The sequence below is a fragment of the Amphiura filiformis genome, chromosome 4 (assembly GCF_039555335.1).
Source record: "Amphiura filiformis chromosome 4, Afil_fr2py, whole genome shotgun sequence".
Taxonomy (NCBI): Eukaryota; Metazoa; Echinodermata; class Ophiuroidea; order Amphilepidida; family Amphiuridae; genus Amphiura; species Amphiura filiformis.
In genome coordinates this window covers 66,953,741-67,025,829 of record NC_092631.1, presented here as the reverse complement: position 1 = coordinate 67,025,829, position 72,089 = coordinate 66,953,741, and the positions used below count along the sequence as shown (strand labels likewise).

Here is a 72,089-nt window from a genome sequence, read left to right as displayed (position 1 = left end):
TGAATAAGAATGCCTCATGCACATGTATACGTACATGTGTGTGTGATCACTAATTCTAATCCTAGAAAGTTTACACAGTCAATATACGTCAATTGCAAGAACAGGAAAAATCCTGCCCAGGGCAATATTACACATGTGTAATATTGCCCTGGGCAGGATTTGTTATAATTAGACCCTGATACATGTACTGGTACTGTGTAGAACAGGAATACAGATTTTGCCTCATGGTGAATGATGTTTGATTCCTGGTTTTATTAAACTTCTAGTTGGTGCGTTTAGGGGTGATTTTAATGATCATTTCACAAAACATGTTTCCCTGGCATGTTTTGCATCAGGAACAGCACATCACCCAAATATAAATATTAGAAAATTATTAACAAAAACATGTACGGTAATGGTTTATTTTATCAAAAGCCTGTAAGGGTGGTACCTTTCAGGTACAATTCTGTTCAGGGGGTAAAATTGGTTGCAAAATACACTGTGAAATTGTGAATCTTGAATGGTGCCCCCTGGGTTTCAGAGTACCCACTTACATGTACACAGTGCACAGTACAAATGACAAGTCCTTTCAGGCTCACAATTAATTAAGGTATCAGTACATGTTTCTCCTGCAAATTGATGGCTAAAATTGGTGTATTACTATTTACTTCCTTGCAGTAATCAGGCAATTTATTTGTTTTCAGGATATATAATTTCCAGGAATCTGTTGAATCAAGTTGGAGAGTTCTGGGAAGATTGTATGCGGAAATCTTGGAGCAGTATGCCAGATTTGGAGATTGGTAGATGTGTCCATGAACACACAGGAGCTGTATGCTCTGCTCAACATGAGGTAAAGGGCACTCTAAAAATATGCACATTTATTCAGATATCTTCCTTCAGTGAAATGTAGATGTGTAGATCACCGAATAAGGGATGAAAATTCTAATTCAGAATTCTACAAATACTGGTGTATAAAATTAACACATGGATGTGTAAAGTTGATAATTTTGTACTTAAATATATCAAAGATACTATTTTAGTATATTTGAATATGCAAAAAACAGGCACTTTGAAGTCATATGGAAGAAAAAAGCATTTGTACGCATTAAAAAACATGTGAATGGTGGAAAAATAAACATTTTATAATAATAATAAAATTTTCAAATAATATTTCACTGAAATTTACTTCAAATTTATATCATTACTTACCTTTTAGGGGTCATATAGTTGCAGTTTCATGATGTTTTTTGGCCACTTCTCCAATTTAGCGAGGTTAGCATGTGCATCGCCATGTTGGATTCAGGTTTCTAGACAGAAACATAATTGTTGACAGTGTTTTTTAATGAAAAAACATTGGGATTTCACTATAATTGAAGACCGAGTTAAAAAGTTTGTGTATGACGTCCTGTCAACCAGACCAAAAATGCCTTACTGTGCAGTGCGCAGGTCAGCAACCAATCACGCCACACCTTTGCCCTGACATCAGACACTAGTCTTTTTAATTCGGTCTTCAAGTATAGAATGGGTAACTTTTTATGGTTATTTTTTAGGAAATGGAAAACAACACACACAGAATTTGACATTTACAAAACAGATAATTTTGGTTGCTACTTTATATATAAATGTACCATATCGATGCATTCAATACTAATACTAATCCGCAATTGTTTAACTCTCTCCCCAGGGGTCATTGTATCACTCGTACAATTTTGAAGACAAAGTTTTGACTCCAGTTGAGATGAGTGACAGAGGCCTACGTAAAGCCCTGACTGTATACAATGTGATGGATAGAAGAACCATCTTCAAGCTGCACATGTTCTTCAATGAGATGGCACTCAATCAGACATATAAGAAGATTACAGCAAATCAGAAGATTATTGAAGTGACCAGCAAGTACACCCCAGAAGGAAAACAAAGCCTGTCATGGCCGACTGGCATCCACAGTCCATATAATCCAAGCACTAGGTTGGTTGAGTGGTTATCACCTGTTTAAATACCATGCATGTAGACATTTATGTACAGTTGGCCATAATATATATACAACATGTGGAAAAAATTTGTGAATATTAATAAAAATAAGAAACCTGTTGTAAAGAAATGGTTTAGTTTAGATACGCTTTGGACTTTTGTGTGTCAGGGCTATATAGCTTGAGTTTGATTTCCAGCACTCAATGCTGGAATGAAAGCATCCTTACCAGTCCTATGATCTGGTATAATTACTCTGACCCCTACAATTGTTATTGAGGTGTTATTTTGCTCAGGCTATACATCGGTCGCAACACATATTGACGTAGAGTGACTTTTCCAAATTTTCTGTTTCACATAGTACTTAGTAGCGTAAAGGTTTAGAGTTAGCTATATCCTACATGTGTGCCTTTTAACTATTAAAGATAAAATTTAATAGTTTGAATCCTACACTTCAATTTCAAGTAGAATCAGGCCACTGAGAGATAACAGTGGAGAAGTGTTAACTCTGTTATTAGTAACATATGGCCTATGTAATGACATTTTTACTTTACTGTTTCCTGTCACCCGCCCGCATCACCTGTTCAATTTGACCAAAACTTTCATTATTTTCATAAAAATGTCAATTATCTGACAATTGAGATGGAAATAATTAAAATTGAAACTCTCAAAATGTCTGACATCATAATCAGCAGTTTTTCTTAGTTGTACGGGTAGAGGATGTGGTAAATAATGGAAATTTAAGGATTACCTCATCGTGTGTCTTGTGATTACAAAAATTGCAAATTTCTTTTCATTTAAAAAAACAACAAATTCAAATCTTTATTTGTAATGATGAACTAAGCATTAATCCCTGTTTTGAGATGGTCTTTCATCAACAATATAGATGTAAATGAAAGTTTTGACAATAATGAAATTGTCCAAAATAATGAATAATGAAATCGTGACCTCATATTTCACTGAAAAAATGTGACGGGAAACTAATCATTTCATTTCATCATAAGCCTATTCGTCAAACACGTTTTTCTAGGGAACATATTTTGTCCTTCACGTATGCCACTATGTGTTGTGACCGACGATATAATGTAATTTTTGATTTGAAAGTCTGCTACATGTACAAAATGTATTACTATGATACCAAAACCTTGGCATTTTTGTATTTCAATACTGACATGCTCTTGTGTTTATTTTAATAACAGATTTGATATCTTCAGCTGGGAGTACTTCAGTATGACACACCTGTATGGATCATCTGATGCCGAACCCAAGATCCCACTAACAGGTGCCAATAAACATGATATAGATGAGGTACTGACAACAGCTATGAGTAGACTCAATGACAAGTATGATAATGCCTTCATGTTAGGTCATCTAGTCAACGGTTATCGCAGGTTTGATCCTACAAGAGGTATGGAGTACACGTTGGATCTTGAGCTTAAACTTACAGGAGAGAAGAAGGAAATTCAGAAAAGAGTGCACTTGCTGAGGCCACTTAACAAAGTGGAAATTGTTTCCATGCCTTATGTGACGGAATACACACAAGTAACAATAATTGTGCCGGTTGTATTTAGCAATCGAGAAGAGGTGCGTCTCTTTCTCGACTCCTTTTCCAAAATATGCCTTGAAACCCATGATAAGTCATCTCTTATGTTAATTTTCATATACACGCCTACAGAGGCACGTAGCATGGCGACGAACGACATATTTGGGGTCACAAAAGGATATGTTACTTATCTTGAACGTAAGTATCCCGGTTCACACATTTCGTGGATAAGCGTTAAAACAAGTATACCATCATTAATCGCAGTCATGGACGTCGTTGCTGCAAAATTCCCATCAGACACGCTCATCTTCCTGACGAACGTCAAAGTAGAACTATCCACTGAATTCTTAAATCGTGTCCGTATGAATACTATTAACATATGGCAGGTCTTCTTCCCAATTCCATTTTCCCAATACGACCCAGCTATAATTTATGCTGATGCTCCTAATCCGAATCACATCGACGTGAGCAAAAGCGCAGGTCACTTTGACAATCATTTATACGAACATGCAAGTTTTTACAACTCGGATTATTCTCACGCAAGGCAGCTTTGGGATGAAAAACATCCCGGTAGTACTACAGATCATATTCAATCAGATATAGACTTGTTTGAGATGTTCCTTAACACCAAATTGCATGTATTCAGAGCTGTAGAGCCAGCATTGAAACAACGCTTCCAGGAACGCACCTGTCACCCAACCCTTCATGAGGACCAATACCAAAGATGTTTGGAGGGTAGAGCTGAAGGGCTTGCTTCACGCTCACAACTTGCAATGCTTGTATTCCAACAGCAGCAAGAAGAAGAGCACTGATAAGGATGAATATATAAACAGTGTGTGGGGGTGTGTGTGTAATTGTTTTGCATGTTTAACTTATGGTTTAAATTTGTCCATTTGGCAATGTGACCACTGGAAAGAAGAATTCAGTATCTATATATACTTTGATCAGTTTGTAATAGGCGGGCTTTATAACATCCCGGATTAATATCAAGATATTTTATTTAGAGAAATTTCTTGTGACATCTCGCCAGAAGCATCACGAATTATTAATTAAAGTCCTATACTTTGTCTATCTTTAACACACAAAATAAAGACCAGAGAGGTCAACCAATAGCACTCTTAACGTGGGTCTATTTTTTGGCGTAGTGGTAAAAGCCTAACATTTCCCGCCTATTACAAGCTGATCAAACTATACTTCACAGTCACATCTTGCTCTTCATGTATTCCATCAGCAGCAGCAGCAGTAAGATCAACTTTTAATTAAAAGATGAATGTGTGTTGGGGAGTGTGATTATTTTGTATGGCTGACTGGCTTTAGGTTACAAAAAAAAAGTATTTTATTAGCTGTTTTTATAATATACCAAGTAGGGATACCATGATGTATCTCTTTAATCTATGCATCAATCAATCAGGGATGGTTGATATAGGGTGCTTAAGGTTTGACATGGTTATGTGATCAATATTTTGTTACTGACTTGTGATTTCTGATCCCCTCGATTTAGCCATCGGCATTTGTAATAAATTATTAAAGAGGAGGCAAGTTTCCCATAACTTTATACAGGGTAGGGTAATACTGTTACCTGTTTGTAAGATTGTAATTCTTTAATAGCCCTACCCCCATCATCACAAGATGATTTAAAGTTATAGAGATGTATAGCAAATTATGTTGTAATAAGAAATTAGCAATTAATTTTAAAATTCTTTTATAATTACAAAAGTGTGAGGAATACTAGGTACATGTGGTAATCGCTTTGTACTAAATTTGATCATAATGGTATTTGCCATAGGTATTGGCTAGCCCAGCAGTTCGCAAACTTTTTTACAAGCGACCCCAATTTTGACGAAAGGTGCTTACTGCCAAATCGCGTGTAATGCGAGAAAATTTTGAATTCAGGTACACCATGCAGCTTTGGAAAACATGATTTATAGTCGGGTTGTTTAATTTTTGTTGATGTTTACAGTTTAACTTTATAATGCTAGCTTCATGATTTTCATTCATAAGGGTTTTGTTTGCGACCCATTTTCAAATGGCTTTTGCCCCCCCCCCCCAAAAAAAGGTTATGACCGACAGTTTGGGAACCACTGGGCTAGCCTATTAGTATACCATGGAAGGTTAAAAAGTGTATTAGGTCATATAAAATCTTTCTTTTCTATAAAGATTTGTAATGACAATAATTTTCAAGATGTACATGTACAGATGACAGAAAATGTCAAAATATCCCCTTGGCAAGATTCACATCAATAATTGTGAGAGTTGTATTTTTTAATAAACATACCAGCAATCACAAAATGTTTTGGACATAATTCGCAAAAGGTTAGACAAGTTGCAAAACACCCTTTTAAATGTCGGGTTATATAAGGTTGTATAAAGGGTATAAAACGTCTTCATAGCATTTAAAAACATTTTTTGAAAACGTACTGGAAAGTATTCTAATATAATGTTATTTAACTGTTGACAAAATAGTTGACAAAATGTTTGCATGAATTATTTTAAAATAACATTTTGCAGTGTTTTGATACAAAGTGTTTCCATTACCTTTATAAAACACGATTATTGGATGTTTTTACCAAAACCCAACATTTATAATATGTTTAAATCGTTTTGTGTTTGCTTGAATGTGCATTGCATGCATTATGCATACTATAAGACATTAAGTAACTGGCCAACAACTTCACAAGGGATCATTATCATTTGCAACATGTCATTTTAAAATATGCTTGTGCAATTTCTTCTCAATATCTACAAAATCTATTGTTTGCAACGTATATTGTACATTGTTTGCAAGGGTGAAATTAAGCTACGGGCCCATGAGTTACCTAACTGTAGCCCATTGAAATTAAACTTCAGGCCCTTTTAGTCCTGAACCATATAGTCTATACGTGTATAAGATACTAGTAGCTAAGAAATAGGAAATGGTGAACCAAAATTGGGTTTCTCTGCAATGTGAGATCAGCTATTATTGTTGAAAATCAACTATTGAATTGTGCCAGTGGATATTACACAATTTTGGTTTAAAATTCTGACTGTTACTATTTCCCAAAAGTGAGTCCTGTTTAGACCAAAGTGAGTCCTGATAAACTAAATTCAGGTGTACCTGGGCTTACCTTTTCCCAAACTGAGTCCAGGTAGAAAAGCTCACCCTTGATTGTTTTTAATAATACATTTGGTAGAAATTGAGATATTTTACTACATACATATGTATACATGTATAGCATAGTTAATGTAGATAAAAGTATTTAAAATTTAAATGAAAAGATTTCAAGTCAAAGGTCATCATGGAATCTCTTAAAGGAGGATAGTCTAATTAACAACATTGTAACATTTTGCACTTCTTTCTCCATCAAATGATAATTCTGGCTTCAATTGCAAGCCCACATATTTCTCATTGACCATGTGAAATATAGGGCTGAAAGCTGTTTTGTTTGGATTAATTTATCGAAGTCAAAATGTCATTAGTTGGTTAAAACCCACTTATTTTTTATTTTATTTTAAAGGGAGGAAAAAGTGCAGTGATTTATAGTGCGCTACACACAGGCATGTCTAGACCTTGATCCACAAACCTCGGCACACTTTAATTTGTGCAAATTTTTTTTTTTTAACTCTAGGGTCGGGCCTAATTTTAGGGTTGGGCCTAATTTTAGGGTCGGTCAGATTACGTCAATCAAAGAAAAAAAATTTGTGGCCTAAGTGCTGTTTTTTTATATATATGTGGTGCTGATGCACCATACCATTCATGCCCAATATTGTGCAGACTGTTTCAAAAGTTTTGTGTACATATTTATTAAGCAGCTGATAAAAATGATATTGCCCCCAAACACTTTAACATGAAGACTAATGATGAGTACATTGTGAAGGCAAGGAATACAAAATGCAAGCAAATAAATGCATCTTGCAGTGCTGCAGAATGGTGAATCATAACAAACATGTTAAATTTTGGTGAAAAGCCCCAAAATTGGCACAGATGTAGCTCTTGATAGAAATAACAAATTTGGATCCAGGGCCAATTTACTACAGGGGTCAAATATGAAAAATTGCTCCGATTGTTATCAAAATGGTCTCAAATTGTTCCTCTCAGCATAATATTCCATAGTATGATAGGTTTTGCATAATATGTACTACATACTACGTATTTGCCTGTGCAACATTGGGAAGCAAACTTCCTACATAAATGTAGGAAGTTTGCTTCCCAATGTTGCACAGGCAAATACCGGTAGGTCAAGACCATTAAGCGCCATATCAAATGATACATCTAGGCCTGTTGACTGACCAATTTTTGGATGTAACCTTGTGAAGCAAACTTCCTATATATTGGCTTGTCACCATTCTGCAGTACTATTGGTTTGTGTTCCACCATTGGGAAGCAAATGCCTCTTGCCAACCTAAATATCAAAGCCTTGACATCACCATACATGTTTCAAATTCATTGAGAAATTAAAAGATTCTCAGTTAAGTGCTATGGATATCTTGAAATAGTTTTTTTTTTCATACACAACCTGAATCTTGTCCCATGTAAATTGTCATCATTGGCAATGTTACTGGTAGTTTCCAATGGTACAGGGTACAGTCATTTAGTTTGTACTTCATCATCGTCCTCAATTACTTTGCATTCATCCTGAAAAAATCACTCTGTAGTTATAGTGTGTCTCATCTCAAGTTGAGAGTAACGCCATGTTGGACTTCACAGTGGCAGATTTGATTCTTGCGCGCTAATCTAATCCCGCGGTGTGTATACACACATGTAGAAGGGTGATTTCATTCGCACGCTGGCGATGCAACCATTTTAACACACCGATTTGAATCTGCCATTGCAAAATCCAACTTGAGACGAGACTCGCTATAATTATACAGTAACGCCACTCACTTAGCCAAACTATCGTCCCTTAAAAGCAAGAAGGAAAGTACATAGGTATTAAGTTCCGATGATGCCATACCTATTTATGCCCAGTTATATCATTTCTCTCTTAATTTTACCCAATTCTTCATGACCAAGTGGATAAAAGTTAAATTTATATGTAAGTGTAGAATGTAGATGTGCGTGTTATTTTAGTGGGAGAGCAAACTGAAGTACACTTTATAACTCGGCAATAATGTAAAAATTTCCTTTTTGAATTTGAGGTGCTCATGTAAAATGATATTTTCATGGTATATTTATTATTATTCGCAACTCACCTATTACATTGTAAAGTAAGATATTATTAAATTATGCTTTGCAATAAAACAGTATTATAAATTTACAGCTCTTGATTGTTGATTTAGTTCTAATAGTGTTGGAAATTTACAGGCACAGCAAACAGTCCTGCTGACGAGTGGGATGGACTGGGGCATTAAATTAGCACATAGGCGTTTTTGAGTCCCAGACCCCTCCTCCGAACTTCTCTGCCGGCATAAAAAGGAGCCTGTGTGTTCATGGCTAGCTCTCAGTGGCACTGACAGCAAAATCAAATTTTAAGTACCCTGTCACCACATTATATGCCATCATCCTCTTCCTCCTCACTGTCATCCTATTCTTCCTCCTTATCCTCCTCCTCAACCAGAACCCTAAATATAACACTGGCTCTAATTAATTGTACCTATCCCTAACACTAACCCTAAAATTCCTGCTTAAATTTTCCTAATCCCTAACTTGAACCCATTTCGAACTAATGATCCTTTGGACTATGGGCTGGCCCTAACTTTTTTTTACCCCACCCCCCAAAAAAACTTTATTTCCCCCTTCAAGAGATCAAATGTTTTTGGTCCCATGTTTTTTCTGTACAAAGGTGGCTCAGAGTGCCATAATGATGCGGCGACTGATATTAAGCATCAGTTTGCTGAGCATCATCATTTTACTCCTAATCATAAGGCCAAAAAATAGTTGTTTGCTTGTTCTCGTCCGACGGACCGTCTCAGCGGTCCCGACCGTGACATTTTTTTTTACAATTTTCCCAAAATGTCATGAACTTTTTGTCTGAAAAACTGAAGATATAAAAGAAATGTAAAATACCATTTCCTGCATGTTTCCCCTGACCAGTCGTACAATGTACCTGACTGATTATTCTGATATTTCGTATTATCATCCTTATCGTCTACAACTAACTTTAAAAAGCAGTACATGTACTGCATTTTAAGTCGACCAGAGATGCACATATCAAATAAAGTAGGGTTTACCTTAAATTTGTCATTGGTTAGAAAAAGTGCTTGATAATTATTTTTCTAACATATAAGACATAATGTTGTGATTGCCGGAGACTTCCTTTAATGAAAATTAAACAAGGTTTCATTATGAATAGATATTTTTGTAGTCTCAAGTTTCTTTGATTTCAGTGACTGTGAAGTCAAAGAAACTACAGAAGTATCTTTTCATAATGAAACATTCCTTTATCCATTTTCTTTCTAATATTGTGTCTTTGAAGCTCCATTATTTCTACATGATTATTCAGAAATGCATTGAATAACAAACACACAGAAAGAAATGATGACAACAGAGACTGTTCTTATCATATACTTCATTTTATTTGTATCTAACGTCTTAGCAAACTAAATCAATAAACATTAACATTTATGTCGCGGTATGCGCCTTTCAATATTTTAATGGACCTGACACTTCACTTGGATGACACAGATATTTTCATTTACTTGGATTATGACACAGACAATGTCATTAGCTTAAATTTATGTTACAGGTGTTGTTTTATGACACAGATATTGTCGTTGAATAAGTTCATCAGGTTTGTTGATTAAATAAACGAAGACATTTTGCTTGACAAAACCAGGGGAATTTTTACTCACTACAATATTTCGTCCTTGACATCGAAGGACTTCATCAGGTATGACTGATATGGTCATCTGATCCACTTCATAGTTTTAAAAATGACTGGAAATGAGTCTAAACATCACCGGAAACCCATCTCCCGGAAAAGTGGATCAGATGACCATATCAGTCATACCTGATGAAGTCCTCCGATGTGAAGGACAAAATATTGTAGTGAGTAAAAATTCACTTGGTTTTGTCAAACTAAAATGTCTTTTCGTTTACAAATATTGTCGTTTATTTGGGATTATGCCCTAGATATTGTCATAGTAGAGTTTCTCCACTCTCAGGCTTAAAGTCACCATATCATTTAAATAGGTGATAGGTTTGGATGCCGCGCCGGATCTTTATAGTTTCAGCAAGGTTCTTCAGCGGTCTAACAATTTGGTGCTGTTTATGGCATAAACACAAAGTGGGGTTCTGATTGGTTAATTGAATCATGTCATCATCACATGGACACCTCATTTGCTGGTCAAGCTGCATGGCATTGCGTGACCTAGTTATTTTTGCGCGATAATCAGAAAGAGCAGACGGACACTGCTGAATACAAGAAAAATTATGTAACATTTGCAATAATATATGTTCTTCTGTATGTAAAAGTCACACAGATAACATGTGTTTAAAAATTGAAATAATGAGAGTGATGTAGTCACATTATTACCCAATGCCAAACTATATTTCCCTATTATCAGCACTTTACCCTCACACAATAACCTTCATAGATATTATAGGATAGTTAATTATATCTTGAAGTTTAAATGTTTGTATAGGAGTATGCATGTATAAGCCTAACGAAGTGGAAACTCGGCAAGAATGTCTAGAAACATTGAATTGAGCTAGTTTCCCAGACCATTTCTTGGCAGAGTCTAACCTTAATATCATATTTTTACAACCAGGTCTGCATTTTAAATACATTACATATAACAGCACCAACTTCTTCATAAATACCAGAAATAAATACAACTATGTTCTTAATACATAAATAATAAATAATGGTGAATAGCAATTTTCAAAACTAAATCACAATCTTTGCATTTAAAACACATATTAGGCTCAGAATTATAAATACAAAAGAAGAGCTCAGGTCTAAAAGATTAAGCATCATTGCTTTATTCCTTTGACAATTTGGCTATTTTTTTTCCTGCTAAAATCACAATGATCAATTATACTTGAACCCTGCATGTCTAAAATATCCTGGAATTATTTGAAGTAAACACCTCAAATATGGTTCCTACTAGTATTGAGTGGAATTAACTTTGAACACAAGTAAATTTAAAAAAGCGTGTGAATAATTTAATTTTGTTAGCTGCAGGAAAATGCTGCTCTTGTGTAAAAAGAAGTCTGAATGATGGAGAACTTAGATTAGTGATATCTGAAAAGTTACAGTGTTATTTACTTTGTAAAAGCATGTAAAAAAGTGAGTGTCAATCATGAATAATGCTCTCCAATTTTAAAAGGCCGCGGTTAGTGCTGGTTCATCAATGGTAAACGCAGGCAACCACTCACTTCAAGTGAAACATGTTGGGCTATAATTTTTCAAATTCCACCAAATTTCATTCTCATCTGTAATCTCTTGATCATTTGTTTTTACGCAAGTCTGGTTTTATACTGCAGTAGTAAATACATTCATATCCAACTATAAACCATTCACACAGCTTATATGTGCTAGACATAAAGAGTAATGCACAATGTGTAAGGTTGCTGACATTTTCCGAAATAAAATCTCTCCTGAAATCAACAAGAGAGCTAAGTAATTTTCACAATTTGAGCCTATAACAAGCAGAATACCAAAGCATAATTGCTCTGCCATTCTTTTACATGTACATGTGTTAGGATTGTACTACTAGTGACATGTTTATATTGTACATTATCTGATATTCAGTAATACAGTAAACACACACTAAACTTTCAACAGAATAAATAAGTTACAAATCTGTACACATATTACTGAACATAAAAAATAAAATACTCCACTGAAAATAACCTTTGGCAAGCAAAACTCATAGTTATAAACAAAAACAGGTACTAATAGTTGTAAATGTTATCTTCTGGTAGAGAAAAGTATTAAGTCTAAGACCAAATCTATTCAATTTGGTTTTCACTTTATGGATTTGGAAACCATCCATTGTTTCTTGATCATAACAATCTACAACTGGAATACCACTTACGATCAATTCACTGGTGTGTTAGATATTCAAATTTGATACATTTGCTGTTGAGTCTATGGAAAAATCATTACCCTCAATTCTACTAAATGCCTACATGAAAAATGTTATGTTTCCTCCAAATTACAACATATGTGTCATTTCACATGTATCAATTTTTCTATTTCTAAGTTTTGGAACTAACATTATTGAAAAACATAGTCAGGTATTTATCTTTAATGCAATTGTTGTATATCATTTCCTACACACTATAAATATGGTACACATACCAAATAGTAAGGACAGGACTAAGTTTTGGGAATGTATTACATTGCAAGGGAAAGACTAACATTCTCATTTCATTTTCTACTAAATTATTGACTACATTATCATTTCTGCAAGTTAAGTTTACAAAACTTCACAATGGAATAGATTACCAAAATCCATCCTAACTTCTGATGACACATTACGTTTTAGGATGACACATTATGTTTATCTCATGGTCAATACAATAGATTGGGTTCACAGGTTTGTGAAAGTACTTGATATTCCATGAAATATGTTTTGTCAAAAAAACATTTCTTATACTGGTATTTTAACTGAATACAAGAAAATAGTTCATTAACTTTCCAACCAGTACTAAATCTCACACATTTCAGTACCATTTGCTAGCCTTGATTTATAACTTTAAATTTATTATTTTCAACAATAGCATACACATAATTAATTAATTGTAACTGTTAATTTTACTAAATACAAAATGTCTGTGTAATTAAAAATCAATTAGTTCTTTTTTATATTAATGACTTGACTGCAAAGACATCATTTGTAGATGATTTGAATTTCCGACATTGAAGACATCATCAATGCCATTGCATTAAATTATAATTAAGTATATTCTAGTAACAATCTTATTTCACCTATTGCTACCCATGCATACAAACATAGAACTTTAATTTGAAAATATAAGCTACATTAATAATGTGAGTGCAAGGACAGTCTGCAATACCTGTCTGACGTGATTATATAATACAAAGGAAGCTACATCATGAGCTAGCATATCTTGTGATATTTTCTTAAGCAATGTGTCGCAGCTACCCATCACCTTAGATTTGATATCCAGTACTTTAGTTAAACTTCAAGCAGCTATCGCCATTACAGTCACATCATTATTAACAGCTGTGGTATTTGCAAAGGGATAAATGATACACAAGTATACACAATGAAAAGCTGCCATAAGAGTATTACCTGCCATTTGCAGGCTACACAAGTTAATACCGATGCATCCTGAACTGTCTTTGTGAATTCACCTGTCTTCAACATACATCATAGCTTGCTTGAAATCCATTCACCACCTATGAAAGATATGGCCTTGATTTCCCACAAGGGGTGTAGAATTCAAATGGAGTCACCCAATCAGGTAACCCCATTTGAAATTCACCATTTCTGTGTGGAAGATTACGGCCATGTCTTCTATTTGGGTGTATGGCTTTCAACTGGAATAAACCGATTAATTGAGGAATACACTGCAGGTTAAACACTGATTAAGTAGAAGTAATTTTGTCAGGATTCAATATTCAAAATGAAGTACCACTTCAAAACACTTCCTCAACACACAGCCTTTTAGTTAAATTTACGTTTGTCCTAGTTTATACCTGGTCATTATCTGGTTGCAAAAATCACCATAAAACCTATAGATACACTTACTAAAAGATATTATTGATATTATACACTATTCACATAAACATATTTGGCATAAGTTATTTACAAACATCAAAGTATATATACTATACATAGATATGTTCAGGTTTTCAAGATTTGTATACAAACATTTTTCTGCCGATTACAAAATATTATATTTCTCAATACTGAATCCTGGAGTCAGAAGAGTATTCATATTGGTATTATTTTCTTTTCAGATTGATATCTTATGTGATACTAGATCTACACGAAAACTTCAATGTACATTCAACAAATTATGTTATTTTGTATACAATAATGTTGCATGCAATATATAATTGAGAATTTCATTAGATTTTATAGCTTATTCAATATGCAATATCAGGTTATAGTCCTATTTTACCAACCTTTTCATCTTAAAAAAGGCAGTAATACCTCATTTAACAATACTATAGACCACTTGACACATGACGTCATTGCCAGGCAGTATGTGTGTGCATTATGGCAATTTCCTTTGTTCTTTGCCCTGCAGTGTGCGTATGCATCGTAGTTTGATCAGGGCATGTGCATTTTAAATCACCCACTACATTTCATAGTACAAGAAAGCCACTGAACAGTGTAGCAGTTCGTTCAAGCATATCAATAGACCAGTCCCTCGCCTTTGTTGATAAACAATGTTGTCAAGTGGTCTATGGTCAAAACATGATTCCTAAATGACACCTGTTGCAGACTTTCAATCAACACTGACAACCAGTTGCCTCAGGTTTAGGTCACCTGGAAAGCTATACTGAACAAGGTCATCTGGTGTAGCTGATCTAGGTCATATATTGCCCTTGCCCCATCTCCTTAATTTGCTCTAGTATGTTGTTTTTTCTTTTCTTGCTAGTCATATCAGCAATTACTGATAAGGTTGTAATACAATATTCAAGATGAGTAATACATTCATTTGTCAAATGTAATGTAGAGCATGTGATTTTATTCTCAAAAGGATATTTTTGTACCGCCTGAATTTTCTTGAAATTATGTTATTTTCAATTCTTTACTTCTGCACAATTTCTTTATAAAATTGAAGGCTTATATTACAACAATGCTTTCTTTACATGCACACAAGATAATTTCTTCACAAAATTTGGTAAAATGCTTTACGTTTGCAATTAACACACATTCCAAATTTCTACTATAAAATATGGGGGCTGATACCATGAACATTTGCAATGTTTAAAGAATGCCTCAACACAAATAATCACATCCAATATTAAGACACACAGCCATGTCCTTTTCATTATGTCAAAGATTTAATGGTTGAAAGGTTACTCTAAAGGGTCAAAATTTTGATAGGTTAACTACCGTAAATGTTCGCCCAATGGCGCTATGGGCTCCCTTGACATAACTGGAATTTTAGACACAAACTAAAAGTGCCCTCTCATAAAAATCCCACCAGCAAATAAGGGCAGGTACCCTTCATTCTGGTTGGGATTTTTATAAGAGGGAGCTCTCTATTTGTACATGAAATTTACCCCCAAGACAAAGGAGCCCAGGAGCGCCATTAGGCGAATGTTTACGGTATTTGGGATGGATTATGCTTAATGATAGTTATCATGCTAAGGGTGTATCTGAACAGTCATAATTCCAAATATTAGAACAATGTTCATTATATTCAGAATTCTTATCAATCGGTTGTTTGAAAATAATATTTTATTAGCAATTAGATTGGTTATGGTGGTATTGGTTATTTATATGGTGGTATTAGGGACAGGTGAAACATGACAAGTGTTCATGGTATCAGCTTATCATCTAATAATACAGCATCATTTTTAGTGTATGCATCTCTGGTATCCATAAAATTTAATTGCATAACATACAACTACGTATGGTGACACACACTACAAGTCATATTTATCATTTATGACAACAAAATCTAGAAATACAAGATGATAAAATCTAGAAATACATGTACAAGTTTAAAGAATATGTATGTATGCAATACAATAAAATAACTGGCTAAAATGTGTATGGGTTCAAAATCTTAATATTAATAAAAATAGGTTAATTTCAATATCTTTGACCATAAAATGTATAAAAGCATTGCACATGTTGAAGAACCACATAAAAATTAAGTAGAGTATGGAGAGAAGACAAAGGCTAGGAAATACTGCTGGGACATTTTATTTTGTAAACGGACATTCGGAAATATACTTGATGAGATGCACACTTGTAGCAAGAAATTACCCCACGTCACTATGTCACATCATTTTGGTCAAGGACACCAACTTTGTAAACCATGCTTACAATGGGCCATTCAAATTGAAATCCATACAACCCCATATGAGAGACCATAACTGCCACACAGGGAGTATGAATTTCAGATGGAATCACCCATTCAGGTAATCCCATTTAGAATTCACACTCCCTGTGAGAGATTATGGTCATGTCTTCCAACTGGAATAGCCCAACTTTCACACCCAAAGGATGGACAAAGTTCAGCTTCATCCACCTACAATTTGCAATAATTCACTGTGTCTGCCATTCTATCATCACCTAATTCCACAGTGCTATTTTGGTATCTTCAGTGGCATATACATGTCACCATACATGCAATCATCCCTAATGGGTATGCAAGAAAGACAGCAATATAGTAAGCAAGGGGAATCAATTTGTGTGACTGGGATAAGTTACTTTATTTCCTTTATGTTATATTTTCCTTATGAAATGGGTGTGAATATGAAAGAGGGGTTCTAAAATTATTTTAAAAGTATGTTGGTGCTATTTATAAAGGGATTTTCTTGTGCTTTGGAGCTCTACTTGTAAATATTCACTGAAAAACGTCTTACAGACCAACTAAATGCACAAAACAGCTGAACATAACTATACCATCTATATTTTGGTCATGGTTTTCTTCTACGTTGGGCAATTCCAATTGAAATCCATACACCCCCTACGGAAGATAGCATCTATATCTCCCACACAGGGAGTGTGAATTTCAAATGGGGTTACATGAATGGGTGACTCCATTTGAAATCTACACCCCCTGTGTGGACTATTACAGTCATGTCTTCCATAGGGGGTGTATGGATTTCCACAGGAATAGTTCATTACATATTTAAGTACTTTTCAAACACACTTAATATTAACATTTCAGTTGACACATTCACACAAAAAAACACATCATTGCCTAATAAAAATACGACCTTGATAATAATAAATCTAATATCAAAACATTTTCTATAACACACATTATATCATATCTATCCCTGATGGATACTATAAAGGTTATATATTATGTTACAGCCTGTACATATTTATTTAAACAGCTTACAGGAACTAATATCATGTTCAGTATACCACTTTTTATTTTCAATATTTTGTTTATTGTTTTCATATTCCTGTGGCATAACAGGATTATAAAAGTGTAAGCAATGTACATAACGCATGTGTTTTATATAATTAGTTATGTTTGCAGAATGGAAAGTAGCTATTTGTCCATTTATTAACATCATGTTATGAATGAATTCTACTGAGTTAGAGAACAGGGATTAGGCCAAAAAAATGAATTGTGACAAAAATGTGCTTGATACCGTCAAAATATAAGGTTTCTTTAAAAAAAAAAACAATTTTTTTTGCCTTAGATGGCACTGTCAACTAAACCTGTATGCTGCCCTTTGTAGCACACTTACCATACAAAATATAGTGCAGCTAAGCTTATTCCAGCTTCTTTTATACGGATCTCTCTGTTATCCGGACATGTGATCATCATAGAAAAACATGTAATGCTTTGAGACTCTGACTTCATGCACTGAAGCATTTTGTGACATACAGCAATCAAATACCATCTTTCTGTGTTACCGTAAGAACTCGATAGTTTGCATATGTGCTTACTATCGAGTGCTTTTAAAACATGCAAACATGAAGAGCCCCATCCACAAAAGTGTAAAGGGTTTTGAGCAAATCATTGATACATATAGTTATATATGAACAAGTAAACCAGCAAATGTGCGTCTCAACCCTCTGATCCATTTTCCAATTCAAGTGAATTCATGCATAACATGATTTTAACAAAAAGATGAATAGCTATTAGGCATTTCATAAGAATACGAGCCGTGTGCATTTGCCCCTTAATTTTTATTAAAACAGTAAAAAGTTGTGCTTTTTCCAATGTTTTAAAAAATTTGTGAAATGCAATGAATTTTACTCATCATAAAATGTCTAATACAAAACTTACTCTGCTAATGGCCCTATCCTAAGGTAAAACAATGTCACATCATTTATGGTACAACAAAAGAGTTCATATCTATATACTCTACAGCAATCTATATGATATAATTCAAAGCTGCTATAATATTTAATTGTATCTTTTGGCAAAGACTATCATTATGGTACAGTTATTATATGCATTCAATATAGCAGGTGAGTTGATACTAGGTGGTATAACTAGACCATTTTACATCCTGATGTGGCAGTGACGTCAGTGCGCATTTTATTAGGCGCAGCTTCAAATCGCTAGTGTACGCTCAAACCGCTAGCGTATACACACATGTGCCTAAAGACGCCCAAAGATGTGCACACGAAACAGCTGCCTCAACGCTTTGACGTCACTGCCACATCAGGGTGAAAAATGGTATAGTGTGCATATGAATCAGTGTAGATGGGAGGTATCAAAAACATGTCATTCAGTTCAAGTAGTTCACTACAGGAATCATAAAGTGGGCATGACAAAATATGTAAATAAACTACTTAATATTTGTGAACATGGCAACAAAACATAACTATAAGCACCAGAACATCATCATGCTTACAAATTATGCAGCTGTTACATTTATATATTAGAGTGCACAATATGCAAATAAACTTTTATTTAATTTATTATGTGTATAATCTGATTGACATAATATTCATGTTGTGGGGCTAAAATAATCTTGGAAGTAAAAACTTAATGTTAATTCCTGTTTTTGGTAGTTTGTTTTTTCCTTTCTGGTCAACATAATTTTGTTCTACTTCTAATATGCAACTGAAAACATTTTTTTAAATGGTTTTCATAACATTTACACTATGAGAGGGCATCTCATAATAATGCCTGCAATGGCTTTCAATTGAAACATTTTTGTTACCTTTATTTCCACTTCACGGATACCAAAGTCAACTTGTTATAAATAAAATAAATCTGACAAATGATCATCATCAAGGTGTTGGGCTATAAGACATTGATGACAGAAAAACCTTGCAAACCTATCACATGTCATTCAAAAATACATCACATGACCTTTGTCATAGATCACATGATCTCTGATGCAGGTCACATGATTAATACATAAAAGCTACCTGCCCTGATATATATACAATATAATTCCATAAATGTTCATATATTTGAATAAATGTATTTTTTGTGGTTAAATGATACAAAAATAGTAAATTGACATAAATAATGATAAGTAGCACACGATTCACAAGCTCAAATTAATACATATGGTAATTATTTCAAGCAAGTTTACTGGATATTTTGGGGAAAATTATGAATAAATCATTGTAATGCATATGCACATTGCACATGAATAGCATCACTTCTTTTACTATACCGCAAACCCTGGCACAATAGGCAAGTTTGTGGCAGATGTTTGGTGGCATTGTGGATGATTGATTGATTGATTGATTGTCACACTGTGTTCATTCTAACGACATATTACTGTAAAAACAGAGTACCATCATGACAAGATGAATCAGCTATGAACACAAGGTAGGCTCACTGCTTCAAATCTTTGTTTGAGGGAAAAATGCTCTTCATACATTACAAACTTAAAGAATATTTCTACACTATCTAGTATATAGTCTGTCTTATCTCAAGTTGAGATTAATGCCATGTTGGATTTTGCAGTGGCAGATTCGAATCATGCAGTAAGCTAATACCGCAGGGCGTACACACATGCATAGAAGGGCTATTTGTCCGTACGCTAATGACGCAACAGTGTAAATGCACTGATTTGAATCTGCAACTGCGAAATCCAATATGGCGTAACTCTCAACTTGAGACATGGCCCATTATAGTGCTAATTATGAACTAGTTAAGGTTACACAGCAATGTGTAATTTCAAATGAAAGCTACATAACTAAGTATTAAACCACTAAGGTTAAAATCATTGATGTGAAATTACACACAAATGAAATAACACACAATTAATTACTGGATAGACTCATGAAACACACACTAATATCAAACTAACAAGGTTTATATGATTCACTTCATATAAACACATGTTATTTACAGGTAAATTATGTAATTCTTGGCCAAGTTTGAACACTCGGAATGCTAGTGGCTCCGCGATAAACACACCCCCCACATAACGTGGTATAGAAGAAAACGTACACACGTCTTACAATGTGTACATGCTTAGTACGCTACATGGACGCAACAGGTGTATACGTACAAACTTAGCCAAGAATGACTTAATTTACCTGTAGCAATAACAAAATTGGTAGTGCTAGGGTTGAGCACAGGGAGCATGATATGCTCCTGCCCCATCTCTGGGCTCCTATTATATACTTCTAGGACTAACTTACCTCTGTAATTAATCTTTATCCATTGCCTCCAAAGAAATAAATGTCTGTTACCACCATTGAATACCACACAAAGGACCATATGACCTAAGATAAATCCTTGTATTTTTTCACAAAAATACAGAAAACTTACATCTTTTTTTTCCTTTCTTAGTCTACATCATGAGTATGCATATTCTATGTTACATTTATCACTTAATGTATTTGTCTACCTGAAATTGGCACCATAAAATTACAAACATCCATCTCTACATATGCCCACTGATGGTATCGGTCTACAAGTACTACTGAAATCAGTTTTAGGTCAGCACAGTGACCTCACCAGACCAGCTGGTCAAAAGGAAGGAGGTCACAGTACAAATACCTTCCATGACTAGCTGGTCAGTAACTCACCAGGTATAATACAGAAGTGGTAGTCTATTATACTCAGTTTAGCCAAAGGTACAGTCACACAAGCACTTTGAAAAGTAAAAATGCATGTAAAAACATGTAAATAACATAATTATTATCTGTTCCAACTCCAGTGACACCTTGTGAATATTGTCCTGATTAGACCTATATTCACTGGAGGAGCATGATAACGAGCACAGCTCTTATTATATTGATTTACATTTGAGAGTAAAATGCTAAATACAAAACATCCAAAGGTCCAGTGAAATAAACAAGGTGTCACTGGAGCTAAAATAGATAACAGCACCTGCTGTATAAATGGGAGACAGGTATTCTATTTTGGTCAGTCTACTCCTAAAGTAAAACTGCAGTATGGTATTAACCCCATGAGAACTACCTGCCTATTGGTCAAAAAGAAGTTTTCATTTTCAATTGGACCAATCTGCAATATTATTAAAATAATTTCACCACACAAAACAATTAGGGTGAATTATTTGGAAAGCTCCATTCTGATTGGTGATTAAAATGAAGATATCAAGAAATTGACCAATCAGAGGCAATGTTAGATTGGCAGGTAGTGCTCTGGGGGATGACATATAGCAGATACTGCACTTTTACTTTGCATGGTAGACTTGTGACTAAGTAATGCAACACAAGGTTACATGTTTTCAAGCAGCAACTAAATAAAGTTTCCCTAAGGGTTGTCCATAACGCTGTCAACTTACTGCATACTGCATACTTGTTAATTAAAGAATCTGCACCTGCATACGAGTTAGCTCATATTCAAGGCTAAACAGAGTATATTACTACAACCTACTGTTCCTGCATCTTATTCTCAAATACGACATGTACATTTGAAACCAACTAGTGCATCTCAAATCATTCCACAAACATATGACGTTGTCAACTATGCATGTTTCGATCACGCTCCCTCAAAGTTGTTACTAAGCAGCTGCTTGCTTAGGTGAGAGGTTCTATGTAATACACACATGCATTGACCCGACACCAGACACATATACCTGTGTTCGAGAATTAAATAGAGCAACAGTAATTGGCCAACTTCTCTTAAATGCTTAGGCAAAGCAAACATTACTCGACATTGTAATAAAGACAGTCTTCTATATTGTAAGCATATATAAGAGAAGATTGGCCACCACCAAAATTCTAGTACATCCATAGCATTTCTTTTTGCCCAAGTCATACTGCCACTATAAAGCTTCAAACTGTGTTGCTTGCTGGCTTAAATATGCTGAATACAATCCACAGTCATTTGGCTTGTCTAATACACCGCTACTAAATAAGACTTAATACTGGGTTTATCTCATAAACCGATCCTCCAACATAACATCACATTGGGACGTCATATCCCGATCATCAACTGTTCTTAGAATTCCTCATCAGAGCTTAGTAACATAGACTTTTCATTCTGGCTTGACCTGCTAGATTGTCTTGGTACTGACTGTTTCCCACCTGCTGGGTTCATGGTGCCTTTTGTTAGTCCTCCTCCTCCTCCTGGGTAATGGTAATACCCATCTGAATCATCACGTGTGTTAACCTGAAAATATCATAAACAAGAATATTCATATAACTGAATGGCTTTGAGGGTGATACAAGAATGTATTACATGGTCTTAAATGTATTGTATGAGTCAAAGATGAGTACAATGTAGCATAGAGGTTTATTTATATGAAGTCTAACCAGCATCTAATAACAGGTATAATACTAATAGAGCTGTCCACAGGATCAACAAGCAAGCATCTTGTATTGTCGGCAAGAAAGATGGTAGCAGGAGCCATATTTTGTCAGTTTTAGCCAAGTAGTACAATATGTGACCAGATCTGGTCTACTCAGGCTAAAGTTGGCAATAATAAAACTGAGATAGGCAAAAATTTCTGACTTTGGCCTGAGTGGTTCAGATTGGGTCACATGCAAGTGAGAATTAGCATGAACCTACCTGCTGCATGTACTGTTGATAAGCTGGTGAGAAGTTGTGAATAGTGTCATGGAACATATCACTTGGGTTTACTGTGTCCTTAAGATTGTTGGATATGCTCTGCTGAAAACAAATATATGAAGTACAGAAAAAACTTCAAGTTTTCATATTATCACAGATTTATTACTGGATGAATCTATTTATCAAATTTATTTTGCTACCTTGGTTTAAATAATCACTTTCCCATTTGTCATTCGCTGCTTTGGAAAAGATGCAACAAAATTCTCTACATTTGCAGTGTTAAAGGAGCCTGTCATGATTTTAACATCATCTTTTTAGAGTATGGTTCAAACGCTATCCACAAAAAAACACTTATTTCCAAGTTTCAGTTGGTTCGGATGTTGAATTTACAAGTTACGCACAAGTGCATGTGCACCTGTAATAGATCACTGTGTTAATTTCTGTGTGTCAACAGAAAATGCAATTTGGATGATACCAAATGATCAAATCTGCAAGAAAGGTTATGCACACAAACATTGTGTTGTCTTGGTTTTTGATGGTATACAAATCTCAGTTTGTTTTTAAGTTGGGGGAAGAGGCTGTGGCTCACGAAGTGCCCCTGATAATTGAAGAGACTATTTTGTGTATTTTTGCTTCATTTGGGGGATAATAGTTAATCAATTATTTGGGAGAGTTTAGGTTGACATGTGAATTATCTGTACTTTTGAATCCTGTACACAGCTTGACATTGGGTATGTTGTCATGTATGAATTCATCAGCTAATCAGCCTCACCCAATTATTGTCTTGCCATGTATACTTGCAGACACACTGAGTATTAATATACTGTTCTCGTGCACCACATAAATAATACGTCATAAAGAATTTGGAATGAATGGAGTGAATTCATCCCAATATCCTGCAAGCATTTACAACAAATGTTACCAAGTGATAGTCCAACAATCTGCATGGCTGAGTTACAAAGAAGTCAGGAGTAGAAGTCAACAAAGAAAAGAAAACAAGGAATAGTAGATGGTGCTATATACATTCCGAAAGTTCTCAGGTGAACAAAAGTCACTTGAGTAATACTAGCTTTAATCTACTTCACCATGAAGTCAGTAGTAGGTCAGCATTCATCACATGTCTTATTTGACCTAAATATATGAGGCTACACCAATAGACATCACAAGTGTAATTGTAACTCAGGTAAGAATCACTCCACTTTATATGAAAACAAAATGGCCAGCTGATAGGACACATTGGAAAATTGTCTATAGCTTCTGTATCAAATATGCAATCAGTATTGGGTTACTCCAGTTAAAATACATACACCCCGTATGGAAGACATAACCCTGATCTCGCACACAGCGAGTGCAGATTGAAAATGAAATCACCCGTTCAGGTAATCCCATTTGAAATTCACACTCCCTGTGTGGAAGATTAAGGTCATGTCTTTCATAAGTGTAAGGATTTCAATTGGAATAACCCCATTACTAGCCTGATAAAATACAAGGATCTTTCTGTATCAGTGGTCACACCAAAGTTTAAACACCAAGTTGTGATAGATTAGGAAACCTGTACTGGAGACAAGATGCTTTTTGTACAACCCATTGCAAATTTTAGGGAATTATGCCCAAAAGTTCAGAAAATTCAGCATGCAAGTCAGTATCATCTAGATCAAATCGAGATAGCTAGTGCAACATTTTCATAAACTTTGAATAACAAGAAGTTCTTTGGTTTGTTATTTCAATGTAAAACTGATTCCCTCTATAAGAAGAATTCAAAAGAAAAAAAAGTTGTTCAACACTACTAAGAAGTCAAGTCTGATAAGTGACCATTAGAATACTTCAAAATGCTGCCACAAGTTTTACCATGTTACAAAGCAATTCAGCATATATAGTCAGATTCACCATGATCTGATCCATGCAAGTAGCCCATACAAACAGAGAGAATCACTGATAACTCATAGCCGATCAGTCTGAAAAAGATGTAATACTCTACCTTACTGACAACAAAGCCCCTTAAAAATACTGTATAATAATAAAAGTGGAAGCAAACTTAGTTAGCACACAAAATTGCTCAATATGAATGTAAATTTTCCCAGAATGTTGTATCTTAAAATTATATCTAATTTCAAATACATTAAGGGGGTACTACACCACTGGCCAATTTTGTGCCCATTTTTGCATTTTTCTTAAAAATTATAGCACATTGGTGACAGGTAAGATATGTATATTATAGGGGCAAGAACTACAACTACTGCACTTAAAATTCAGCAACTCAAAGCAAGTAGTTATTGATTTATTGATCAAATATTGGTTTTCCTCATTTTTACTGTAACTCCACAACTGTTGTCTGTGCTGAAATAAAATTTCCAGTGCAGTAGTTGTAGTCCTTGCCCCTATAATATACATATCTTACTTGTCCCCAATGCGCTATAATTTTTGAGAAAAATGCAAAAATAGGCACAAAATTGGGTAGGGGTGTAGTACCCCCTTAACATACTTTTTTCTAACAAGCAGTGGTAAGCAAGAAGAATAAAATTGCCCACATAATCAGAGTAGTGCAAAGCTCATTCGTGATTGATGAGTGCAACTGAATGACTGGCATGTGAAAAAATGCCTTTAACTTTTTCCTGTATTTCCTCAAGTTTCACTTGTTAATTGCTTGTTTTTTTCCCTGCCAAAATCAATCCAATTTTGCTAAAAGATGGGCAATTTTAAATGAATATTGAAAAAATGGGTTTTGTGTTTGACGCCTAATTCATGGTTGGTTTGATCATGAAATACTGCTGAAGTGCACATTCTTGCGGAACATTCATTTTGCTAGTACCGGTACTGCAAAATAAATATGTGCAATGTCTACCCATTTAGTCTGATCAAAGTTCAGCTTTTATACACCATATAATGGCAAACCAAACAAGATGTTTCAATCCGTACCTGCATATTACTAGGTCCTCGACTCTGCAATTCCATCCTAGCTCCATCTTGATACAACACATATGGGAATGCAAAACGTAACCCAATGGCAGCAAACAACATCTCAATACAGATGAGGAAATTCTGGTATCCAGCAGACACGGTTCCAGCTTCAACGATGTCACCGCTGCCGGTTTGATGGATGACATCGATGACTCCTGCCAACTCGAGGATAGCCAGCAATACGCCTATAGTATGTAAAGCAAGTGGTAAACTGGTATCAATATAATAGTGAAATCATTATAAACATAGTAAATTCTACCAGAAGTTAGTTATGGTAGAGTTCTCCTGATGAGGAGGATAATGGTCTTCTCATCAAAATATTGAGGTGTAATTCTTAATTTTGTTTTGTGTTGAAACATGGAAAAACTGTTTTACAACTCAATCAACAGTGAAAATATTTGAAACGGTTATCTGATTAGGTTTTGTGTATTATCCATGTGACCTGTGTCAAAGGTCAATTATTCAATTTTCACTTGATATATCTTTAAATAACATGTGATTCATTGCTGAAAACTCATGAGATACAAAAGCATTTGAACACTTTTTTTGGCCATAACTGAAATTGATTTGAGCAATACACAATATTGTTCCCGATGACATTGACAGTTACAATTTGCTGGTTACAAATTCCTGTGAAATCCTTTGTATCGGGCTATTCCAGTAGAAATCCATACACCCCCTATGGAAGATATTATAATAATCTTCTACACAGGGAGTGTAAATTTCAAATGGGGTTACCTCAACGGGTGACTCCATTTGAAATCTACACCCTGTGTGGGTGATTAAGGTTGTGTCTTCCATAGGGGTATGGATTTCAACTGGATTTTAAACCTATTGGATATGGCAATTGGAAAAGATCAAAATATCACAAACTTGGGAATGCTCACGAGACAAAGCATGCTAATAGCCAGATGTTGGGTACTAACTAGGCATCACTGGGATGCTAAAAGAGCATACTCAAACATATACATCCATGTATAGCAGGAGAGCAACAAGATAGCAACATATAGGTGAACAACTTTGAGTGAGATACTGATTGTCATTTCCAATCTGACAACTTGGTTAAGACTAACATTACGTAGCTACTTACGGAGCTGACCTTTTCGATAAATCCCACAAGCCATTGCGAGTTGACCTGAGATGTCATCATTTGACGTCACGCCGATGCGCTCATTGTTAAGAACAGCACACTTCCCGGCTTTGAAATATGCAGTAACAATGTTCACTAAACGATGCGCAACGGTGTGACGTCAAATGACGACATATCAGGTCTACTCACAAAGGCTTATGAGATTTACTGAAAAGAACAATTAAATACACACACACAGTTTACAAAGTTGAATAAAGGACTGACATCCTAGGTATTGCACAGACAGACTCACCTTGCCAAAAGGAGACAAATATGATTGACTTGACCATGAAGAACTTGAGGATTGGTTCAAATGGAGTGAGTATGTCACGGCAGGCAAAGTAGAAGAGGAAGAGAGCATAGAGGGCAAGACTGACAGAGATGTTGTAGATAATCATGATGTACAGATAACCATCAGTTACCCTGCATGAGGAAACAAAATATTAATGAATTATGAATTATCTCATATTAACTGTAGATTGTTAAAAAGGGCTAAAAATATTACAGAATTATGCAAAATCTTAATTACAGTGTTTACTCTATCTCATATAAACTGTATATTGTTAAAAGGGGCTAAAAAGGGCTAATTGAATCCTTTGCACTCATTTAGGAATAAATTAGGTGGTATGGAGTTCCATCGTTAATTTTTAAATTGTATAAATTTCCTGGACAGTGTGGTCTGGTGTTAGAATTCTGGCTACTGCTGCATGAGGTCCCTGGTTCGATTGCTAGCAGTGAAACTTGCTGGGGTATGACTTGGTTATATACCAGAATTTAAGTCTGAATTTAATGGGAAAGATATGTACATGTATGCAGATTAAATTCAGACTTCCACTCTACCTCCCATGGTGCATTTAGAGTTGGGTATAACCATACATAATACCACCCTTCAGAGGGAAATTAAGCCACCAGTCCATGTAAATGTATTAATACAATGAACCCCACTTCACCGTAAGCTTTTCTGGGGCTATCAAGGGTTGTCAAACCCAAACAAAATCAATCAATCAAATATTATTTGATTTTTTTATTAGCTTCCAGTTGTCTTGGTTTTTTAATCCCATTATTTGTAAAAAGTGTAGATTTGCATGATTCCACCCACAGAAATCATCAGCCATTCATCTAGTTTGTTAACATCAAGGATTTCCCAGCAAGGCCATTCTCACAGTAAGACATACATCATATGTCTTACTGAATTAGGAAACCCATTTAACTGCATAAGAACCAAATATAGCAGAATCAGATGGCAAATCTTTCTTACATGTAGGAAAGGTTACCTCCACAGTCATGGTATATTACAAATGGCTAATCAAGTGCGGATAGTAGATAGATGATTGGTTGCATGAATTAGGTTAAAATCTATACTGAAATTGATTTTCTGGATAAGTGACTTATTATGTTGCATCAACATAAATGTAAAACATATCCCTTAATGAGTTCCATCAATATTTTCAATACCATGATTGTATCATGTGACCTTAACTTGCACTTTTAGCATGGCTAACAAGATAGTTGTCTCAGGTTTTTCCTATTCCAAATTATCATGTATATCAAATGCACAAAAAAGATTACAATATATATTGTTTGATATTAAATCTTACATGTATCTAGGGGTTGAAATGTCCCGCATAACCTGCATATTAGTTATGCTAAAAACATCATTTTATCCTTCATTTATGGTCTGCAGGGCATTTTGTGGTTAAGCCAAAGATATAAGACCAAAAGAGAACTAACTATCAGCCTCAGCACACACCAAACGGGAGCATGACGAAATAATTCTGGGGTTACATTATTTTGTCTTCCACGAGCGACACATACACACAGCAGACAAGAGTATGTTTCCTTTTAAAAGACAAAAACCTTCATATAGGGACAAAAAATGCTAAAGATGCGTATATTTCATTTAGAATTGCCCTTGAATGACACCACACGTACATGTATGTTTGATTAGTTCAAATTAATTAAATATACATGGAGCAAATTACTTGGCATTGGTGTGCTGAAATGCTCTAATATTTTTCTTGGTCATAGGGATTGAGTAAGATTTACAGATATGGCTTTGGATTTATAATTGATATGACCTATGGGATGGATACAGTAATGACGACTTTGCCAGACTGGTTAATATCATAACTACTTGGAATATGTTTGATATAAATTGTATTTTATATTTCGGTTTCAACAGCATAACATCTCTCAAATTTTACTCTTTCTAAATCATCAACATTTTGAGTTCAAAGAAGGCATGTTAAATTTATAGGGGAGAGGGGGGTAGGGGACATGGGTTTAATAAACAATGTTTTAAATTTTTATGATATAAATCTAAATAATTATATTAATATCATGAAGGCCACTTGCAATTGCAATCACTTTTAAATATCTTGTGCACTAACATGTAAATTATGTTTGAATATTTTTATGTTCCAGTGTTATGCATAAGCCTCTTCCCTCGTTTTTATTAAAAATAATGTTTATTTTGTTTGGTTCACTATTTTAGACAGCTATGAAGGTTTTTAAAGCATGATGGCTGTCATAATATGTTTTAAATATTCATTATTGTGGAATAAAGCTAAATAGTTGAATGTTTAAATTTATTCTGTCATAAGTTATTTAAGGGGTGGGGTATGAACGTTTGGACAGTATTTATTGTGGGACATTAGAGCACATCAGACATATCGAAATGCATTCTGAATACAAAGAATGTCCTTCTGATATCAAATAATTTTGATTTTTTGAAATTACGCAATGTAATACACATTTTATGGCAAATGATTAAAATTTATATTTTTGATATTTAACAGTACTCAAGTAAACTTTATAAATTTGATGATTTACACTTAAAGTGTATGTAGGTAGAATGAAAAGCCGACGGTCAATTGAAAATTTTGACCTTTCATATTAAAGATATGGATTTTTTCCCCAAAACACCCAAAAAAATTAGGTCTTTTGGGGGAAAAATCCATATCTTCAATATGAAAGGTCAAAATTTTCAATTGATCATCGGCTTTTCCTCCCAGCTTCATACACTTTAAGAATCTGTCATTAGATTTATAAAATTTACTTCGAGGACTGTTATATATCAAAAATGTGAAAAATATCAAATTTTAATAATTTGTCATAAAATATTTTGTATTATATCTTTGAACAAATTCATTTGGATTGTTAGATTTCACTGTTGACATATTTCTTTTTGTACAAATCCAATAAAAATGAAGATGTTAAACTCACATTTTAGTGACGTTTCACCACTACACTAGTGGTTTCATCAGACTGGCAACTCATCACATCTGACAAACCATTCCATCAATTGGGAGGACTCAAAAGTCATCGATAGAGAAGCTGACAAGACCACCAGATGGCTGAAAGAAGCCATCTGGATGCGCCGCAAAGGCAAAGACACTCTAAACAAGGACGAGGGGGCCTACTCACTCAACAACATCTTTGACCAACTCATCACGCCCTCTATAGCGGTTCCTGTTGCCTATAAAAGGAAGCAGTCAGATGTGATGAGTTGCCAGTCTGATGAAACCACTAGTGTAGTGGTGAAACGTCACTAAAATGTGAGTTTAACATCTATTGGATTTGTACAAAAAGAAATATGTCAACAGTATTTTGTATTATATCGTGAATTTCAAAAAATGAAAATTAATTGATATCAGCAAGACATTCTTCGTATTCAGAATGTAATTCGATATGTCTGATGTCCCACAAAAAATACTGTCGAAACGCTCAAAACGCTCATTCCAGATCCCTTTTAAAACTATCAATTAATGTTATTTTGGTTCACTATTCTGGACAACCGGGTACCATCAAGGTTTTAAAAATTAATATTATAAATATTCATTTTTATTAGCTTTATTCTACAATAAGTAGCATAAATTGCAACCATTAGCATATCACTTGCCTATATTAACATTAACAAATTTGAGGACACTTAAATAATCCACACATGATTTCACTTTGTACGTGGAGCATCAGTCACATAATTATACACACACTCTTCTTCTTCTACTTACGAGAAGTTTCCATCATCATATTTTCCGAATGGCAGTAATATGAGTGTTATAATGACCATAATGGGCTTGATGAGACAGAACTGCAACGTCGCTTGTTTACAAAACCTCAGGAATCCTATGGAGTATGTCTTCCCTTGTAAACAACATGTACAACAGAAAATGCTGGTTGGCCTGCACATGAAATGAAGAAAAATAATAGATTTGTATTTAAAGCTGAACTTACATCTACATTGTACCATACATGAAGTAAACAAAATGTTTATCACAGTCACAGAGTCATGGCAAAAATATATAATGCAAAATCACTTCCAACAAGAAAACATTAGAGTGCAGAATACTTACAAACTTTAAAAACACATCTTGAAGCAACATCAACCTAGCGCTTTACTGACAATCTTGGGATATGTGAATAAAATAACTTGAGTTTCATAAACCACTGTCAGGAAAATTATACAGCTAGATGGTAGGCCTCATTTTCAAAAAATTTTTGTCCCAAATACATGTAGGGTCTCTTTCCACGGCAGTCATAATCCAACCCCAGAATCCAACAAAGATTTGCAACCCTACCTCGCCCCTGACCCCAACCTAAATTTATAATTGCAAAATATTAAGGTGTACCTTAATCGTGCGAATGGATTAGGCCCCCATTTTATTATTACATGACTTTTAAAGAGCTTCATGAAAATGCAACACTGATATCATTTGACAATGTTGCAGCAATGCCAGCTGAGGATTAATCAAACGCTGGTTTCATATTACCGTGATTACTACGCATCCTCCTCTGACACCTTGTTAGATGTGAAGAGTCCTACATGTTGGAACATTTTCCCCAAACAATAGTGTACCATATGGTTGGTCACTGATCTCTTCTTAGAGAAAAATCAGATACTTTTTGGACTAAGACTGAGTAGACTCATCAGTGGGCACTTTGTAATTTTGGTGAAAGCTTGAAAGCTGCTCTTTGGTTAGTTTTGACCAATTATCATGTCACATGGTAGTACTTGCACATAATGAAACCCCGGGAATGAAACTGGTGATGCAACCACGTAAATGCACCGATTCAAATCTGCCATTGCAAAATCCCCAGGGGGGCCACTCACGTGCATATTATAGGTGTACACATGCGTGACCAATTTTTTTTAAACACCCCCTAAACAAGTTTTACCCTATCAGCAAATTTAGCCCCTTAATTAGGTAATTTAATGTAGAATTTACCCCCTAATGAGTTTTTGGCTAGTATAAATGAAAAAAATGTACCCTTTTTGGACTCATAATTACCAAAAATTTGAAAAGGTACCCTAAATAAGTTGTTCAGTTGCAGAAAACTACCCTTATTCTTGAAAATCAGTAGACCCTAAATGTGTCACGCGCGTAACTTGCCTTGCCTAAAAAAACACCCCTTTTTACTTGTTTTTTTGGTCATGCATGCATACAGACCATTTATGTGAGTGCCCCCGGGCAAAATCCAACATGGCGTTAGGCCTATAAACTTGTGAGTATCAACACACTATTATAGTGGTTCAATTTGTTTTATGGGTAGTTTACTTGTACTACAACATTGTTTTGCTGAACAAATTCCATTCAATGTCACAGGTTGGTGTGTGTAAATGCAACAGAGCAAATAAACATGCAATCAATACAGCCTTACCAAACCACTCCACTAGCTCTTGAACATAACAGATGTATGTCATCAATGACGGAACAGGTAATAAAATAATAATACATGCAGTAACATCAGGATATAACCTGACATGATAACTTCTTTTCCCCCTTAGTTTTTCTTTTTAAAAGTATTCATTTATCTCTGAACCATACCACCCGAAGGTGGTTTGGTAGTGCTCTATGTGCTTCCCCTCCCCCGTCTTGTTCCACGGAAGGTATCTTAGGGTATAAGGTAAGGCTTTGTGAGGTTCAGGAGGGTTGTGTTTTATACAAAAGGCAGCAATTGCAAGTAAAACCACTGACATAACAATATAATATTATAGACAATTTTGTCAAGCTAGCACCAACCAGCTTGTAATATATTCATATCCTAGCCTCAGTACTGACTGATAGTGATGAGAACTGCAATGTTGCCACAAAAACACCTTTGCTGCCCAATTGGGCTCCTTCACATTAGCCCACAGTGCCTCCGAAGTCGCTCCACCTTACTGAATGGGCTAGTGTCAAACACAATGGCAAAAGCCTAGCTATTCATTTAGCCATATTTCACAGGTCTACAAAGTTTTCAATTTTCAATCGGTTAGTGAGTTACGGAAGTGTATGACAGATGACAAGCTTGTAAGGGAATATGTGTATCCTATGGTCCATGAAAAAGAAATAACACATATGCCCTATATATGGTATTGGGCTTTAAATTTAGTGATCTCTGTACTTCACGCCTGATTGACTTCCTGGAAACACCTGGAGTTTGACAAATAAATGTCTTTCAATCCCTCCTACATGTCCAAACAGCACAGTGCTGGACATATTGTAGAGGAATGTAGAGGCTATCATTTGAAGTGGGGCTGCTACAAATATAAATGTGCTATTGGCTTATTTTTGACCCCAAGTGCATTTTTCACATTTGGGGGAAAAACTTTTTTCTCCAATTTTCAATGTTTCCCCCAGATTTGGAGAGTCCCTGGATCTAGAGCCAAGTGCTGCAATCATTGTGGTTGATTTCTTCACAAAATGCAAAAAAATACAATGGGTGTAGTACCCCCTTAAAGATTTCGGAATGCATACAAAACCATTTTTAGATCTTTAATAGATTATGAAGTGAACACAAGTTACAATTCTGCTCATTTTAGATACAAAATTGTAATTTTTTGTGATTTTTCCAAAAAAATTCAAAATCAAGTATGAATGATTGCAGCACTTGGCTCAGGGACTCTCCAAATGCACACAAAAAATTGCAAAACAAAACAAAATTTGTGTTTTGGGCAGGTAATATATTTTTGCATATTTTGGAAAATCGGGGTGCATATTTTGGCCTTCCAAATCACATATTAATAGCAATTAACAGACCCTAACCAGTTCTGCATCATCTTTACTCAGATGGTGTACAAAGGATACTGCATGCCAGCCATGTCAATTCCACACAAAACAGAAATTAAGAGGCATACATATAGGTTGAAGCCATCACGAGACAAGTCACTGAGTGATCAAATGCTGTAGCGACTGTGCAAATACCATCAATTCAGTTGTGGCTTGTGACTATAAGTACTTGTATTGCTTTCATGTCAATTGAGTTCAACTGGTAGCTATTTCAGGCTAGGCATGCTATGACTTCTGTACAATACCAGTTTATTGGCTAGTGGCTTTTCTGAATGGACACATAATATGTCACCAAAACACGAAGTTGCCCGGGGGGGTCACTCGCTCCCATTGTGGCCTGTACACCATCCGCGATAATCAACTTTTGAAAAGCACTACCCTTGGCTAAAACAATACCCTAAACAGGCATTTTCACACCCTAAACAGGGATTTATTCCTTGCATCAAATTTCATATCCTAAATTTCATTTCTGCGTATTAGCAATTGCAATTTTGCTACCCTTTTTCCAATATTTCATGTTTTTGACACCCTAAACGCGTTGCAGCGTGTCGTGCTTACCCACGAAAACCTACCCTTTTTACGCGTTTTCATTATCGCGGATGGTGTACAGGCCACAATGGGAGTGACCCCCCGGGCGAAGTTGTCATTTTGTAAGTAGCTATGCACTAGTCATTCCTGTGCATAATCTATATTGTAGTTACCTAAAAGTTAATTTTTGTTTGTATTTTTTAAATCTTCCAAAGAGACAATTACAACTTTTGTAACCACATTGTTAATTGATTTCATTGAGTATTACTAGAAATGATCTGTTCCTGTTTACATGCATGGTGTACATGCCTTCTCAGAGTCTATGAGCAGACAAACCATAAGCAAAGCAAATTATGCTTGTTTTTTTTTGTGTGTGTGTGTTTAAATCATACATGTATGAGGCTTAAATGACCGGGCAGTGTACAAAATGTATGTTAAGGTGGTACTGTTAAAATGTATGTGTACATGTAGGGGTCAAGGGTCCCATTCTCAGGCTCTTCTGCAGTTCCAAAGACCTGAATTTGAGGATCACTCCCAGTTCTTTAGACTACCCTTCACTTTGAGTAATACAACTCCCATAATTGTATCTCTATAGCATGGAATTTTGGTAACTCCATAATCTATAATGTGGCCAAAGTTTAGTTCTCTAAACCCCAAAATATATTGAAATTTCAGTTCAGAGCCCTTCTTTTGCCCGAAAATAAATTCTTCTCCAAAGTTTGCCGCTCTGTGCTATTACACCCCTACCAAATTGAAAGCTGAGCACCCCCTGGGCTTAAACGATAATCTTGCAAAGACAAAAGACCAAAATAATTATCATCTTTTTCATTGCAATCGTTATCACTATCGTTGTCAACCTTGCCTGCACCCTTGTCATCATCATCACCACCTTCGTCAACATCATTTTCATCATCACCATAACAACATAAACCATCCCCAGTTCCTCCACTTTAAATATCACAGAGGCCATCACAGAAACTAGGTTAGATTCAGTTTCACAGCGAATCCCCTAGCTACATGCAGGCTAAATACTTGCTTCACGTCACGTCATCAAGCCCTTATAGCATAGGTGAAGTCAGGTTATGTGAGTGTGTATGTGTACATCCACTTTAATACAATGAGGCAAGTTTATTGTCAACATATGGATGGATGGTTGTCATCTTCAGGAGACATCCTGTCAATTTATTTACACAACAATGACAAATTTTCATCTATTTGATCACCAAACTCTATAAAATGTCATAGTATTGTATTGTATATTATATACTTTATATTTTTAAATCTCATTTTTATTTTGGACAGAATAGAATCAAACATGATGGAATAGATTCTGCAAGCACAAATGCACATAATTTCTGAATACTTCCTTTCATCTTTTTATAATACAATGGTTTTCCTAATTTTCTTGTTTGAAAATAAAAGCTCTAACTGCCCAAAATATTTAGTACAACATTAGGATACTCATGTTCAATAAAAAAAAATCATAAGGTCATACTTCAATTTTCTGAAATTCAATGAATTTATCTTTTATAATATAATAGAATCATTTACAGGTCTGTTAATTAAAACAAAACCATATTATTCAAACAATAAAGCTAATAAATGTAATACTAATTATATTTCAGTAGGAAGTTCAAATGTAGGAACTCCCTTAAAATATGCACGGTGACTCATCATGCATACCATTATAAATAAATCATTGAACAGTTGGATGCATATATACCAGTTCACATTTCTGTAAAAATCATGGTACTACTAATGTGTAGTTTTAAACCTAGAAATATCCTGGTGGATAGAATATAGGACCCCTACGACTTTAAAACCACAGAGATCTCTATTAATGGACCTATTTTGGGTTTTCCAGCAACAACAGGAACTTATGGACAAAAATATTTTATACTGCCTTGTTCCCAACATTAATAGTTATAATAAAATAATCAGATTGTCCACTATTAGGAATTTCTATGAGTAAAATAGCCTAAATTCAATAAAATTTCAATTTTTTTTCTTCTGCCATTTGATTACATTCACTCAAGTTAAGGAACAGCCTTTTCGCCAGCCCATTCGGGGCTGGTACCTGTTTCCGGTTTGGGGTCAGTTTACTCAAGAGATTATATTTTAGTGGTATTGGAATGATTTTTTTTTTTTACTTTTTGTGGTTAAATTTTTTTTTTAATATTTTAATTCGATTTGTTAGGAAAAGTAAGTATGTTTTGCCGTTTCAACGAACGAAAACGAGTGAGGATTACCAAAGTTATGTTTGAACTAATTAATTATGACTTTAAAAGTTTAAAGGCCTAAATGTAACAATAATAGTTAATATATATAGCATCATATGGTCAGCAGAAGAAAATCTGACATCACCTATGATGTCATATCAGTGTCCTTGACCGTGTGTCCTTACTCCTTGACCACTGAACAGCGTGATATCATGTTGATAACAGATCTATAGAATCAAAATCTTCATCATATCCCGGATCATATCACAGATTCTCAACAATCTGTGATCATATGGACCATATTGATGTGAAAGTAGTTATCTATCATATCCTGTGTCGCTTTTATGGATAAAAATGACTCAAAATGTTATTGATGAAATGGTTGCTATCATAAACATCAGTTTTGTCTTTTCAACGGGAAAAATCCGATGCAAAATAAAGTTTTTAGGGCCTAGCTATAATATGGGCATAATTTATGCATATAGTATTGAACAATGTACCCCATTTGACATGCACTTATAGATAAATAAATTGTCTTACTTTATTAATTTAATAACTTCTTTATTATAAATAAAATGACACATAACTATTTGATTCATAAAATTACATTCAACAAAATGATTGAAGAGAAAACACACAAGGCACTAGGCAGACTGTTATAGAATGGAGTATGTAAGATGCCATGTCCATAGCTTCATGGGAGTTTCCGACTAGCAATCAACATGATCAGCACATTCAGAAAAACACAGTTTAAGAGTGAAGATTGTAGTGAGTAACCAGTCCTTTATAAATGTGCTGGCCACTATCTATTATAATATAGTAGGCTTAAACTATACATTGCGAATTAATTAAGTTATTTTAAAATAAAATGTACATGTAAGTTAACTCAAACCGGCAGTGTATATATCGAAAGCAGTGAAATCGGACATTCCTAAGCGAAGATATTGAGTTCGTAAGTTCTGGTATTACAAAATTGGAAATTGAGATATCGTGGGTAAAAAGCTGAAAAGACAAAAAAAACCAACGACAACAACAACAACAACAACAACAAAACAAACAGACCAGAACAATTTGGAGTACATGTAATGAATTAAAAGAGTTGACATGAGATTAGGAATTAATGTTTTCTGCTGTTTCAGTGTGCATGTTCTCATCGTTGATGGTTTGGTGGACTGTCATGTAGATGTAAGCGTGATCCGAAAAATGCCTTTCACATTGACCAAAACTAATTACAAGACCTCTTCTACATTGAGGCTGGCTTTCCCTTTTAAAGGGAATTTTATTCCTATCCTGAAACTGGGATAGATGATTTAAGTATCAGGTGTTTGAACATATCTTGCCTGTTACATATTTGCATGACTTGGTCACATCCCATAGTCCATACTCATATGACAGTTTATGCCAATAAATTCAAATCAGTTTATTAAAATTCTATATTCACATCATTCTGTTATAAATAAAGTGACTACTTTCAACTGCCACACTACTCATAACACTAGCAAGACTTATTTTCAGTTCTTACAGAAAAGTGAGCAGATCCGAATGGTGCTGTACTGAAAACAAGTCATGTATGGGGAAAATACTTATGACAGCAATATTACATTGCTGACTCTAGTCCTACTGCATAATGAAGATCTTCAACGCTAGGTTCAGTATCGCAAGGTCCTATCTGAAAATGCAAATTCATTATTTCAAGGGAATGAGCACAAATGTAGAGCAGCAGGAATGGGAACCCATTTTGGAAAGGCTTTCATCTGATACTAGAACACATTTCTAACAAATGTGCATGAGCATTAGATCGACCAGGGGTCCATTTCAATCAACTTACTTACAATAATCATGCATAGCAACATTCACTCTATGGCAAACATTTCTGTAGGACCAAGTTGTTTTTAAGGGCTCTAATTTCAATACAGAATTAAATGAAACTATATAGGATCTTGTCATGCTCAGAATAGCTTCAGTGTTTTCATCTTTATTTTGTACCAAAATATCTACATGTATCATGCAAAGAAAAAAAAACGATATTGAGAGATCTTGTGGCACTAAAACCCATTAATCTCTTTTTCCTCAGATACTATGGAATTTAGGGCAATCTTCAACAGCAGATCATTTTGTCTTCCCATAATGCCTTATCCTTATGAGAACGTATAACACAGATTTTTGGACAATCACTGATGTTTGAGGTGAATTTATAGAAAAATGTGTACTGTTGAGAGAGAAATTGGGAGTGCTGAGATGTTGATGTGTCCAAATATGCACAAGCCTGGCAAAGGGAGTGCATAGTACATGCATCAACATTCAGCACAAGTGCATTATTATATCCAATCTCTCAAGCAACAAGTGATCTGCATACTATTAACCAATTTCAAACTTGATAAAGAAGTTTTGCAATTTTTGATAACAAACAAAATATCTATTAAAATGTCGGAAATTTTGACCAATATCAATACCCACATTAAAAATGAATCAATTCTGCAAGATTTGAACACACAGTGTATAGGCCTACATGTAGTTTGTGAAACTGCATGAGAGTGAAATTATACAGTATTTTACGCCCTCCTAATTTTTTTAAACAGAGCTCTATTCTGACTGGATATTTGGTTCTATGAAATATGCATAACTTTGTAAAATATTCCAAGAATGATTACCATCCTACATGAAGCATATACAGGTCCATGTGTGATTGAGCAATGCATCATGGGAATGTGTGACCTCCTGTTGCAGTTCTAGAGTTTCATGGTTCATCTTCTTTTCCATTTAATTTAATGGTAGGTGTTCTCAGTGGGAAAAAACACCCAACTAAACGGGAAAGCACCCAACCTAATGCAAAAATATGCAAACATATGGGCAAAGCACCAGCTTGTGGAAAAACATCTAAAACTTGTTCAACTAGGAACCTTTAAATAGCTTTAAATCCTTAGTTTGTGTCTCCGATTTGTTCTCCTTTAGTTTAGTCATACTCATACTAATGAAGTCATATTGCCTGTGCAAAGTTGTCAAGGTGTATTACTGGAGCATGTGTTTGATGAATTGATAATTGTCTAAAATGATCAGGAATTTCATCAGGAAATAGTGCATGAGTTGATAATGATCAGGATGCTTTTGGATTTGACACTGTCAATAAAAAAAAATCAGAGGAACTAAATAAGACGATAAACACAAATCATCAGCAGGGACACAATTTTTCTGTGGATTTGGAGAGTCACTAGACCGAAATCTAAATGCTAGGATCATTCTGGTTGATTTTGAAAACAAATTACAACAAAATTATAATTTGCTATTCAAGGGTAAATTGTAATTTGCAATTTTGCTCATCATACAATGTAGGTAAATTTACATGTCCCATCAATAGCAGTTACCATCATCATTTAACAAGGCTGTTTTTCTGAAGAATCCTCAGTTAGCTATGCAAATATTATTGAGAACAAAGTAAAATATTGATCAATTCCTATATAAATGTAACTGGTTTTGTTACATAACTGACCCCTGGGCCAACCCCCTCCCCCATCTGTAAAGAACTTTAAAATGCATCAAAAGTAATCAAAATAAAACCTCTCCGTCCCTGACAAACCAGTTTCAGGTGCATCAATCCTTTGGTCGTTCCTTTACATGTTGTGACAGAATGAATATCCAGATTGTTGTTAGCTAAATTGAATGCTCAGGAAATCCATTAAACTTTGGCTTCAGGCCTGCCCATGGAAAACAGCACTACATAATTGTATGTCATCATTGCAATGACTATTTAGGTTACCGTTGTTATGAAATAGTCAGGCAAGTTGTATTGTAATTCTGTATTAAAGTTAATGTTATTGCCAATGCAACACAACTAATAATGCCCACGAAAAAATAACTGAGGAAAAAAACACACTGTTTTTACCAGGGGTAGACATAAGGAGCAATAATCAACTGGCCCAAGGGCAAATCCACTGGCCCAGATATTCTAACATGTCATAAATTCATATTTATGCCAAAATCCCAAGTTCCAAACTGGCCCACTTGGGCCATCCAGACAGAAAATCTCATGGCGCGAAGAGAAAACTACCTGGCCAGAGCCAGCGGGCCAGTGGCTAAATCAACCCGTTTTTACCTACCTGTATCGAATTATGGCCCACAAAAAAAAATCAAACCAAATTGCATTTTTAGTCAAAAAATAATTACACTATGGTACTCTAATTGCTTGGTTTTATTTTTGAAAATTCTACAAATCCAGCCACAAGCGTGAAATTAAAATATGCAAAATGTTTAATAATGCATTGCACACATGGGGCAAGATCGAACAGGAACACTCATAACCCTGGATTGAGCAACCCCTGAAAATAACAAATTGCGATGTTCTTTTTTTTCTTCAAAAATGTATATGATAATCATGACAATATCATAGATATGATACTGGAAGTAGAATTAGCGCAAGTCCCCTGTGGTGATACAGTCATCATATAGGGTTAAACAAGCAGACCCGATGTAGGATCTGTGTTGAAACACAGATCATGGAAACGATACTTCCGTTACAGGTCACATTGTGAGTGAGGTGAAGATGCTATGAGTTGTTTGTGGTGCAAAATATAATTCATTTTACTTGTTTGATTTCTTGCATAATATAACCTAATACATGATGAAAACTCCCAATGAGCTCTTCCAGTTAAAATCAACCTCCTATGGAAGAGTGACCTTAATCATACATGAATGGGGTGTGAATTTCATATATGGGGTTTACCTGAATGGATGACTCCACAATTTGAAATCTACTGTATAGTCAATGTTTTCGCGAGAAGAAATTTCCATGATTTTAGTGATTTAGTAACATTGCATGAGAATTTAATTTTGCGGCATCAACATTAATTATAATGCAACTCTCTTACAAAATGTTTTTGTCTTTACTCGCGAAATTCGCGAAAATGAAGTCTCGCAAAAATTTCTACTTTTACAGTACTGTATATGTGGAAGATTAAGGTCATATCTTCCATCTATATGGGGGTGTAGAGATTTCAACTTGAATAGCCCACATTTGTCTCACTCATTCTCCTGTACAACCAATTACAGCATATCATGCATTGCACTCAAGACAAAAATGTAATATTATTTTAGGTTTTTTTTTATAATTTGCATGGATGCCCGGGCATGGATGACTGTATGCCCTAAAGCAGATGCTGGGATGAAACAGATATATTTTATTAATTTTGTACTTGGGCAGTAGCAGAATTGGTAGCTATTACCTGTATAGTGGAATATTTTCACAATATAATTTTCATGATTTCAATACTTGTATTCTATTTTTGGAATACTTAGCCTTCTTATGTGTAATATCTTGAAATTTAATATATTGTTCCACTTTTCTGTACACTAAAAAAGGCCAAAAAATGGGTTTGTTTCAGAAACATTTGGTCAGAAATGTATGTGCCAGTGCTCATGCATTTTTTGTCATTGTTGTTTTTTTCTTTTTATTGAAAAAAAAAGCTATGCGCTATTACAAATACATGTGATTTCTCTTACATTTCTGGCCCATATTTTTCTTTTTGCCACTTTTTTTTTTTTTTTTTGTGAGCAACATGACAAATTACGATGTGTAACTCCACCGACTTTGAAGTTTGATATGAACCTAACACCCAATATCGCTTCTTGTTCTTCCGATATTTCAGATTTCCTGTTTATGTCTGCAAGTTGTCATTGATTCATAAGATATTGTCTACGCTTTGTATTAGCTTGTACATGGTAAGATTCTCAGAGCAAAGTGGAATCCCTAAAGTCCTTTTCTTGGTCAAAAAACAGGTCACTTAAACTACTGAGGGGACGATACTCAACTTCCTTGTAGTAGACTAAGGAGATGCCCGATTTTGAAAGGGGGGGGGGTCTTGTTCAGGAAATGATTCAGAAATCAAATTCTGCAATGGAATGAATCAATATTGATGGACAAAACAAGAAAACAGCAGGTGAGCTTTGTAAATACATGCTTTCCTGCAAATTGTTTATTTATGTCATTGCCCTTTAAGTAGAATCATTTTAGGCAATGTGTCGAAATCTGTGCTTGTTATCAAAGCAAAAAAAATTGTTTTCATTATATGAAGAGCTTAGTTTCAAAACCCCTTACATCCACTTGCCCATTTTTGAGAACACATCAAAAAAATCATCAAAAAAATCACTGATATATGGGGTTTTTCAACAAAAGCAGTTTTTGGCAGGATGCTCATCTTGTTGAAGGAGAATGGATGGGCACAAAAGAAGAAAAGCCTAGAGCTGTTTTACATAGATGTATGGCTAGGTCTTCACTTGTACACTGAAATAGTAAATGACATAATAGCCAACAAGAATTTAAAATTCTTCTAACTTTCATTTATAATACATACATGACCAGATAAATCTGCCAGGATCTAGTTTCTCAAAAAAAAAAAATGCAAATAAATAATACATTTGGGTTACTTTAGCCAGGAAATGCAACTTTTATTTATTATTTTATTTGTATCTGAAGTTTTCATATCACCTGTCAAAGTCATTGTAAAGATTTAAACCATATTGACCACAAGTGGAGGAAATGTTCCCAATATCGATAACGCAAATTAAGGGAAGTTAAGGATTACTTGACAGATTACTAACGATATCTGATAGCGATATTATTATTTTTTGAGTTGGCCTAGTTCAGTTTAAAGGGAAAATAGGGGCATTGCAAACACCTTTACTTACAGGATTGTTGCACATGTACAAATTACATAAATCAATAGGAAAGCTGAAGATGTTGGCAAAAATCCTGGCAAAATTTTGGGAATCACAACTTCACTAAGTGTTACGTAATATAATAAAAAGGAAAATTGTAATCATTTTGAATTACTCCACAATTTCTGGTTTAATTATAATGGCAACATTAATTAAAACGGCAGCCTCTAGAATACCACTAATTATTCTAAAATGAGCCTTGGAGAAACTATGTAGAAATAATCTTTTAATTAATGACTTTCAATTAAGACTTTAAAATGACTAGCATGTTTCATACATTGTGTACCAGGTACATGCCTTTATTACTTGCTGTAAATGTACATATATGTAAGACTACAAATGGAGGCATACATTTTGTAATTAAAGAACTGCACATGGTCGCATGTCATAAGTTGGGTATGCTAAAAGGGTGGAGGGATTACACTTTTCTGAAAATTGCGATACAAATTTGATTGGCTTTCCGTAACCCCATATCCTAGAGCAGTGGTTGATACCTCATTTTAAGCCTAATATTATACTCTTTCAGTCTACTGAAGCATATAACTATACATTATTCAGTAAAAAAATCACATCAGTTGAAATGAAAAATGCCAGGGGTGGAGGAGCAGGCGGATGTGGAGCAGGCGGATGCGGGAGTGTGCAATAGGGCCTATGTGAAAATTCACATGTCAGCATGTCAAAACTACTGGTTACTTTTTCAAATCTGGGGAGGGTATGATGTATTGACAGCTTTTTAATGTTGAATTTGTACAAATAAAACAATTACCGACTACTTAAGGTGGTACTACACCCCCTGATCAATTTTGTGACTAATTTTGCATTTTTCTCAAAAGTAACTACACACTGGTAACAAAAGTTATATTATAGGGGCAAGGATTAAATTCAATTACTTCACTGAAATTTCAGTGATTCAAGACAAGGTGTTCATTATATATGTTAAGAAATGAGGTACATTCTACCGGTACCTCTTTTCTTCTCATAAATAACGTACCGCTTGTCTTGAGTCACTGAAATTCCAGTGTAGTAACTGGATTCCTTACCCCTCTAATATACATAACATTTGTTACCAGTGTGATATTATTTTTTTAGAAAAATGCAAAAATAGTCACAAATTTATCAAGGTGTGTAGTACCACCTTAAAGGGTTATATGTTCCATTTTTTCATTTCTAATGAAATCCTAGTTGAATTTCAGTATTTTTAGCAATATGCTAATGTACATTTCTCTTCTTGATATTCATTTCCTCAACAATAGAATAAGGCTCTGTTTTTTTAACATGTATCAAAAGTGTGAACTAAGAGGGTAAAAATGAAATTGACAGAAGACACTTAAAATATGTCATTTCTCAAAGCAGATGACTTGAATTTTTTGAAAATACAAAACTTGGAGCTTAATTCTGTTCATTTGGTCTGTAAACTTTGTAGACCCTTTAGCCAAATGAGATTTTTTTCTAAAAAGCAACTTGTTGCCAAAGCTAGATATTGCTTACTGTAATGCCCATTAGTTACCAAGTTAGTTGTGATAGGAAAATAATGAGTCAAAGTTACTATTGACCAAATATGGCCATTCTGCGATCAGTTTTAGGCAACTTTTCAGGCATATGAAACTGAAAAATGGGCAAAATAGCAGGGTTGGTGGTCAAAAATATGCTCTAAATGTAATTAATTTCATCCACATATATTGCTAATCCATATGTGAACAAGGTAATGATAACCAAGTACTGACATATCAAAATAAGTTTGATAATGCCTTTATAGTAAAAATGTAACTCTAGATACTGTGGGTTTCGGATGTTACATTATTATGTTAACATGCATTATTTGCAGGTATCTGGCCCTATTTCTAAGCACATACTAGTTCAAAAATGTAAGTGATAATCACTGTCAGATGATTAAACCTATCACTTGCAAATCTAATCATCATTAAATGATATTTTCATCTTACTGCAGAAATTTTTAAATTTAAATGTATATACATGTACTGATATGGCATTTATTCATACATTGTTACCCACATCCTTATTGTAAATGTGCACTGGAATCATAATAAATCAAATTAATTAGCTCCATGAAGCATTAAGTTGATACTACAAAGGGCTACACCTGTCTTACAATCATAATCAGGCTTTCTTTTACGTCTTCCCAACTTCAGAGTGTTTCGGATGTTACATTAGGTTAACATGCAATTGCAATCTAATTGAACTTATTGAGGGAAACATTTGTGACATTTCATTATTTTAGCATAAATATCAATCACTTTGAATCAGAAAACCTGTTGGAAATTATTCAAATGATTCAAAATATGTATAATATGTGTATAATGAAAGGTGGTGATTCGGATGTTACATGCTGTTAACATTTTTACAAAGTTTGATGGTTGGAAGATGAATTAACGAACATGAGATCATTGCATATATACAACAGGTATGTTGCCATGATGCACACTCAGAATTTGTTTCATGCAAGGCACAATCATTTATCATTTGCACACATATAAAATATGCAAAAACTGATCGTATTAAAACAGCTCATACATGTAAGTCTGTGTTAACAAATAATTCCCATGAAACTTGTTCTGTTTGTTGTTAAGAGTATTTTTCTTAGTGGTTAATTTGTTTCCATTGATAATTTATTGTTTTATCAGACATAATGAAGCTGTATGAAGCATAATAAGTATTTCTCCTGCTTCATTTCTGGTATATGTGCATAGTGATTCCAATTGGCCTAACACATGTACATATGTACATATATATTTTATGTTAAAATGATCACTTTTTTATGAAAATGCAGCTTTTTTTAAATTTTGAAATAAACGATTATGATAAAATTGCTACTTATTATTTTCAATAAGTTTTAGATATCATCTAATGCTAAAATATTATAAAGTTTTTTGAAATTACAACTTCATTTTGGACTTGTTAACAAAAAATGGGTAACATCCGAAGCATATTTTAAATCAAAGTATTTTGCTAAGTGTATGGAGAAATATTCAGTGTAAGTTGCTTTTCAAATTTAAAATACATTTCTTAGGATATGTGAATATGTCAGTAATGAAATTAATTTGAAAGGAGTGAACCAAATCAATTATGTTGCTTTTTATCTTATGTGTTGTGCATAGAGACAATAGATATTGTAGAGCTAACAACTTGTAATTTTTTCCACTAGCAAGGTTTACAAAGGTGAAATGGAGTCAGCAATATTAGGAAAATGAGAATATATACCACATTTACTAGAAATTCACATTCATTTAAGTGTATATTCTAGCCTCACTTTCCGTTAACATTTTGCCTTGTAACATCCGAAACAAACTTGACATGTTAACAGTTTGCACACTCAAAGAACAAACCTGGGTATGGTAAAAAATATTTCTACTATAGCCTTCCCATGATTTCCAATCCATTTGACCCTTTTATTTCCCCTCTAATTAAATTTCTTCAATAAAATGTCACTTTTTCTGTCTCGGATGTTACATTTGATTCGGATGTTACCATTGTTAACGGAAATGTTAAATTGTGTGGCCAACATTTTACATAAAGTCAAGAGGAAGTGAAATCATTTTTCATTTAGATATTTGTTGTCATATCTACTTCAACTTAATAATGAAAATTCAAAGCTAGTATTGTTCTTCACATAATTATAAGACAATATGTATTCTTTCGGATGTTACAAAACTGTTAACGGAAAATGAGACACATTTAAGTAATGCTTCACCATAATTTGAAAACATTCAACCGATACAAAATTTGCACTTGCAATTATTTATATTGCCCTGAGGCATACATTAAAAGTATTTGTGTATGTTTTACTTGATAAAACAATAACTTAGATCATGTTGAAAATAGAGCAAGATTGTTAACGGAAAATGTAACGTCCGAAACATAATTTTCAAGTGCTCAAAATTTTTTCATGTTAGAAATTATTTATGTAAATCTTGGATTTCTTGGATCTTGTACTAACGTGTGTTCATAAAATATTGAACAGAATACTCAGAGCTGATCTGGTTTTATTTTGTAAACAAAACAAATTAGTCACTTTTGTTAGGTTGACAAATTTCCGTTAACAATTGCACATTTGGTCTTGTCTCAAGTAAAGAAAGAAAACTGGGACAAATTTTGTTAAGCTATGGGAGATTAGCCTAGGTCTACACTACATAAAAATATAAAAAGTTATCTGGAAATAGGTCATGTGTTTCTGCTGGGGTCTCCTAAAGTGTCATTTAGCCTTTTGATACATGTTAAAAAAACCAGAGCCATAAGCATCTCGCTAATTACTCGTAAAAAGGTCATTGACCTTCACAATGTAATTAACATATGTACAATTATTTTTAAAAGTTCATTTGAAGCATTAATGTATTGAGAACATATTCTCCAAATCTGATGACATTCTTGCATAAAATAAAAATTTTACAGTCATTTTTGTAATTGAGGTCCGATTTGAGAAAAACACATTTGAAAATTGAGATTTACATAGACACCTGTGTATTAATTAATTACTAATTAAGCATTCTCTCAAAAATTAAGCATGTGTTAAGGTTAAAAATGGTGTTAATTATTAGAGATTGTCAATATATACAACATATCCAAAAACACATTTTTTGTCATTTTTGACCATGTAATGGAAATTGTACCCAACTCATGACATGCGACCACATATGGTTTTAGTAGTGCAATGAACCATTCCAGTTGGTATCACAATAAAACAGACTGCATTCATTTCGCTCTACATGCAATCAGCATGGATAAAATGTGAGTAAACCCAATAGGGGAAATAAGTGCAAGAAAGCTAGAATTTAGCTGGAAAAATGTTTTAATGTTCCCACTTACGTTGTGTCTTTCATGTTGTTCCTGTGTGTTTACAGTATTAAAAACCCTACATGTAGTTTCGGATCCATAATTGTTTACTACTAGTCAGTGAGAACACTTGCAAAATTAAAAGCACAAAAATAAAACCCCAGTTGCAATGTACATAGGTTTACTTTCATTGTAGGAAATTAAGTTATTTCAAATAATTTATAGTATTAGTACTGATAAAAAATATCATATCTCATGCATAATATTAGTATTATAAAAAGCTTAGTGCAGCAATGTATACGTGCACAAATGGTAATATTAATAACTAGTGTTTTTAATAATTGAAGCATGAAGTTCAAATCGCATGAAAATTACATTACTTTGTAGAGACTGAATGTCATCAATATACCATGCGCAATGTTACCATAGAATTCACAATGTGTTAAACTAAAGGATCGGATTTGCACAGTATTTTTTGTGGGACCTGAGAGCACATCAGACGTACACAAAATTGCATTCTGAATATAAGGAATGTCCTGATATCAAGTAATTTTGATTTTTTGAAATTTGCGATATAATACAAATTTTATGGCAAATTATATTTTTAAGTTGGGAAAAAATGTACATCTTCAATACGGAAGGTCAAAATTTTCAAATGATAGATGACTTTTCTTCCCAGCAACATACACTTAAAAGTACATTATATCATTAGATTTATTAAGTTTGCTATGTGGACTGTTAAATGCCCAAAATATCAATTTTTAATCATTTAAAATAAAATTTGTATTATCCCACAATTCAAAAAATCAAAATTATTTGATATCAGAAGGACATTCTTCATATTCAGAATGAAATTGATGTCTGATGTGCTCTCATGTCCCACAAAAAATACTGTGCAAACGTTGCTATCTGATCCCTTGAGGGAACATATAATGGCAAAATGTATTTCAGTACTAACCTATTCGGAACACCCTAATAACAGCTATAACATGCATGTATTCCGCATAGCATGAGGTACCAATTAGATATTTTGAATTGAACTTACCTTACACACTGTCCTCTTATCTCTGACATGATGGTGCTTTCTCCTCCTAAATATTCATAGCATAAACTCAGGAAATTATAGATCACAAAGGCTGTAGCAAGAGAAAATAAATTAATTGCTAGTATTAATATGTGAAAAGTGTGTAATTAAGAACAATACATTCAATTGTAATGAATAAGATTGCACTTTGTAAGAACCAGAAAAGCAAGTGGTGGCACCTGAAAATATTATGGGAGAGGTCAGAGTCTCAGATATTTAGAATGAAAACAACTGGAAACAAAAAACAGAAAACGTCAAATTATAACCTGCCCTAAAAAAAGTGCCCAGGGCAATTATTAGGTTGAGTATGGTAATTCATGTGCGCTCTCTTGCATCGTTGTCTTTCTAGTACATGAATGACTTAATTACTGCGACTCTGTCCAATCACATAGCCATCAATTCTAGCATAAAGAATATGATTTTCAACCTGAGTCCATTTAAGAGCCACTGTCTGTAAGATTCAGACTCTTGTGATTCAAGTGCATCATAAATTTTCTTTAAAAAAAATAGGATGATGCAACATTGTTCCAAGAAAATAACCCCAAAGTTTTAGCTTCCTCGCTCATTTCGTTTTGAAAAAAAAAAAATATTGAAATTTTGGCCCCAAAAACATCGTTAAATGGTTTATCATTTAGCAATGACTACAAAATTGTGCGCCAACATTGGCCCAGTAAATAGAAAACATTTTTTGAATCCTTCTATGGGTGTCATTACAATTACACAAAAAAATGGTTGGGTTACCATTGGCGCGTCAGAAAAAAACAAGTTTAAAATATTAGTGAAAAGCGCCTCGTGTTGTTTTCTGTGGCTTGAAACTCGTTATACCATTAAGCACCCATATAAAAAGCAAGCTGAAATGGATAAACTAATTATTTAGAAGCAAATGCAAATGCAAAATTGATGGGTGCTCGTTGGCGCTAGAAGAAAATTGGGGTCAAAGGTCAAATTTTCTTATTTTGTGCCATTTTCACGCCTCATTAATTTTGTGCGCCAAGGTCAAAGAACATTAAAAGTGGTGTTCAGTAGTAAAGAAACTATAACTCTCATAAAAGAAACAGAAACAAGCTTGGGTCCTGTTGGTTTAGTATTTTTAATGATTTTCTAAATATCATCCAAAAGCCTAGTAAATAGTAAATAATAGACCAAATAGGGGTTCCATCAATATTCAAGCATCCACAACAGGACGTGCCAACAGGTACCCATGGTGTTTTTACTTCATTCACCATATTTAAGTGCTGTTATTTACATTCATGTAGAAATTAGTTTGGGCTCATGTTGGCACAAGGATATTTTAGGGGTCAAAGGTTAATCCAAAACCATAAAATGCTGCTTTATGATAGTTCGTGCAACCAATATGCAATCTTCAAGCATCCACTACTAGATGTGCCAAAGAGTACTCATAATGTTTTTACTTCAATCAGTTTATCTAAGTGCTGTTAATTGCATTTATGTAGAAATTAGTATGGGTTCATGTTGGCGCAAGGATATTTTTAAGGTCAAAAGGTTAATCCAAAACCATAAAATGCTAATTTTTGATAGTTCCTGCAACTAATACGCAATCTTCAAGCGTCAACTACTAGATGTGCCAAAAAGTACCCATAATGTTTTTACTTCAATCAGTTTATCTAAGTGCTGTTACTTGCATTTATGTAGAAATTTATTTGGGTTCATGTTGGCGCAAGGATATTTTAAGGGTCAAAGGTCAATCCTAAAGTCAAGAGCAATTTTTTGTTTGTGCAACTGTGAAAATGTGCACAAACATTGTCGCAATTTCTACCACAAATGGAGTGCTTTGTTGTTGAAGTCATAACAATGGGATGCTCATGGCACAGTGATATTTAAGAATATAAGTTAACACTTTAATTTAGTTGAATGCAGAATGTGTATAAATCGAAACTTTTACCCTGCATTTTCAGATCATGTGACCATCCACAACAAACCAAGTTGAAGGTACACATTTTAAGTTTTCATGGTTTACAAAAATATTTAGGAACTCAAAAATATTATAAGCCTGCACATGTTTAAGTATATTGATTCATTGCAGTCAAAATGCACTATTGATCTTCATGAATATATATACAATGTAATAATATTACATTGTAAGCTTGTAACTTCTGCATTTTAAATAAAAATGCAGAAGTTGGTCACATACTTGTAATATGTGGCTCTTTAAATATTCACAATCATATGTCAATAGTATCCCAATTTACTTTTATGAAAAAATGTAATAAATCGAGTTGGCATAGGTTATAGGTAGTGAAAAGATTATGGGATCTTGTTGTCATTGAAATTACCAACACTCAAAGAATGCAATTTGTCATATTTTGAGTTTTTTGTATTGACCTTTGACCCTCAGAATATCATTGCGCCAACATAAGCCCAAACATATTCCTACAGATACGCAAGTAGCAGCACTTGGATAAACTAAATGAAGTTATAACACCATGGGTACTTGTTGGCGCATCAAGAAATGGATACTTGAAGATTGCATATTGGTCGCACAAACCAACATAAAAGTAGCATTTTGTGATTTTGAAGTGACCTTTTGACCCTTAAAATATCCTTGCGCCAACATGAGCCCACACCTATTTCCACAGAAATGCAAGCAACAGCACTTGAATAAACTAACTAAAGTTAAAACACCATGGGTACTTGTTGGCACATCTAGTAGAGGACGCTTAAAGTTCGTGATATAGTACGGCATGGCATATTATTTACTGTTTACTTGCCTTAAGATGATATTTAGAAAATCATAAAAAATACTAAACCAACAGGACCCAAGCTTTTTACTGCTTCTTTTAGTAGAGTTACAGTTTGTTTACCACTGAACACCACTTTTTCTGTTCTTCGACCTTGGCGCATGAAATTAATGAGGCGTGAAAATGGCTCAAAATTGGAAAATTTGACCTTTGACCTCCATTTTCTTCTTGCGCCAACGAGCACCCATCAATTTTGCATTTGCATTTGATTCTAAATAATTAGTTTATCCATTTCAACTTGCTTTTTTCATGGGTGCTTAATGGCGCAATGAGTTTTAAGCCACATAAAACAGCACGAGGGCGCTTTTCACTAATATTTTAATCTTGATTATTACGACGCGCCAATGGTAACCCAACCATGTTTTTGTGTCATTGTAATGATACCCATAAAAGGATTCAAAAAATGTTTTCTTTTCACTGGGCCAGCGTTGGCGCACAATTTTCTAGTGGCTGCTAATTGATAAACCATTTAACGATGTTTATGAGGCCAAAATTTCAATGATTTTTTTCGGACAAACGAAATGAGCGAGGAAGCTAAAATTTTTGGGGTAGTTTCTGGGACTGATGTTGTATCATCCTATTTTTTTAAAAGAAAATCCATGACGCACTTGAATCACAAAGTCCCAATCCGGTCCCATTCTTACCGACAATGGCTGTTAAAATATGACGGCTTTGAGAGTGTTCCAAGGCCAAGGCTGAGTTGCGGAGGATTCTAATGACATTATAAACTAAGCTTGGAATCTTTTGAACAGGAAAGGTATTTCAAGACTGGTAAGGTGAGTTGCAAATTTTCATTTCCAGATTTGATTCTTATACTGGCTCAGAGCCATCTGACATTAAACAGGGAAATGTACAATATTCAATTGAGGGGAGGGGGTAAAAATAAGCTAGTAACTCATTTTAAAATTGCTGTATTTTCAGTATAATTTTGCTGTCCAATTCAAACTGAAGATTGTGTAGAAGAGTACCACTTTTACAGTTAACGGAATCATGAAAAGTCACGAATCCCAATTCCAAATTTCCTGGCGTTAATGCAAGAAGATGCAAAAGTTGTCTGCAGGGACTGCCATTTGAGGAGAGTGAGAGCAATCGCTCTCTACTGCTCTCCTTAAATCTGATATAGGAGAGTGATTTTATTTTAGCTCTCCTTAGTTGACCATTCTCTCCTTATATTCTATTGTAATTTGCTATAAACAGCTCTCCTTGAAAGCTACAGAAGAGCTATTTAATGCTCTCCTACAAATTCCAACAGACAGTCCCTGTGTCTGGTGTCATATTTTTAGATTCAGGTGTATCTTACTATAATTCACCAGAATCTGTAATCTGTCCATCTGTCCATCTGTCTGTTTGTTTGTCTGTCCGCCTCTTTTCTCGGAGACTGGGGGTCGCGTACGTTCCTCAAACTTGGTGGGTGGGTGTATCTTGACCCCAGGCAGAACGAGTTTATATTGGTTAGTGGGTCAAGGTCACCCAAGGTCATCCAGGGGTCAAATTAGTAAAAACTGTTTTTCTCGGAGACTGATGGTCGCATACGTTCCTCAAACTTGATTTGGTGGGTGCGTCTTGACCGGGACATAACAAGTTTGTATTGGTTAGTGGGTCAAGGTCACCAGAGGTCATCTAGGGGTCAAATTAGTAAAAACTGTCATATGGGCATGAAACTTGGTGGGTAGGTGCATCTTGACCTAGGACAGAACAAGTTTGTATTGATTAGTGGGTCAAGGTCACCCAGGGGTCATCTGAGGTCAAATTAGTAAAAACTGTTTTCCACCTATTTTCTCGGAGACTAGGGGTCGCACGTTCCTCAAACTTGGTGGATGGGTGCATCTGGACCTCAGATAGAATAAGTTTGTTTCAGTTAGTGGGCCAAGATCACCTGAGGTCATCCAGGGGTCATCTGAGGTCAAATTAGTAAAAACTATCGTATGGGCATGAAACTTGGTGGGTACAGTCAACTTTTATAGTCAAATTTTTGGAAGGTCATTTTGGGGTCATCCGGGTCACTCAGGGTCATCTGAGGTCAAATTAGTAAAAATGTCGTATCGCATGAAACTTGGTGGGTACAGTCACCTTTTAGAGTCAAATTTTTGGAAGGTCATTTTGGGGTCATCCAAGGTCAAATTACTAAAAACTGTCATATGGGCATGAAACATGGTAGGTACAGTCAACATTTAGAGCCAAATTTTGGAAGGTCATTTCGAGGTCACAAGGGGTCATCTGAGGTCAAATTAGTAAAAACAGTCCTATGGGCATAAAACTTGGCGAGTACAGTCACCATCAGCCAGGTAATCGCGACAGCCGAGAACCGCCAAATACGGGTAACCGCCTAGTAATATAGAATTCAGAAATTGTCAATATTGCTGATAGGCCTTCTTGCACCAACCTCTCAACTTTTCCTGAAGAATAATTTCCTGAACCAAGCTACAGAAATTTAGCTAAAGTTTAACCCCAACTACATCTCTTTTTAGGCACATTTTTAAACATAACATTACATCAATGTGCACATTGCCACTGTACATTCCAATGTGCGATCTGTACAAAGGATTCTAGGACTTACCTAGAAATAATAATTCCATTTTCTTTAATAACCCACTTTTTCAACTCCTCCCTCACCTACATGTACCCCCACCCCCATAGTCCTTTTTGTAAGTCCACCCTGTACATAGGTGGGACATCTTATATTTCACGAAATGATCCAGCTTTGCTCCAAATCCAATCAATATACACAAAAACACTGATCCCAAAATAACATGACATATCCCCTCTGACAGTAGCTTGAAGAGGGATTAGAAGGTGTGTCGGCAGGTGAGTGTACTTTCTAGAATGGGGACTTTGTAGGTAGTGTTACAAATATGGCTTTCTGGTCACTAAAGACCCTTGACAGAACAGGATCTGTAAGGAAGCAGTGTCTACATTGACTTTCTAGTTTTACAAGGGCTCTGATCAAGGGCTATAAAAATGAAAAACAACTGGAAGTGTAAATTCTACCAGAAGTTGACAAAATGACTACTGTAAAAGTGGACATTTTCACGCTACATTTATTTTCACGCTTTTGGCATTCCAAGCTGCTATCGTGAAAATAACAACACACAAATTATATATTCCTTTTGTGTATAGGCTTATGTAATGAAACCTAGAATCGTAAATTCAAAAACATGGGAAACAGTTTAAAATTGGCAAAACGCAAAAAATTAATCGCACAAAAATATCCACTTTTACAGTATTGCCATGTTAAACCTTATCCTGGATTAGATTACAATGTACCTACCTTCATAACAGTCTCTCACACTATCAAAGTACACATAATAATGGTCTTGACTAAAGAACACCAAACTTAGCCAAGAAGTGAAGGCATAGATGGGAATAATGAACAGGATTCGGACAATCCACCTCTGTTCTCCGGGACATGAGTAGTGTCTCAGGTGCATATAAATCTGTGAAGAACAAAAAAAAATCTACAGTTAGTTATAGAATTGTGGACACAATGGCCCATCACTGACAAGGTGGGACTATGTACATTTGTATGACCTATACAATCACCTACATGTATGTTCCCATGATGTAGAGACCAAAATTCACTTTGTTAAATTCTATGTTGTATTCCGTTTTCTAAAAATAACCATAAAAATTTACCCACCCTAGGGAATCCGATTTAGCACATGTACAAGGTACATAAAATATAATATCATTATCTGCATGCGCTTTGATGCCTAGTTATCTTCTCACAGTTGCTTTGTGGTAGAAACGGCACTTGCCATTAATATATAAAATGTACAATCATTCACTTGAACTTTCAATTAGTGATTACTCACCATGTATAAAATCAGGGGTGCTTAAGACTTTTGTTCGAACAAATATGACCCCTACAGAGTGTTGTGAAACTGTCCACAGCTCTCAAAATTAAGCAGCCTTTACTTATGTTTGTATCTAATCGTTATGGAGCAGGCATATCCATTGCCATGCGTGATGGAATAGCCTTTAGCTGCTATGCCATTTACTAAAAACAAATGTTAGTCAATTATGATTTGTAGAATTCCATAATTACTACGTGTAAATGTGACATGTTGCAGACAGTTTAATCAAATTTTGTTGAATATAGAATGACAATGCTAATTGCTAAGTGATCAATTGTTTGTTTGTTTGGTTGGTTGGTTGGTTGTTTTTTTGGTCATCAGTATTGGTCTTACTGTACATATTTTTTTCAGTGATTTTCTCATCCGCCAGATCGTAAAAATCATTAAAATTCAGATTTTGGCACTTTTGTTAGTGTCATAGCTGTGTTCTAACATAGCCTACTAGCCTGATGAAAGATGTGTACATATTTTAAGACAAAAATAAGACATTACAAGAATCTGTAGCTACATGAATACAATTGGGCTTTAACTTTGTCAATATTGTTGTTTCCTTGTTTTTAACCAACTTTTTTAATTTCAGAAATACCTAACAAGACAAGTCTTTAAAATTTAAAGACTTATCCTTATATACACAATTAAAAAAATTTCATACTTTTCGCTGATGAGATCACTGAATTAATTTATAATGCAAATTCCCTCTCATCCTTCCTTCCTCTCTCTCCCATCCTTTTCTTTCTTTCTTCTGTTCTCTTTCTACACTTTCTCTTTTATATACTCTCTCCTCCCTCACTCTCTCTCATTATTCTATATGAAGTGGTTACAGATTTGTAAAAAATCAGTTGGGCAATTTCTGATTTTGCTCATTCAATCTACCAATACATGATTTTATTTGTTTGAAGGAGACACACATGATCATTCCAAGTGGGAAATTTTAGACATTGTTTTTTGTATCTTGTTGTAATTACTATCACCAGGTTATAAACAGAGGTATTCTTGATTTGGGTGGTTTGTAGAAGATTTCAGCATAGACTGTAGAAATTTCAGTTAATTTTTAAATTAGAATCTCACTCCAGTGGTCCCTCCCTCCAAAAGTATTGAAACTGCACCGATGTATGGTGATTTGACCCTGGATGACCCCAAAATGACTTTGATATAATTTGTTGTCTCGCTTTGGTGGTTGTTCCAGGGGTGGAATTTCGTTAAGTGCCACAGGAATCCAAGTGGATTCTCGCAGGAGATTTTTATGCGAGTCCATGGATTCCCATAAAACGGATTCTCGTGAGTACAATCTTGGGAGTCCAAAATAAATTGGCAAATTTTGTTCACCAAAAGCGTCTTGCTTAAATGTAGATCATTTTGGGCAGGCAAGGTACATGCATTATGTAAAATGCATTCAGTTTGTATTACTATAAGGGTGTAGAGAATGCAAATAAATGATTGTTAAATAACACACTCTGATTGTATCTGTACCAACTTTCGTTGTACTCAAATAAATAGTTTTCTCTTAAATCGTCCTCCCACTTCATTAGTCCGTCCTTTGATATTGCTTTACCGGTACCCGTTTTGCTAGCCATTGTCACTCGCACAGAAATGATCACAAATCTGGCCCAAAATCGTTTAATTTAACACATTCCAACGTGCGGTAACCTTCCAAACACGTGTGATTGGCGATGACAGCGTGAGAGCGCAGAGTGCAATTTTGACAGTCGTAAACATTTACCACAAGATCCGATATACCAGGAAGTGAGCACACGATTTCGGCTTTTATTTCTTATAAAAAGAATTATGGGTAAAATGGGCGAGGGGCTGGCTTTGCAGACTCGGGTCACAGTGCCGTCGTGTATAGAAACCAGTTATGATTGGCTGATTTTGTGGATGGGTAGATATCCAATCACTGCATTGGTTAGAAACTTTTATTGATTAATCGGTAGTATTGATTAATAATTGGCTTTGTTGTTAAAAATCAGTGTCGTGTTTTCGCGATGGCGAGTCGGTGTTGAACGAAAATTTGCCGATTTTGTGAATGAGCCGATCAAGCATTCAAGTTGAGTCCACATGGACTCATGCAATAGGACTTGTACGGGAGTCTCAGCGCGAGTCGACTCGCGTCGAAATTCCACCCCTGTTGTTCCCACCAAATTTCATGAACCTGCAACCTATGGTGATTTGACCCCGGATGACCTTGACATTTGTTGTCTTGCTTTGGTGGTCTAAGGTCTTTCCCACCAAATTTCATGGACTTGCAATCTATGGGGATTTAAACCCTGCTGACCTTGAATGACCCCCAAAATGACCTTGACATTTGCTGTCTTGCTTCGGTGATTGTTCGCAGCCAATTTCATGACCATGCAAAAATCTATGGCAATTTTACCCTGGATGACCCCACAATGACCTTGACACTTGTTGTCTCACTTCAGTGGTTGTTCGCTTAGTTCCATCCACCTACAATGTACCAAGCACGTAAATCGTAATCCACTTAACAAAATAATGCAAACTTGCTCTGGCTCAGACCAAGTCGGTGGTCATCCTCGCCAAATTTCATGAACCTGCAAATATCTGGCAATTTGACTCAAATGACTCCAAAATGACCTTGACATTTGTTGTCTTGCTTCAGTGGTCTGGTCATTACCACCAAATTTCATGGATTTGTAATGTCTACGGGGATTTGACCCAGGAATAAGGATTACCCCTAAATGGAGTTATGTACGTCATCCACCAGTGGAGCTCCTGCGCCCCTCCGCAGAACTTCCGGTAGTGGACGTTCTGCGCCGAGGCGCAGAGAATCCACTGTCGGAGTTGCTGCGCTTCGAAGCAAAATAATATATTTACTTATTATAATACTGGTGGATCATTTCTGCGCTCGGCGCAGAGAATCCACTGTCGGAGTTGATGCGCCCGGCGCAGTCCCTTATATGTAACGGTGGATCATATTTGCGCTCGGGCGCAGAACATCCACTGTCGGAGTTGCTGCGCCGGAAGCAAAATAATAGATTTTCTTATTATAATAACGGTGGATCATTTCTGCGCTTTCGAGCAGAACATCCACTGTTGGAGTAACTGCGCCGAATTAAAATAATAGATTTTCTTATTATAATAACGGTGGATCATTGCTAAGCTGAGCAGAACATCCACTGTTGAGTAACTGCGCCGGAAGCAATATAATACTAGTGTCTTATTATAATACTGGTGGATCATTTCTGCGCTCGTGAGCGCAGAACATCCACGGTCGGAGTTGACGCGCTCGGAAGCAAAATAATACATTTTCTTATTAGGTATAATAACTAGTATTAGGCCTATTATAATAGGCATGCGTATAATAACTATAATTCCAAATTGACAGCAAAATAATACATTTTCTTATCTTCCGAGCGCATCAACTCCGACAGTGGATGTTCTGCGCCGAGCGCAGAAATGATCCACCGTTACATATAAGGGACTGCGCCCGGCGCATCAACTCCGATAGTGGATTCTCTGCGCTCGAGCGCAGAAATGATCCACCAGTATTATAATAAGAAAATATATTATTTTGCTTCCGAGCGCAGCAACTCCGACAGTGGATGTTCTGCGACCGAGCGCAGCAATGATCCATTTATAGTTATTATACGCATGCCTATTATAATAGGCCTAATACTAGTTATTACATGTATACGCATGTATAATTATTAATATAGGCCTAATAAGAATGTGTATTATTTTGCTTCCGAGCGCATCAACTCCGACAGTGGATGTTCTGCGCCTGAGCGCAGAAATGATCCACCGTTATATAATAAGAAAATCTATTATTTTGCTGGCCGAGCGCAGCAACTCCGACAGTGGATGTTCTGCGCCCGAGCGCAGAAATGATCCACCGTTATATAATAAGAAATTATATTATTTTACTGGCCGCGCGCAGCAACTCCGACAGTGGATGTTCTGCGGCAGAGAGCAGCAATGATCCACCGTTACATATAAGGGACTGCTCCGGGCGCATCAACTCCGACAGTGGATGTTCTGCGCCCGAGCGCAAATATGATCCACCGTTATTATAATAAGAAAATCTATTATTTTACTTCCGAGCGCAGTTAATCCAACAGTGGATGTTCTGCGCCCGAGCGCAGCAATGTTCCACCGTTACATATAAGGGACTGCGCCCGGGCGCATCAACTCCGACAGTGGATGTTCTGCCCGAGCGCAAATATGATCCACCGTTATTATAATAAAAAATCTATTATTTTACTTCCGAGCGCAGTTAATCCAACAGTGGATGTTCTGCGCCCGAAGCGCAGCAATGATCCACCGTTACATATAAGGGACTGCGCCCGGCGCAGCAACTCCGACAGTGGATTTATCTGCGCTTCGAAGCGCAGAACATCCACTACCGGAAGTTCTGCAGAGGGGCGCAGGAACTCCACTGGTGGATGACGTACATACATGCTAAATGAGTAAATGACCTTGACATTTTTGTCTTGCTTCGGTCCAGGGTCGTTCGTTTCATTCCATCCCTCCATCAAGCATACTATTGGGGAGTAGTATGCAAACTTGCTCTGGCTCAGACCAAGTCGGTGGTCATTCTCGCCAAATTTCATGAACCTGCAAATATCTGGCAATTTGACTCGAATGCAGGGGCTATTTTAACGTGTCTCACCGTCACGTTCGGGCAATGAGATAAAAGTGTTGATGAAGTAGAGTGCGTTTCAAAAATAAAAAATTGACATTTTTACCTGAATGTGACCGTAAGAAAGGCTCTACCATTGTCTACTACTAAAGCATATCTACACGGATTGTTAATTGTCACTGCACAAATATTTTATCGCGACACGTACGTGACGGTGAGGCACGTTAAAATAGCCCCTGCTCGAATGACTCCAAAATGACCTTGACATTTGTTGTCTTGCTTCAGTGGTCTGGTCATTACCACCAAATTTCATGGATTTGTAATGTCTACGGGGATTTGACCCAGGAATAAGGATTACCCCTATATGAGTAAATGACCTTGACATTTTTGTCTCGCTTCGGTCCAGGGTCGTTCGTTTCATTCCATCCCTCCATCAAGCATACTATTGGGGAGTAAGAGAGACGACCACAGTTTGGAGTCCCTGGGTACAATGTAAATATGTATAGTAATCCAGATGCAAACTTGCTCTGGCTCGGACCAAAGCACCTACCCACCAAGTTTGAGGGCCATCCGACCTGTCAGTTCCAAAAATAAAGATGGACAGACAGATACACAGACAGACAAACTACAAATTTTATGATGAAAAGGCCAAGTAAAATATATAACATGTACAATGTATGGTAAAAACTTTCTGAAAATTTGGTGAGGAAGACCCTTGTATTTAAAATGTGTTATAAATTGACCATTCATTTCTGTGTAAAATACACCCTCCTGACCATATTGGGGGAGGGGGGCGATGAAAATCATAAATGTTGTTATGACACTACATGTACATTAGGCCTGGCATTTTGCAAAAAATTTTTTTTTTTTTTTAAGTTATTTTTTCCGGTTTTGTAGTGTCCCGCCCGGACCTAGACCTAAATGCTAGATCATTCATGGTTGACCTAAAAAAAAATTTGAATTTTGCAGTGTTTTGTGTTTTTAATAAGAAAATTTATATTTTGTATTCATGTCATACTCTATTAAAATGCATTTTGATATTATTATACAATTAGCACCATCAGCAGTGCCAGAGAGCACTCCGGTGCCACGTTCTCTGTGGATCCGAGCACCGGCAGCAGAGACCACTGCCAGAGACCACTCCGGTGCCACGACGTTCTCTGTGGATCCGAGCACCGGCAGCAGTGCCAGAGAGCACTCCGGTGCCATTAAAAAAAGGTTAATTACAAGTTTGTATGCATTTTGATATCATTAATAGAGTGTGACATGAATACAAAATATCAATTTTCTTATTAAAAACACAAAACACCGTGCAAAATTCAAATTTTTCTAGGTCAACCATGAATGATCCTAGCATTTAGGTCTAGGTCCAGGGACACTACAAAACTAAAAAAAAACTAAAAAAAAAAAAAAAAATTTTTTTTTTAATTTTGTGTACCGGCAGGGAATTTCCTGCCCGGTAATGTAATCCGCAGTGCATATTTTCCATGGTATGCTCATGAACGTGTTGCATCGTGCATGTACGATTAACTTTCACCTCCGACCCACGCCACCTGACCTCATCTAGACTACTGCATTTGTCGCTACAGGGGTGGCATTGCAACATCACAACTGTTTGTCAGCTAATTTGTTTATTTTCCTGTAGCTTTCTAAATATTCTGTTACCACAATTTAAGCATGTACTATGTAGCTTTTTGAAATTACGTGAAAAGTACTTCTAATCTAATAATATTTTCCTAAATTTTCCCTTTTGGAAAACACTTCTCGGGAGTTCTCGCTGTTTCTTTCCAAAGTTGAAATAATCTCATACCTTCAGTAGTTGGTACAAACACCCAACCTGGGTCTGTACATGCACGCTATGACGCTGCTACACCTGTTATCGCTGCATAAATTATAAATATAATCATAATGAGATGTTCGACAGTTCTAAGTAATTTGAGTTTTTTAACGGCTTTTATCTTGTGGGAAAGTAGTTCGACAACAAGTCAATAACACCAATTTAATGATGATTTATGGACATTATGATTACTTGTTGGTTAGTGTTACTATTGGTAAGACAATGACTAACATTTTTTCACATTTTTCGCAGTTTATATGTTAGTATTTGGTTGGTTTTGGTGCGAATAACTGGCACTTTTAAAGTAATTTTTAACACAAAAATATACTTGCATTAGTCGACTTTTGGTTTTCAATAGTCGTAGTCGCGACTATCAGTAATAGTCGCGACTAACGGCCCAACTCTACTACACGAGTCTACACCCCTGCCCAATTTTGTGCCTATTTTTGCATTTTTCTCAAAACTTAATATAGCGCATTGGGGACAAGTAAGATATGTATATTACATGTATAGGGGCAAGGACTACAACTACTGCACTGGAAATTTTATTTTACCTACAGCACAGACAACAGTTGTGGAGTTACAGTAAAAAATGAGGGAAAACCAATATTTGATCGATAAATCAATTTAATAACTTGATTTGAGTTGCTGAATTTTCAGTATAGTAGTTGTAGTCCTTGCCCCTATAGCTATAATATTATCTTACTTGTCACCAATGTGCCAGAAGAATTTTTGAGAAAAATGCAAAAATAGTCAAAAAAATTGGCCAGGGGTGTAGTACAATGTATGTACCCCCTTAAGCATGTGACTTGATGATTTGAAGTGACCTCCACTTGAGATGAGTCTGATATTTATTCCTAGCTATTATGTGAAATGAGACACATGTACTAATCATGTAGCAGCCGACAAGTGCATCGTTTAGATATGGATGTACACATATTTACTTTCGAACAATAAAATAACATATTTTGCGGTAAATTGTGAGAGATTAACGACCTCGATTTGTGTACTGTAACTTAGGCGATCCTGACTTTTAGACCACCCGAGCTATATAAGGTAAAAATTACAAATTTATCATGTTAAACTTTCACAACAAGGTTAAACATGTTATCAACTGTACAAACATACCTTTTATTCCATCGGACAAGCTTTATTTTGTTCCAAAATTCATGTTTTAATAGCTATTTTTGACGTAAATGAGCTGGTAACAAAACCGGTGATGCTAGCTCCAACGTCTTCGCGTGGCAGAAGCGCGTGATGTACGCTCGCTTTGTCGGTAATTTACGCTAGCGTATCATTCATTTTCAAGCGCGTCTGACATCGCTTTTACTGCGCCGACGCAATTCAGCATTTATTCAAGATGGCGAATTTCTAGAAAAAGCGTAATGTATTTTACCCGAAATTTCCCTCATTACTCAAAACCCTGCCCTCTTTCACAATATTTTATCTTCTTGGATATCATCGGAAACATAGATTAGTAATATTAGGTAGGTCACTGTATTTTTAAAGACTTTTTAGATGATTTTTACGATGAAAAAATTGATGTTTTAAGCTTCTTTTCAAAAATTGGTTTTAGCTTGTTAAAAAACGGGTAAAAATTGTTTTTAACTTGTTGGATATTTTTGCTTAATAGTTTAAAGCTTGACTCCTTAGATGAAACTTTTAGTTTAAGCTTGTTAGAATATTAAACCTTGATGAAATAGTAATATTTGAGCCCTATATAGCGCGGGTGGTCTAAAAGTCAGGATCGCCGTAACTTGCATTGTTACATAATAAAATAAAATATGATTGGATCACACGCATCGTGTACATTCATGATGGTGTAGCGATGTTTCAATGTCTTGAAGAATACACCTTAATAAGCTTTACTTTACATATTATTCTATCAATAATTATTTTTACATTTAGAATTAGAGATGACCTCATCCACTCACCTGATGCACTGTTATGATAATTGCACTAAAAGCAAAAATTCCTGTAACAACTTTAGCCGCAGTCGTCTGTAAAAAGATCTCAGGTAAAAATGGCGCCGTCGTCGTCGTTATATTACTCTCTATAGTTGTGGAATTTAAAGTAGTAATAACAGAATTCAAAGTAGTTTGCACAGGCAAAATTGCTGATGCGGTCGTGGGGATGGGGCCCAGTGTTGTTCGTACGATCTGTTCTGTACTTTGCCGTATCGAAGTCGGAGGACCTGCCGTATTTGTTGTCGCCAACGCCGCCATGATTGCAGAAAAGTCCTGTAATTACGGCCAAGAGGTAGATCCCGTCGTATATTTCCTTATCAATGCAATGTTATCACATTTTAATGCTTGAATTACCTAGAATCATAACATTCACCATTTTTGACTTTCACTTTCTTTCCAGCTGTCAATTTTCTTCCGTGCTGTTTTGGCGTAAATAAACGGTGTTGCCAGTTTATTATTTCATACACACGGTATAATGACCTTAAAATATGCTACACAAATCCTTACACACATAATATTTTTTTACATTATTAATTTTATTATGTTTGTTTGTTTTGGTCAAGAGAATGAAGAACAAAATGGAGCAAGAAATATCTGATGAGCAGGCAGGATTTCGTGAAGGAAGGGGGACTAGGGACCAAATCTGTATGGATAACATACCAGTATAATTGCTATCTACTGCTGATAGAATCACTGATGACATCATACTGTTATTGCTATCTACTGCTGATAGAGGCATGGATGACATACTGGTATGATTGCTATCTACTGCTGATAGAGGCATGGATGGCATACTAGTATTGTTATCTACTGCTGATAGAGGCGTGGATGGCATACTGGTATTGCTATCTACTGCTGGTAGAGGCATGGATGACATACTGGTATTGCTATCTACTGCTGATAGAGGTATAGATGGCATACTGGTATTGTTATCTACTGCTGATAGAGGCATGGATGGCATACTGGTATTGCTATCTACTGCTGATAGAGGTATAGATGACATGCTAGTATTGTTATCTAAGTTGATAGAGGCATGCTATACCGTATAATTGCTATATACTGCTGATAGAATCATGGATGACATGCTAGTATTGCTATCTACTGCTGATAGAAGCATGGATGACATAGGGAGGGGGGGGCTACTGTTATTGCTATCTACTGCTGATAGAGGCATGGATAACATACCGGTACTAGTATTGTTATCTACTGCTGATAGAGGTATAGATGACATGCTATATTGCTATCTACAGTTGATGCATGATGTACCAGTGTAATTGCTATCTACTGCTGATAGAATCATGGATGACATGTTAGTATTGCTATCTACTGCTGATAGAGGCATGGGTGACATATTGTCATTGCTACCTACTGCCTACTGATAGAGGCATGGATGACATACTAGTATTGTTATCTACTGCTGATAGGCAAGGATAACATAGGCCCTCAGCTAGTATTGCTATCTACTGCTGATAGAGGCATGGATGACATACTGGAATTGCTATCTAGCCTACTGCTGAAAGAGGCATGCATGATGACATACTAGTATTGCTATGTACTGCTGGTAGAGGCATGGATAACATACAGACTTGACATTTAATATGGAATATTTTTTCGCAAAATTCCAAGACTGGTCTGGAAGGGGTCTGCATGAACCACGCGGGCTAAATATTAATTGGGGTGTGTCGGGAGATGGTTTAAAATAATTGTTTGCCAGAAAATGTGCTTTCCATTAGTTTACATTATGGCGCTCATAATGTAGTGAATTGGCCTAAAATGGCGGATTTAAGGAGACTGAATTTGATTTTTGCGGGGGTAAAATTTCTGAATTTGAGCAACATTATTCTGATATTATCAAATTTATTGAGGTTTGAGGCGATCTTACTGAACTGAAATACCAATAAGTGTTTGTCAGAACTGAAATGCACCTGTGATCCACCAGTTTTGAAAGTGGGAGCAGCTTTGAAAAATATGGCTCTTAAAAGTGGTACGCACTCAGAAAATTTGAATGGTCCGCTTGGGCCAAATGTTATAACCTTACTGTACCCAAAGAAAGAGTGTGAGTTCATTAGACAACCAGGAATCCGCACAGTTGTTTTGTACCTTAAGTTAATAACATTTGACCCCATGGAGGCCATTCAAACTTTCTGAGTACGTACAGCTTTTAAGAGCCATATTTTAAGCTCCTCCCCTGTTCAAAACCTTGGTACATTGTAAGTGTATTTTTTTGTCATGAATGCCAGTTGCTGACGAAGTTTAAGAAATATCACCTCAAACCCCTAAAAATTTGATAATAACAGAACCCGTGTTGCATAAAGTCCGAAATTGTGTCTCCCACAAAGCTCAAATTCAGCAATTCATGACATGCTAGTATATTGCAATCTACAGTTGCTATCTACTGCTGATAGAATCACGGATGACATGTTAGTATTGCTATCTACTGCTGATAGAGGCATGGATAATATACTTGTATTGCTGTCTACTGCTGATAGAGGCATGGATGAGATACTAGTATTGTTATCTACTGCTGATAGAGGCATGGATGACATATTGGATTTGTTATCTACTGCTGATAGAGGCATGGATGGCATACTGGTATTGCTATCTACTGCTGATAAAGGTAGGCCTATATATGACATGCTAGTATTGCTATCTACAGTTGATAGAGGCATGGATGACATACTTGTATTGCTGTCTACTGCTGATAGAGGCATGGATGAGATACTAGTATTGCTATCTACTGCTGATAGAAGCATGGATGACATATTGGTATTGTTATCTACTGCTGATAGAGGCATGGATGGCATACTGGTATTGCTATCTACTGCTGATAAAGGTATATATGACATGCTAGTATTGCTATCTACAGTTGATAGAGGCATGACACTATCTGCTGTTGGTAAAATCATGGATGACATGCTAGTATTCATATCTACTGCTGATAGAGGCGTGACATATATACCAGTATAATTGCTATCAACTGCTGATAGAATCATTGATGACATACTGTTATTGCTATCTACTGTTGATAGAGGCATGGATGACATACTGTTATTGCTATCTACTGCTGATATAGAGGCATGGATAACATACTATATAGTATTGTTATCTACTGCTGATAGAGGCATGGATGGCATGCTGGTATTGCTATCTACTGCTGATAGAGGCATGGATGACAAACTAGTATTGCTATCTACTGCTGATAGAGGCATGGATAACATACTATATAGTATTGTTATCTACTGCTGATAGAGGCATGGATGGCATGCTGGTATTGCTATCTACTGCTGATAGAGGCATGGATGACATACTGATATTTCTATCTACTGCTGATAGAGGCATGGATGACATACTGGTATTGCTATCTACTGCTGATAGAGGCGTGGATGACATACTGATATTGCTATCTACTGTTGATAGAGGCATGGATGACATATCTGTTATTGCTATCTACTGCTGATAGAGGCATGGATAACATACTATATAGTATTGTTATCTACTGCTAATAGAGGCATGGATGGCATGCTGGTATTGCTATCTACTGCTGATAGAGGCATGGATGACATACTGATATTGCTATCTACTGCTGATAGCAGTCCAGTTAGCTCAATTGTTAAGGCGTTCGACTATGGTGCGAGAGGTTGCGGGTTCGAACCCTGGCGGTGCCTATAGTATGCTCTCGTGGACAAGGAACTTACTGCTAATTGTCAAGTTGTAACCCGAACGAAACTCGGGGAGCTGATCCTGGTTATTTGTGGAATGTCTAGGGTGTGCGCTCTTGAAGCAGCAAAGTCCCTTATTTGTTGTTAAATGGTTTATGGAATAATGTGGGGCTGTATGTAGTGGTCAGCGACAACCTGTAAAGTGTGCTGAGGCTTGTGGATTAACGTCTAGGCGTTGTGCCTGTGCGTAGCGCACTATAAATCACTGCGCTTTTTTCTTTTTTTTTTTGGATAGAGGCCTGGAGAACATAGGCCCTACTAGTATTGTTATCTACTGCTGATAGAGGCATGGATGACATATTGGTATTGCTATCTACTGCTGATAGAGGCTTGGTTAACATATTAGTATTGTTAATGTTATCTACTGCTGATAGAGGCATGACATACTGGTTTTGCTATCTACTGCTGATAGAGGTATAGATGACATGCTAGTATATAATTGCTATCTACAGTTGATAGAGGCATGATCAATGATATACCAGTATATTTGCTATCTACTGCTGATAGAGAGGCATGGATGACATACTGTTATTGCTATCTACTGCTGACTAGGCATGGATAACATACTAGTATTGTTATCTACTGCTGATAGAGGCATGGATGGCATACTGGTATTGCTATCTACTGCTGATAGAGGTATAGATGACATGCTAGTATATTGCAATCTACAGTTGATAGAGGCATGATATACCAGTGTAATTGCTATCTACTGCTGATAGAATCATGGATGACATGTTAGTATTGCTATCTACTGCTGATAGAGGCATGGATGACATACTGTCATTGCTACCTACTGCCTGCTGATAGAGGCATGGATGACATACTAGTATTGTTATCTACTGCTAATAGAGGCGTGGATGACATACTGGTATTGCTATCTACTGCTGATAGAGGCATGGATGGCATAATTGTATTGCTATCTACTGCTGATAGGCATGGATAACATACTAGTATTGCTATCTACTGCTGATAGAGGTATGGATGACATGCAGGTATTGCTCTCTACTGCTGATAAAGAAGGCCTGTGTGACATACCAGTATTGCAATCTTCTGGAGGCATGGATGGCATGCTAGTATTGCTATCTACTGCTGATAGAGGTATGGATACATACAGGCATTGCTATCTACTGCTGATATAGGCATGGATAACATACTGGTATTGCTATCTACTGCTGATAGAGGTATAGATGACATGCTAGTATTGTTATCTACAGTTGATAGAGGCATGATATACCAGTATAATTGCTATCTACTGCTGATAGAATCATGGATGGCATGTTAGTATTGCTATCTACTGCTGATAGAGGCATATGGGTGACATACTGGCATTGCTATCTACTGCCTGCTGATAGAGGCATGGATAACATACTAGTATTGCTATCTACTGCTGAGGCCTGGTTAACATACTATTATTGTTATCTACTGCTGATAGAGGCATGGATGACACACTAGTATTGTTATCTACTGCTGATAGAGGCATGATGACATACTGGTATAGCTATCTACTGCTGATAGAGGTATAGATGACATGCTAGTATATTGCAATCTACAGTTGATAGAGGCTTGATATACCAGTGTAATTGATATCTACTGCTGATAGAATCATGGATGACGTGTTAGTATTGCTATCTACTGCTGATAGAGGCATGGATGACATACTTGTATTGCTGTCTACTGCTGATAGAGGCATGGATGACATAATAGTATTGCTATCTACTGCTGATAGAGGCGTGGAAAACATACTGGTATTGATATCTACTGCTGATGTATAACATACTATATCTAGGCCTACTGCTGAAAGAGACATGCAAGATGACATACTGGTATTGCTATCTACTGCTGGTAGAGGCCTGTGTGACATACCAATATTGCTATCTACTGCTGATAGATCCATGGATGACATACCAGTATTTCTATCTATACTGCTGGTAGAGGCATGGATGACATACTGGTATTGCTATCTACCGCTGATGATCCATGGATGACATACCAGTATTGCTATCTACTGCTGATAGAGGCATGGATGACATACTAGTATTGCTATCTACTGTTGATAGATGCATGGATGACATACCAGTATTGATATCTACTGCTGATGGATAACATACTGGTATTGCTATAATATCTACTGCTGAAAGAGGCACGGATGACATACTGGTATTACTATCTACTGCTGATAGATCCAAGGATGACATACCACTACCAGTATTGCTTTCTACTGCTGATAGAGGCATGGATGCCATACTAGTATTGCTATCTACTGCTGATAGATCCATGGATGACATACCAGTATTGCTATCTACTGCTGATATAGGCATGGATGAAATACCAGTATTGATATCTACTGCTGATGGATAACATACTGGTATTGCTATAATATCTACTGCTGAAAGAGGCATGGATGACATACTGGTATTAGGCCTACTATCTACTGCTGATAGAGGCCTGTGTGACATACCAATATTGCTATCTATTGCTGATAGAGTCATGGATGGCATACTAGTATTGCTATCTACTGCTGATAGAGGCATGGTCTAGCCTACTGCTGAAAGAGGCATGGATGACATACTATATAGTATTGCTATCTACTGCTGATAGAGGCATGGACGACATACTGGTATTGCTATCTACTGCTGATAGATCCATGGATGGCATACCAGTATTGCTATCTACTGTTGATAGAGGCATGGATGAAATACCAGTATTGATATCTACTGCTGATGGATAACATACTGGTATTGCTATATCTACTGCTGAAAGAGGCATGGATGACATCTGGTATTACTATCTACTGCTGATAGAGGCCTGTGTGACATACCAATATTGCTATCTATTGCTGATAGAGTCATGGATGGCATACTAGTATTGCTATCTACTGCTGATAGACGCATGGATGACATACTGGAATTGCTATCTAGCCTACTGCTGAAAGAGGCATGGATGACATACTATATACATGTAGTATTGCTATCTACTGCTGATAAAGGCATGGACGGTCGACGACATACTGGTATTGCTATCTACTGCTGATAGATCCATGGATGGCATACCAGTATTGCTATCTACTGTTGATAGAGGCATGGATGAAATACCAGTATTGATATCTACTGCTGATGGATAACATACTAATATTGCTATCTACTGCTGCGAGACTTGCATGACATGCTAGTATTGATATATACTGTTAATAGAGGCATGGATGACATACTGGTATTGCTATATCTACTGCTGATAGAGGCCTGGTTAACATACTATTACTAGTAATGTAGCCTATTGTTATCTACTGCTGATAGAGGCATGCATGACATACTAGTATTGTTATCTAATGCTGATAGATCCATGGATGACATACCAGTATTGCTATCTACTGCTGACATATTTGTAGGCCTACAGCTATCTTCTGCTGATGGAGATATGGATGACATGTAGGCCTAGTATTGCTATCTAGGCCCTACTGCTGATAGAGGCATGGATGATATACTTGTAGGCCCGGGTTGTAGGCCTATAATTGCTATCCAGGACTACTATAGAGGCATAGATGACATACTAGTATTTCTATCTAGGCCTACTGCTGATAGAGACATGGATGCCCGGGCATGGATGACATACTGGTACTGCTATCTACTGCTGATAGAGGCATGGGTATTGCTATCTACTGCTGATAGAGGCATGGATGACATACCGGTATCATGCTGATATTATTTCTATCTACTGCTGATAGATGCAGTGATGATGATGATAATGATGCTGATGATGATGCTGATGATGATGATGATGATGATGATGATGATGATGATGATGATGATGATGATAATGATAATGATGCTGATGATACTGCTGCAGTGCTATTGATGATGATGATGATGATGATGATGATGATGACAATGATGATGATGACAATA

General features: G+C 35.7%; 2 protein-coding genes across 3 annotated transcripts in view; one reads left to right on the top strand and one right to left on the bottom strand.

Moving 5' to 3' along the window:
- Window positions 1-6,419, top strand: part of LOC140151251 (chondroitin sulfate synthase 2-like) — a 10,939-nt gene extending 4,520 nt beyond the window's left edge. Inside the window, 3 exon segments of the mRNA XM_072173522.1 lie at window positions 684-829; window positions 1,664-1,944; window positions 3,144-6,419. Coding sequence (XP_072029623.1) covers window positions 684-829; window positions 1,664-1,944; window positions 3,144-4,299 — 1,583 coding nt within the window. The 3' untranslated portion in view covers window positions 4,300-6,419.
- Window positions 6,420-21,217: 14,798 nt separating this feature from the next.
- Window positions 21,218-64,889, bottom strand: LOC140151250 (transmembrane protein 184B-like). Of its 2 annotated transcripts, none has more exons than XM_072173521.1 (8): window positions 64,436-64,889; window positions 55,485-55,650; window positions 49,419-49,509; window positions 31,092-31,262; window positions 27,332-27,501; window positions 25,908-26,134; window positions 22,992-23,090; window positions 21,218-22,592 (listed from the first exon to the last, which is right to left on the bottom strand). In XM_072173521.1, the coding sequence occupies exons 1-8, from the start codon at window positions 64,724-64,726 to the stop codon at window positions 22,422-22,424; spliced, it is 1,386 nt and encodes a 461-aa protein (XP_072029622.1). In that variant the 5' UTR covers window positions 64,727-64,889; the 3' UTR covers window positions 21,218-22,421. The 2 variants fall into 2 exon arrangements, with proteins under 2 accessions (XP_072029622.1, XP_072029621.1); XM_072173520.1 differs by having other exon boundaries at window positions 21,219-22,592; window positions 22,992-23,093.
- Between the last annotated feature and the right edge of the window lie 7,200 nt (window positions 64,890-72,089).

Coding starts and splice junctions, on each gene's coding strand:
- LOC140151250 (XM_072173520.1), bottom strand. CDS start 64,726: ATGGCGGCGTTGGCGACAACAAATACGGCAGGTCCTCCGACTTCGATA. Junction 49,510..55,484: donor TGTGAGAGACTGTTATGAAG/GTAGGTACATTG, acceptor CTCTTGCTACAG/CCTTTGTGATCTATAATTTC. Junction 22,593..22,991: donor ATCAACAGTACATGCAGCAG/GTAGGTTCATGC, acceptor TGATATTTTCAG/GTTAACACACGTGATGATTC.